Raw genomic sequence first — 72,089 nt, 5'->3', positions numbered from 1 at the left:
TAGAAAGAGTCAGTAGAAAAAAATCAATCATACTAATAAGATATAAATAGGAAGCTGAGCCAGTCGGTGGTGGCCCATGCCTTTAATCCCAGCATGTGGGAGGTAGAGGCAGGCAGATCTCTCAATTTGAGGCCAGCCTGGTCTACAGAGTGAGTTCCAGGACAGCCAGGGCTACACAGAGAAACCTTGGCTTGAGAAACAAAACAAAAATAATAATATGAATAAATAAAAAATAGGAAGCTGGGCATGGTAGTACACACCATCAGTCTCAGCACTTGGGAGGCGGAGGTAGACAGATCTAGGAGTTGGAAACCACCCTGGTCTACAAACTGAGTTCCAGGGCTACAGAGAAAAAAAAAAAAAAAAAAAAAAAAAAAAAAACCCTGTCTGAAACAAAACAAAGCAAACAACAACAAAGGGCAAATATCTAAATAATATAAACGACCAGGAAAAGTCACATGAGAATATAACTACATTCACTAATTCAGGGCTAATCAAACATGTTCAATAAAGTGGCTGCTTTGTGCCTGGCCCACCCTTGTGGATTCTACTCCACTCTCCTTCCCTTAATGGTGCTTGTGACCACAGTGGAGATTTCCGGGGTTGGACACGACTCAACCCTGCTCCTGTTCTGAACTGGCTCATCCCCGGTTCCACAGTTCCCCGGCCCCACACCCCAAGTCCCATAAGTCATTGTGTCCTCGTGTTGGTTGGAATAGGAAGGGCCACAACTTGGCCCATGGGAAACTGCACTATTAGGAGGCGTGGCCTTGCTGGAGTAGGCGTGGCCTTGCTGGAGGAAGTGTGTCACTGTGGGGGCGGGCTTTGAAGTCTCTTATGCTCCAGCTCCACCAAGTGTGGAATCCAGTCTCCTTATGCTGCCTTGGGATTAAGTTGTAGAACTCTCAGCAACTCTTCCAGCACCATGTCTGTCTGCACACTGGCATGTTTGTCGCCATGATGGGACTGGGCTAAATCTCTGAAACTGTAAGCCAGCCCCATGGTGTCTCTTCACAGCAGGAAAACCCAAACTGAGACCAGGAGATCCAGAGATTTAGGCTCTGCGCCCAGTGCTGCAGAATTCCTGTACTCCTTTTTTGGGGCCAAGAAGCTGAGATAACTGGGAAAAATGAGGCTTCGGGTTAATGCCTGCCCCCGTGGGACTGTTACAAACAGTAAATATTTGGGGAACCATGCTGGCTCGTCTGAAAGACTGTGCAGTACGCTGCAGAGCTCAGATGCTGAGAGTGGAGATGGTCACCCACCTGAACCAACCCCTCTCTGCTCAAGTTCAGGGGGAGCCCAAGTGTACCAGGCGTTTGCGCTCAGCAGCAAGACAGGGAGCGGAAGTTGCAGGAGGTGTGGAACAGGAGGAGGGACTGAGGGTGGGAATCACTGGGGGCCCCAGCCTGGGTGCCAGGTGTCTCAATTGCCAGCAGGGGAGGAGTCCCCACAGCCTTCTAAGCTGCCCAGCCACCTGTGAGCATCTCCAGCAAACCTTCAGGCAGGCCAGTGAGAGACTGAGAGGAGTCAGAAGGATCTCAGCCTGCCAAGCTCCTCAGAGGGTAACCCTGTGGTGAAGGGAGTGGGCTGGGACCCAGCCATGCACTGGCATCTTGACTAGACTGTGGGGGGGGGGGGGAAGGTGGAGGGGCAGGGAGAGGGAGGGAGAGGGAGGGAGAGAGAGAGAGAGACAGAGACAGACATGGAGAATGAGACAGGGATACCTGGAGTCTTGCTCAGTCCCATTTCAGAGTACTCACCTGAACAGCTGGGATACAGACAGACACTTGAAGGTTCCGTTTGCTGCAGAAATACCCACAGCAGCTGAACTAGAGAACTAGCTGAAGAGTCCAACAACACAGGGATGCAGGTATAAGGGGAGTCGGGAGTGTGTACACAATGGGATTCCTTTCCAACCCAAAAAGCTATGTCATTTGCAGAACAATGGACTCGATAGACAGAACCGTGCTAACTGAATTAAGCTAACCGCAGACAGACAAAGATCATGTTTTCTCTCACCTATGGCCCCTGCATTTTAATCGTATTTAATTTGGTTGCTTACCCGCTACATAGATAGACAGGTGCAAAAGTGAGCAAAGGTATCTGGGGGACCAAAGAGGACAATGACAAGAACAGGGAGCAGAGAGTTATGAGGTGGGCCATGCTCGATATATATAAGGCAAGCATGCTGTCTCAGTTAGGGTTTCACTGCTGTAAACTCTTATAAGGGCAGCATTTCACTGGGGCTGGCTTACAGGTTCAGAGGTTCAGTCCATTATCATCATGGTGGGAGCATGGCAGCATCCAGGCAGGCATGGTGCAGGAAGAGCTGAGAGTTCTACATCTTCATCTGAAGGCTGCTAGGAGAAGACTGACTTTCATGAAGCTAACACAAGGGTATTAAAGCCCACGCCCACAGTGACACACCTACTCCAACAGGGCCACACCTTCTAATAGTGCCACTCCCTGGGACAAGCATATACAAACCATCACACATGTACAAAAGCTCAAAAAGTCAACAAAACAGAGGCTGGAGAGACAGCCCCAAAGTTAAGAGTACTGGCTGCTCTTCCAGAGGACCCAGATCCAGTTCCCAGCACCCACATGGTGGCTCACAACCATCTATAACTGCAGTTCCAGGGGGATCTGACAACCTCTTCTGGTCTCCATGAGCAACTGGCACACACGTGGTGCACACTCACACGTATAGGCAAAACATCTAACTACATAAAAGAAAATGAATCAAATTTTTTTGTAGTTTATTAAACTTTTTTTTATTAGATATTTTATTTACACTTCAGATGGCATCCCCTTTCCCCATTTCCCCCCACCCCCACCCTCCTTAGGAAACCCCTATCCCATGCCCCCTTTTCCTTTTTGCATTTATACATTTTTTAAAAATAATGTTAATCATAGGCTTTATAAGTTTGGAATTGTTCAATCAGAGGTGTAACCCACTGACCAACCTAGATATAACAACTATCTTTGACTGGTGGAGATACTTGAACATCTGGCTCCCTGTCTCCCCCCTCTTTCTCTCTTTCATCACCTAGCTTCTCCTCTCTTTCTTCTTCTCCTCTTCTTACTCCTTTTCTTCCTCTCAGTACTCCTCCTACCTTAGCTCCTCCTACAAATGAATCCATTTTTAAAAAGCAACAAAACAAACAAAGGCACCAGCTGACAGGCTGACTGAGGTCAGGCGGCTTCCAGGATCTGCAACAGTCTCTGGGACAGTGAGAAACCCCACAGCCAGGCTCAGGATCCAGGCTTGCCCTCTGAGTGGGATCTTGAGTTAGTCACATGATTGCCTCTAGAGACCACTGCCTCTGAGTTAACCATTCAGCAGCACCTGGAGCTGACTTTCTGGAATGTTCTTAGGATGGTTCTAATGTTAAGCTGCTCTCTCTCTCTCTCTCTCTCTCTCTCTCTCTCTCTCTCTCTCTCTCTCTCTCCCCCTCTCTCTCTCTCTGCTGGAGTTTCTCTGTCTAACCCTGACTTTCCTGTGATTCACTATGTAATCCAGGTTGGCCTTGAATTTAGAGATCCACCTGCTTCTACCTCCCAAGTTCTGGGATTAAAGCTGTGAGTCACTACCATCTGGCAATGTTGAGCTTGAAGCCTCAGTATGCACACTCCAAGACAAGCACGTGCTTCTTTATCCATGCCCTGGTATCAGAAGACGCTGGCAGAGCCTCTGCCTACTGCCCTCTACCTATGGGCGCAGGGCCTGGCAGTGTCCTCGCTTCTGACAACCAGAGGCTCAACCAGAGGCCTGTGGAATGCTGTGTGTGGTCCCTAATGCTTCTGGCCCGGGAAAGGCTCTTTCAAAAAGCCTTGTACAGGAAAACAATATCCTACCTTTGGAGAACGCACGTCTGTCCAATGGTGACACCCTACCCACCAGGTATCACAGGCTAAAGTCACATTTCTGGTGCCAGTTTGATCCAGAAGCCACCTGTAAATATCTCCTGGTGAGCCAATGACAGGTACTCAAACATGGAGTCAAAACTCTAGCTTTCTGGGTTCTCTTAGAAGGGGGGACCATCTGATCACACTGCACCTGTACCTGACACACAACTGGAGGGAACGCAGTCATGTATGCTTCTTCAGGTGGCCGCCCAACCTCTGCTTCCTGTTGGTTACCATCTGCGCTGCTCTACTGTGGGTGCCCGAAAGCTGGGAGGCCAGAACATCACTATTTGAACTTCAGACTTGCAGCCATCTCCTGCGGCAGCTTCCTCGGTGCTGGGGTTACAGCCACACACCACCTTGCCTTGCTTGCCATTACATTACAACCTTGCCGACTCCAGAGGGTCTCTCAGTTTCTAACCCACAACCAAATGTGTTTTCACGTGCGTGTCTTTGCACACATGTACAAGCATATACATGTACAAACTTTTAAGTGAACAAATAAACTTACAAACATAGGCATATATGTACAGGCACGCACATACATATAAGCTCACACACAAAGCACACATGCATACTTCTGCATGCATGCACACTGATACAGCTCAAACACCTGCTACACAGACTCACACACACACACACACACACACACACACACACACACACAGGGGTCCCACATCTCCCCTCCACCTCATTCTCACACACCTGACCTTGAGGCTCTGTCTCTTGAAGCACCCCGTCCCACCCCCTTGCAGGGGCTCCGTGGGTGTCATGGTGGACTGATGGATGGGATAGCTCAGCTTTCCCAAACTACCGCATGTGTTTATTATGGCGACGAGTGTGGGCCTGGCTGCTTCTGGCTTGTGTAAGTGTCAACTGGCAACAACATGTGCTCTACAGAAGGCAGATGTCAAGGGGGCAGCGGGATGGCCGCCCGCACCGTGAGGACCACCCAGGGGTACTGTTCATGTCGGCTTGGGCCTCCCTGGTCTTTGATGAGAGAAAGCCTGGGGTAGGCCTGTGAGAAGGTCGTGAGTGGTGGGATGGAGCCTCAGATCTGTTTCACCCTAGAGAGCCAGTGCCACGCAATCCACCCACTACGTTTGCTCTGAAGACCCCAGGCCCCTTCTCTAGTGTCCCTGAAGGTCTCATGGTCACCTACAAGTCCCGAGAGGCTTCTCCCTTTGTCTGCAACAGTATCTGACACCTGACAGGTACCGGGCGCTTTCTACCTTGTTCACAATTCCCCTCAGCCCCCTGTCCTTGGTGCTAATAGAATTATGACATCCTTAGGATGTTAGACCATGCACTGGGCTGGGCATGAGCTCTTAAGGGAGACCACTGTCAGCGGGGGTGGGGGGTGGGGGGTGGGGGGTAGGGATGGGGGCTTTCTCTGCTTTGTGAGTGGTGTGTTGCCACGCCCACTTTGCAGGGAGGGAAGCCAAGTTGCACACTGGTTCTCCCCTCTCCTGTCCCTCCTCTTCCTCCTGCTTCTCCATCCTAAAGCTGAGATCACACAGCCCCTCCAACACCCTTCTATAGTAGCCTCTCTCTGTCCACCTGTCCTTCTGTCCACCTGTCCTGGTAAAGCCACCCCAGCCAAGTGCCCTGGAACACTGATGGCACTCCAGGTCTGGGTGTGTCCCACTCCCCACATCCTCGCTTCCTCTCAGCCTAGCTGGCTAGCGATCGCACCATCTCTCTACCTCACCGTCTTACTGAAGATGGCAAACCTGAGCTTTACAACCTAAAGAACCCAGACAGCTGAGCGGATTTAAGCTGAGGAGGCCACTGGCCCCACAGAGCAGAGGAGACTTGCTGGAGGCAGGGTTCCCTTCGCCCGCCCACAGCACCCCATGCTGAGCTCAGTACTGGAGAGAAGAGTGTTTCTGTTTCTTTGAGACAGGGTCTCACTGCGTAGGCCAGACTGGTCTGGGACTCACCATCTCTGCCTACCTCTGCCTCCAGAGTGTGTCACCGCGGCCAGCTTGTTTCGTTTCTGAGGAAATGTTTCACTATGTAGCCCAGGCTGTCCCTAAACTGTCCTGAATGCTGGGATAACAGACACAGTCCGCCAGACCCAGCTGAAATGAAGATGGTGGTGGTGGTGATGATGATGATGGTGGTGGTGGTGATGATGATGAAGGTGATGGTGGTGATGATGATGGTGATGATAATTATGATGATGGTAGGATATATATATATATATATATATTCCCTATGAAGCTGAGTCTGGCCCTTGGGGTTTGATCTTCCTGCAGGCTGCACCTCCACACCAAGGAAGTGCACCTCTAGCACTTGCTAGAGGAAGCCAGGACCTTGAATGTGCAGGGTAAGTACTACCTACTGAGCCACATTTTCAGACTGGACTCATTTGAAGTTCAGAGCTGGCTTTGATGTCAAGGTGTTGTGTGTGACCTTTCCTGGGAAGGTGAGAATAGGTCTACTCTCTCCAGAGAATGTGCTGAGGACAGACCAAAGAAACAGTTCCACCCTGGTCCAGCATGAAGAGCTAATGAGTTTATATTACAGGAGCTAGGGGTGGGTGGGTCACTTGGGAGCATGGGGGAGGAGCCAGCTGGGGGAGGGGTCACTCTGGAGCATAGGTGAAGGGTCACTTACAGGAGTTTGGGTGACTCAAAGGCAGCTGTGTCAGCAAGGACAGCTTCAGTCAGCCTTCTACCCCCTAGACAAAGGTATACCCCAGGATATCTGTGAATGCATTCTAACAGCAATGTAAACTATTTAAGGACATAGGCATGAGTGCATGCATGTATACATACATACATACATACATACATGCATACATACATGAATTCCACCCTTCCTCCCCACCCAAGAAAGATGCCAGAAGCTTCCTTATCTTGCTGCCGTCTAAACTGAGCTGTCAATCATTCTCTTTCTATTCTGTTGCCATGAATACAAGCCAAGAGGCCGTAACCCAGGAAATTAAAGGAAGAGAGCTGAGGAGGCTCTGTGGGAAACGCAGCAGGGGACTTCCTGTACAGGAAGCAAGTGGGCAAGGATGGAGGGACCCCGGACAGGACAGGGGATCCAGAGGCCCGAGGGCTGCAAGGGGCTTCTGAAGCTGGGGCTGGCGGGAGCTGAAGGTCAGGCTCTGAGTTCGGATCCAGCCATTCCTGTAACTGGGAGTTTGCTAACCACTCTGAAGCCAGCATTCTTGTTGATGAAGTGAGATAGATATTCAAGGGTGGTTTTCAGGGGAAGAATAAAAATTAGGACCAAGAGATAGAAAAAAATGATAGTCGTCATTGTGTCTACTGTAGAAGGGGATTTTCCCCCATACATCTCCTTCCTTCCTTCCTATTGCATTGCTTGCTTGCTTGTGTATTGTGTGTGCACACGAGTGCATGCCATGATGTGTGTACAGAGGTCAGAGGACAACTTGTAAGAGCTTGGTCTTTCCTTCCACTGTGTGGATCCTGGGAATCGAACTCAGGCTGTGGGCTTGTCTGCAAGCACCTTTACCTGCTGAGCCATTAGCGTTATGACCTTGAAACTCTTCTTCCAGCCTGGGACCAGCTGTCCCGCCTGTCGTGCATTTCCAGAAGCAGCATCTGACCAAGTACCTACGGTTGTGGTCGCAGAGACTAACCCTCCCTCGTTCCTGATCTCTAGAACAGTCTCCACCTCAGACCATTAACATGCCTGGCAGCAAGTCAAAGGCACACAGGCCAGGCGGGGAGAGCCAAGATGTGCTTTGTTGGCTCCCCAGAACAGGCATGAGCAAAGGACTCGGGGTCAAATGAGCTTTTCGAGACATGTCTTCAGGGAACCCACTGGGAGTGGGGACAGATGACCAGGGATGACGAGGCCAAGCAGGTTCATGCTGAAGGTAAGTGACATCTGAGGCTTTCAGTCCTAGGTCTGGGAGCAAAGCCTTGCCAGATCTCTGGGCAGTGACATGTCAGGGCCAGCCCAGCTGCTCCCTTAGGGCCTGCTGCCTCCGATGGATCAAGAGGTTCCAGAACCCGAGGGGAGATGTTCAGGGCAGTCAGATATCAGTTTGGCCTGGAAGCAGAGGGTGGCAGGGTCTGCAGGAGAATCAGACTTTCCCTTCTTGTGGGCATCTCATGAATACTTCTAGGTTCCACCTCTTGGTCACTGGCCACACTCATCCTCATAGCCTCGGGCACCTGACGCCAGTCTGTAATCCATCCCTACCTCTCACCATTCAATTGCTTTATAGCTGAGCCAGTGGCCTAAGAGTAAACTGATGTCACACTGTCCTAGCATTGTCTGCTCAGCCTGGGAGGGATCGGGATTCAGTGTGGGTAGGCCCAGAGCCCAGGCTTCGGTCAGTTCCAAACAAGGATCATCCCCGGAGGTATCTGGGCTTGAGATACCACCCAACCATAACTCACTCACCGCTCCATCTACCTAGTCATCCATCCACCCTTCTATCCACACGCCTACAGACCTGCTCTTCCACGCACTCCTCCACTTACCCTCCTACCTCCCCTAAGCCTAACCCATCACCAACCCACCCATTCATAACCCATCAGCCCACCCATCCATCCTCCCATCCATCCATGGGCCCACCACTCACCTACCCTCTTACAAGAGGGTACCATGGGCTTTGGTACCAGGTTCTGCCGGAACAGGGCTTGGAGGAGGAGCTCAGACAAGCTCAGGTCCCAGTGGAGATTGCTGAACAGTGCTCAGGATACTCCCACTCCAGGAGTGAACTTCTGGGCCTGCACTGGGTTCCTTGTAAGTGGCCTTCATCACCTAGGTCTCCTCCTCACTGCCCTTGTCTCTGCCACCTGCTCTGTTGTTTCCCAGGCCACCCTCCTCCTCTGCTGCAGTCTGGGTCCCAGCCTGGCAGGAGCCCACCTTGCAGACCAGGGTCCAGGACTTGAGTTTGGAATATGAGGGCCATGACTGAGGCTCCACAGTGGCTGTTTCTGGCTGAGGTCCCAGATACCCACACCATCCAGTCAGTACCTCTGACCGAGACCTTCGGGCTCAGAGTCCCTGACCTAAAGCAGGGAGCAATGCTATAGCTCAAGGTGAGAGAGGCTTGAGCGGCTGTCCCTAGGCAGGGCTGGAGGAGAAGCTGACGGATGACATCTTCTGGCCTCTCTCCTCTGCCTCAGGGTCTCTGGCTCAGGCTTAGCCTGGGCATTCTTACCCTTGGCCATAAATGGACATTTTAATCCTGTGTAAGCATGCCCAGAGGATGGGAAAGGACCTAGTTCTGGGTGTCTCCTTAGGGAGCAACTTTCCCAAGAGCCTATAGCTTCACCCTCAGCTCACAGGTGGAAAAAGCACAGGCCCACTCCTCCACTACACCTAAGAGAGGACAGTGGGATTGTGGGAACCAGGCACCGCCTGTCTCTGCCAGCGTGTCCCAAAGCCCACACTGTTCCCTGTTCTGTCCCCTTCTCTTCAAGGATTCCCTCCAAGTATCTCTTCCTGCCTCCACCTCACATGCTACAGAGGCAGACCAGTCCATTGTTAAGACTTGAGTCTAAAACATATACATCAGGCTAACGCCTTGGACGCTTCATTCGAAGGTAGTGGTAAGACTTGGGGGAAGGCTGTGGGACCTTTAAGAGATAGGGTCTGGCTGGAGAGACCTGGAGAAAGTAGGCTGCTGGGAGCAGATTCTTGAAGGTGACAGTTGAGCCTGGCTCCACGGCACTCTCCTGCCACTGTGAGCCCCTCTGCCATGCCTTCCTGATATGGTGGACGAAGGAAACCCTCTACACAGATAATTGGTTCTGGGAAGTGCTGAGAGAAACCTGACCCTGTGGGCTGTAAGCTTTGAGGCTAGCTGTCAGGAGGAATTTAAGCTACAGAAGTCTAGACTGCCCAGAGCAGAGCTTAAAGGCCGGTTCTGGTGGGAGCCCAGCAAACCTGAGTACCAGTATGGTGGCCTGGAGGGCCCAGGCAAGAACAGGAGCTCTGCTGGGAGCTGGAAAGAGGCCATTTCTATTAGGCCATTCTACCTCATTCTTGCAAAGCGCTTGTCTTTTGCACTTCTGCCAAAGTCCTGAACACTTCCGTGAGGCTTAGTTAACCCTAATGGACACCCTGGCATGGTGGTGGCTTACACCTTTAATCCCAGCACTCAGGAGCGAGAGATAGGTGGATCTTTGTAAATTCAAGGGCCCCTTGTTCTACATGGCTCATTCCAGACCAGCCAGAGGCACAAAGTGAGATCCTGTCTCAAAATTAAAATAAAATGAAAAAAATTAGTTTGCATGTAGGTAAGACAATTCAGTGTCCTTTCTTAGAGCTACCCACCTGGATTTTTTGCAAGGTGTTGGGGCGGGGGAATATGGTATTTTACCTTATTTTTGAGATGAGATCCTTCATTGGGCTGATAAAAGTCACAGAGTAAACTCTCCTACTTGCTAATAAAAGGGAACCGTCTCGGCCCTGGGATCAGAAGCAGAACCCACACACCCTGTTCTCTCTTTATTATCGTTTGTTTTTAATGTAGGTTCTGGGAATCGAACTCACATCCTCATGCTTGGTACACAAGCACTTTCCTGGCAGACCCATTTATCTGCCCAGCTCCCCCTGCTCCAGCCCCCACCGAATCTGTTTTAACAGACACTCAATCTGAAACTGAAAAACAAAACAAAACAAAAAGCAAAACAAACAACAACAACACAAAAAACCAACCTGCCAGTCGGTGGCAGATTATGCAATGAAGGCAAAGTTCCCATGCAGAGGGCTGCTGGAAACAGGTCAACAGATCTTACCTGCAGGTGAAGGAAGTGACCCACACACAGCTCTGGGGCCAGCCTGTCCTGTGTCACCCCCCACCCCCACCCCAGCACAATTCCTCAATAATTCCAGGTTCCATCCCTCCCTGTACCATTTCCCAACTGTCAACCACACTGTGCTAGGGAATCTCTGTTTATTTGGGCTGTAAATGTGCTCGGTTGTCATGTGGCCTCATTCTATCACTAAGACTCAAGGGCTACAAAGTGGGGATGCTACAAGGTAGAGACACAGAAAAACCACCTCCTCCCCTGCCCAGACTAAAAGAGCCTTAGCAGGTGATCCCAGCAACTGGGCTAGGGAGGTGGGTCTTAAATCAAGGCTAGCCTGGACTACAGAGTGGGAAACTCTCATCTCAAAAAGCAAAAGGAGTGGGGAGAACTGAATAGCTGTCTCTCCCCCTTGTTCTTTCCATGCTGTGGCAGTGTGGCATCCACAGTATAACCAAGAGGAAAAGGGCCACCTGTTACAGATAGAGATGCTGCGGCATAGGAGAGCTGGTGTAGGAAGACATTCTCTTCAGCTTCTTTCACCAGCCTAGAGGTCCAGCCTCCCTCAAGGAGTAAGAAAACACGAGCCCTGTCTATCTAAAATCCACTGTGGTGAAGTTTCTGCACATACAGCTAACACTGACTAGAGATCATCCATCTCCTTCCCTGCAGCGCCACCACAGCCCCCAGAACTGTCTTTCACAGTAGCTGTCTCTACTTTATTCCTCTCAAATCCTGTCCATCCTTAAAGCAGCACTGGAAAGCACTCTGCCGACTCACTGTGCCTGACACAACACAGTTGGCCCAATCCGCGCACCCCTTGAGAGATGCTATCCAGCATAGGATGAGGGATGAACTCAGCCGAGGAAGTGGGACTGAGTAGAGCAGGGTACCACTGTTACCACACAGAGACACCACCACATCCTCGGGAGTCCCCAGCACACAGCCACAGGAGTCCCCAGCACACAGCCACAGGAGTCTCCCTGGTTCTTCTCAGATCCGTACACTTGGCTGTGATACCCCGCTGTCTCCTTTTAGAGGACTCCCCTCTTTATTTCTGCTGCAGCCCCTACCCCCCCCCAATCTCTTTCTTTATTAAGTCATCTGCTTTAGACTGGTGGCTGATGGCGACCCAATCCATGTGATGCTCTGTAACCAGCAGAGAAAAACACCCTGACCAGTGGTGATGGCCAAACTGAACTGTCACATTCCCCAAGAGACAAAGCCGGACAAGAGGCCTGGACGATAAACCATTGTCTCCCTGATGCCCTTCCATGGCCATTGAGGTCAACAGCAGCACTTCGTTTGGGTCTTTTGTTTTTGTTTTTCATGACAGGGTTTCTCTAAGTAGTCCTGGCTGTCCTGAACTCTGATCCACCTGCCTCTGCCTCCCTAGTGCTGGGATTACAGGGCAGCACCACCAGGCCCATATGTCCTCTTTCTCCCAGCTTGTCTGTGCCACCCCACCTCACTGTGTGGCCTCCTACTGGGTGGTACCCTCTAGGTTTCAACACTAATAACAGAGAGCAATGATCCAACAACATAGCAACAAATAACAACAACAACATGCAGTGTGACTTTGGCTATGTTACTTAACCTCTCTGTGCTTCACTGTCTTCTAGAGAAACGGGAGAATTAGAGTGTCCACACGGTGGGTTGTTGGGAGGTTTCAGTATAACTCAGCTATGGGTGACACCACAGGGCTGTCTCCATGAGTAGAGTGGAGTTTGAAGAACTGCCCTTTGCATCTTCTTGTTCTCTCAGAACTGCACCTGACTCCTCTGGGATGGGCAGACAACCCCTGCCTCATCCACTCAGGCTGTGGACCGAGAGCACGTTCAAAGCTGTCTTCCCTCGACACCTTCTGTAGATGCTTTGAGTTCACAGACATGCTCCCAAACCTAATTCCCTAACAACTAATACTCCCTGACTAACCATGTGTGTGTGTGCCTGTGTATAGGTGCACGTGTGTGTCTGTGTGTGTATATCTGTGTGTCTATGTGTGTGTGTCTATGTGTGTCTGCATGTGTGTCTATGTGTATATATCTGTGTGTATATGTCTGTGGGTCTATGTGTGTGTATATCTGTGTGTATATGTCTGTGTGTGTCTGCATGTGTGTCTATGTGTGTCTATCTGTGTGTGTCTATCTGTGTGTACATGTGTGTGCATATGTGTCTATGTATGTATCTGTGTGTGTATATCTGTGCGTACATGTCTCTGTGTGTCTGCATGTGTGTCTGTGTGTATCTATGTGTGTATATCTGTGTATATGCTGTGTGTCTGCATGTGTGTCTATGTGTGTGTATATGTCTGTGTGTGTCTGTGTGTGTATCTGTGTGTATATCTGTGTGTATATGCTCTGTGTGCATATGTGTCTATGTGTGTATCTGTGTGTGTATATCTGTGCGTACATGTCTCTGTGTGTCTGCATGTGTGTCTATCTGTGTGTCTATCTGTGTGTATATGCTCTGTGTGTCTGAGTGTATGTGTCTGTGTGTGTATATCTGTGTGTATTTGTCTGTGTGTGTCTGCATGTGTGTCTATGTATGTGTATATGTGTATGTATATCTGTGTGTATGTGTCTCTGTGTGTGTCTGTGTGTCTATGTGGGAGGGCAAGTGCATGCATGTGTGTATGTGTGTGTGTGTGTGTGTGTGTGTGCATGTGGGGGTGCCTATGTGTCTGTGTGTCTGTGTGTATATATCTGTGTGTACAAGTCTGAGTGAGTGGTGTCTCTGTGTGTGTCTGTGTGTACATGTCTCTGTGTGTCTGTGTATATGTGTATCTGTCTGTGTATATGTGTGTGTCTACGTGTGTTGTCTGTGTGTGGGGGCACGTGCATGTGTATGTGCCTGTGTGTGTCTCTGTGTGTATGTGTGGGGGGGTGCCCATGTATGTGCATGTCTGTGTGTGTTTCTGTATCTGTCTGTCTGTGTGTGCACATGCACATGTGGAGGTCAGAAGTGTTCACTAGGTATCTTCCTCAATCACTCTCCATCTGTGTGTGTGTGTGTCTGTCTGTTTGTCTGTCTGTGTCTGTGTGTGCCTGTGTGTGCCTGTGTGTGTCTGTGTGTGTCTGTGTGTGTACACATGTGGAGGTCAGAAGTGTTCATTAGGTATCTTCCTCAACCTCTCTCCATCTCTCTCTTTCTGTGTGTGTGTGTGTGTGTGTGTGTGTGTGTGTGTGTGTTGGGGGCTGTGCACTTGCATGTCAGCAGTGGTACAGTCTTTTTCAGTCCCTGTCAGCTTTATACTTTCTAGTCATGGTCTCACACTGAACCTCAGGGATTCAAGTTTGGGCTACACTGGCCTCCCAGCTTGAATACACAGACACAGACACAGACAGACACACACACACACACACCAGTACACCATGCTAGGACAACAGGAGCACACGCAGCAGCCACACCCAGCTTTTATGTGGGGGATGGGACTGAGCTCAGGGCCTCAAGCTGTGTGGCAAGCATTTCCCTGACTGAGCTATCACCCGAGCCCAGCTAACCAGGAAATCTAAATTATTTACGCATAAAAACCAACCATTTTGCCTAAGATGCCCTCCAGGCCCTGGGATGCAAGGTGCTCTCTCTCCTTCTGCTGGCAACAATCCCCAGTGCCACCTTCTCATTAGCACCGAATAACAAAAGTCTAACAGCAGTGCCCCTCCCCAGCTCTCTCACAGCCTGCCACCAACGAACGGTGTGAAAACAGCTCCGCTCCTGGGACAAGCAACTTCGTCTCTTTTTTTTTTCTTTCTATTTCAAATAAAACTTGCCCACCCAAGCATATAGGCCAGAGGGAAGTGGGGTGGGGGTGGTTTGAGAGGCAGGTCCCACCTAGGACTTGGTGGAAGAAAACCTAGAGGACTGGATATCTTGATTGTCCCTCCTTCTGCTTTCCCTCCCCTCCCCCTCCTTTCCCTTCCTCCTTTTCTTCCCACCCCTCTTCTCTGGGGAAAAGGCTGCAGACTACACAGCAAGAGTGTCTCAGCACAGCTGTTCGGCCAGTGCGGCTGGAGAGGTCTGAGAAGGTGCCATCGGTCATTTCATCCATGCTTGCATCAGCCGCCTACCAGGAAGGTCCTGGGGTGCTCCCTCCCCATACAGAAGCCCAAGCTCAAACATCACCCCTGCCTCCACGACTTTGGATCTGCTGCTGTCCAAGGAATGCCCTGCCAAGCCAGTAACTGAAGTTGTGTCAGGTGTACTGGCTGCACTAGGATCCCCAGGGACCCTGTGTGGTTTGAAACCCATGCATTTGGGGGCTGGGGAATTGTTTCAGAGGTCAAGAACAAGGACCGCTCTTGCAGAGGACCTGAGTTTGACTCCCAGCACCCACACATTGGTTGGCAACAGCCCCAGGGGACCTAACACCCTCTTCTGATCGCCCTAGACACCAGCTCTCGTCTGCACACATCCACACTGAAATACAAATTTGTATTACACTCACATACACAATATTAGAAATTCCAGCACTCAGAAGGCAGGGGCAGGTGGATCTCTGAGTTTGAGGCTAGCCTGGTCTATATAGTGAGCTCCAGGTCAGCCAGGGCTACATAATGAGACCCTATCTCAAAATACCAAGCAAGAACAACAACAACATTTTTTTTAAAAGCCATCCATTCAGCCCTCTCAAACACTAATCTCTTTTAGTATCTCGCTAAGAATTCACAACAGGTCCTTTCCTGAATAGGCCGGTCCTGGGCAGAGGAGGGCTCACGTTAACAATCCACCAAGGACCCACTCTAAGTATGGACTGTGCAGGGAGAGCTCCCGGAAGGCTGGGCATCCTCTGGATAGGGTTGAGTCCTGTCTTTACTTCCTGAGCGGGCAGGGACGGTTAGGTGGTGACCTAAAGCAGTGGACAGCTCTTTTGTGCAGCCCGGAGAAACCCCACCTGTAATCAAGCGAGGCAGAGGGAACAGAAGGTGTGAAGGCGGAGAGACTCTGGGTACCACTCTCTCTTCATCCCCTCCCCTCTTTGGGTGTGGCCCAAGGCCTTAGCCTTCATTTTTCTGCCGCTCAACGAACTCCACAAGGCTTTCCATTGGCTTTGCTTCAGTAACATGGCCCGAGCCTGAAGAATATCACGCTCTAACTGGTTAAGCTCTCAAGAGCACTCAAAAGCGGATTCTGAGTGGTTAGTAGGCAAGGCCTAGGAGGCAGGACTCAGGCATCAGCCCTGCCGCAAAAGCGTTCTGTTCTCTTGTGGAGGCGGAGGAGGATCAGGCCTGGGAGAAAGGAAAGCTAAAGTTTAAGTGGCTTTTAAGGGGATATGGGCAATGACGGGGCACGAAAGGTGCCGGGCACACTCTTCCCTCAAATCAGCCATTCCCGAGGGGATGTTGCCTCCCTCACAAATTACCCTAACATCCAGCCCCGTTGCGTCTGAGCTTTGTCCTATTCGAAATGTATTCCAAGCAGTGAAAAGGGTAACAGTAGAAAAAGACGGTTCTGGCCTGAGGGAGATGGTTCTGTGGCAGAAGCACTTGCTGCTCTTCCAGAGGACCGGAGGTTAGTTCCCAGCTCCCACAAGGGACGCTCCTAACACCTGTAATTCCTTCTCCAGAACATGCGCCCTCTTCTGTCCTGCTCCAGCTCTCTCTCTCTCTCTCTCTCTCTCTCTCTCTCTCTCTCTCTCTCTCTCTCTCTCTCTCTGATTATTCTTTATCAGACATCCACATTTACATTCTGTGTTCTTTGAATAGCTATCCTTCCAGGGGAGGGAGCTTCCGGAAACAAATTCTGTTACAGTAACCTGGGGAGAGGAAAGATGGGATGGCGTCTATTGGGTGGAGACCAAGGCTGGGGCTGAATATCGACACCCCAGCAAAGCTGTCTCCTGCTGGCTTGTCTCCAGTGCTTAAGTGATTCATCAGCCGTTCTGTACTGGAAGAGCAATGATCAAGGAGATGACCCCTGGTCTACCTATCTTGACCTACCTTGGTGTTTGCCGCGAACTCTCGACCCTACACTGCCATTAATGAGACTTAGAGTAAAGGGGAAGTCAGGGGCCACAGCCCTTACCCTCCTCGGGAGTGGGACCTTCAGTTTAATTACGTGGATTCTAAGAGCTCAGGGGAAGTTAATGAACATCTTTGAACCAATCCTTCATCTCCACCCCCAGCCCCTAGGGGAGAAACGGGCTTATCCTCCGTAGAGACAGGAGCTACTGCAGCCCAGAACATTTTCAAAAGTCCCGTTTCTCTATTTGTTTTCCGTATCTCCGAGAGACGGTTGGGGAAATGAGTCACGTTTCGCCCAGGAACGTGCCCCGGCGAGACTCCCTCCTGCACTCAAAGCAAGTCGCTGTCCCCTGGGCTGAGATGGAGTGGGGAAGTGGTAGGTCCTTTTTACCCACCTGGCAGACATTGCTCGGGAATGAACAAGGAAGCCGCCCCTTCCTGTGAGGTTCTTACTGCTCTCCAGGTTGTCCCCGCCACCGAGCCTCTCCTCGGACCTGAGACATATTTCCTGCGCTCACGTGCATACAAAGCCCGTGTTGGAACTGTGACATGGTGTTTCAGACCCACAGAGCCATCCCTGCCTTACTAGAGAAACATTTTATGAGTTTGGAGGGTTTTTTGTTTTGTTTTGTTTTGTTTTGGGTCGGGCCCTGTTTGAGGAGGTGAGGGACGGAGGGACATATTGGTTTAGCGTGTGTTCTTTGGAGATGAAACTCTCTTCTTTGAAGTTTAAGACCAGTTGTAAATCCTTGAAGTTCATCCTTTTATATTAGCATGTTAACAAGCTTTGGAGGCCTGACAGGCTGACAGGAAAGCCCAGCTGGGTTGCTCCTGAGCGCCCCCCTCCCCCTTAATTCAAAGCAGAAGCAGCCGGGCTGTTTACGAATGCGGCAGGAAGGCGCTGCTCGGTGATGAAGCCATCGGGCCTGGTGCTTTCTCCAGACAGAGGCCCAGTTGGAATCAATTAAGAAAGGAAGTCACCATCCTCTCATCACGCTCTGGAAGAAACCTTTGCCCCAGATGAAGTTCAACAATGAACATGGAAGAAGAGAAAGAGAAGGCAGCCCCATCCCAAAATGTGTTCAACATGAATTTAGGTCTTTGGTGGTTAGGATGACCAAAGAAATCAGGCTCTGATTCCCATGCACGGGAGTCAGATGTGATGTGTTCTCTCTGCTCGGGGCGGGAAGAGGACACAGGATGCAGGCCAAAGCTCTCCCCGGGAAATTGAGGTGAGCGCACTGTGCAGGAATCCATCCCGCGTGTGAGCATGCGCGGCCTCTGTGCCTGCACTGCACTGCACCCGGGGTTTTGAAGGAGAGGCATGGATCCAAACAGGTTCTCGTGGGCATATGACAGGCCTGGTGGCATCTGTGAGGGACGGAGATGAGTCCAAGTGCAGCCCTGTGTGCAGCTCTTTCCCCAAAGCGTCCATCCAACCCTGCTTGATCAGCAGTGCTCAAAGTCGCAATCTTTGGGACCACATGCCGTCCCCTCGTGGGGTACCTGGCTTAGGGAAGGTCCCCAGAGCTCCCAGCAAGGCCTGTCAGCTTTACCTCATCTTCCCATTTGCAAGATTCACTTTGCAGCTCCTCTTTTCCCCCTTACAGCGAGACAGACTCCCGTTATGTCACAGGGTTTTCAGGCAGCCTGGTTGCCTTTTCAATTTGAAAAGGTTTCAAGAAACTAAGGCACCTCCCTGTGAAGCAGCCTCTTCCAGACATGGGGCTGAGTCTCCTGAAGCCTCAAACTTATGGTTGTTGCCAAAATCCCACGTGTACCTGGTTAGGGGACCAAAACATCCTACCAGAAATGTAAACAGTCACAGTGGAGAGTCCTGCTCATTAGAACCATCTTGTGGAGCCAGAAAACATTTCTCAGAATCTGTGTCACAGTCTGAGTGGGACCCATTGCCAGGCAAGTGCTTCCCTTTACGGTGATCTCTGGTCTGGACTGGACTCCAGGACCTTCCTTATAGCCTGGCAGCAACCCTTCCACTCTGGTTCCCGGGTAAAAACACGATGTCTTGAGGGTGAATCTGAGGACTAAATGAGAACAGGCAACCAAGTAGGTGGCCAGTAAGTGACAGCCACCAAGGCAAGCCACTGTGGCCTGTGGACATGGCAGAGTCCCCTGAGCTAGTCTAAAACAGACTTCCTAGAAAGAATGCCACCTCAGTGTACCCTGGCAAGGATTCTTTTTTCATTTGCCACTGATGGTAATCCTTGAACCAAGAAAGGCTCATGCAGGAGAGATGTCAGCAAATGGATGGTGAAGAAGGTTTGACGCTTCTGAGCGCCAGAACTAATTACAGAGTGTGCAGGTGTGTGCATAGGTGCCTTACTAAAAAATTGTATCGCAAGACTCTCCTCTTCCTCCTCCTCTTCCTTCTCCTCTTCCCCCTTTTCTTCCTCTTCCTCTTCCTCCTCCTCCTCCTCCTCCTCCTCCTCCTCCTCCTCCTCCTCCTCCTCCTCCTCCTCCTCCTCCTCCTTCTTCTTCTTCTCAGCAAGTAGCTCTGACTGACCTGGAACTCACTGTGTACATCAGGCTGGCCTCAGACTCACAGAGATCCACCTACCTCTGCCTCCTGAGTGCTGGGATTAAAGGTGTGCACCACTATGCCCGGCCCAAACTCTACCCTTTGCACAGTAGATCAGCTGCTTCTCTTTACTGCTGTAACAAAACACCTGAGGGAAGTAACTGAAAGGAGAAAGGTTCATCTGGACTCACAGTACCAGAGCACTCAGTCCATCTATCACAGCAAGAAAGACACAGCACCTGAGAAGATTCATAGTGGCAGGAGCTGGTGGTAAAGGGATTTTTTTTCCCCCTGTGATTGATTGATTGATTTTTGGTTTCTCTGTGTAGTCCTGGCTGTCCTGGAACTCACTCTGTAGACCAGGCTGGCCTCGAACTCAGAAATCTGCCTGCCTCTGCCTCCCAAGTGCTGGGATTAAAGGCATGCACCACCACCGCCCAGCTCCCTGTGATTTATTTATGTCTTGCAGATTAGGAAGTAGAGATTGGATACAGCCTTTAAGGCTCACTCCCAAGTGACCCACTTCCTTCAGGGAGATCACTCCCCCAACCCCCCCCCCCCCCCCCCACACACACACCAGAGTTTACCAACCTCCAGAAACAGCTGGAAGCCAAGTGTTCTAACATGTGAGCACACGGGGGGGGGGGGGGGGGCAGATTCTCAAAAACCGTAACACATGTCTTTGTTTTTTGTTTTTTTTAAAGTTAACACTTCCATAGGAGTGTGCAAACTTCCCTCCTACTAGTTGTTTTGACACGATTTTAAAGGTTTGTTTTTATTTTTGTGTGTGAGCCTTGCCCACATGTATGTCTAGTGTCTGTGCTGGTCAGAATAGGGTGTCAGATCCCCCTGGAACTAGGGTTGAGGTGTTTGTAGGCAGCCAGGTAGGTGCTAGGAATCCAACCCAGGTCCTCTACAAGAACAGCCCTCCCTCCAGCTTCCCCATCGTTCTGAGTGCCAAGCATGCCACCATGAGTGTGGACTCAGGGACTGTCCCACTTAAATAAACACTTTAAAAAAAAATGGGGTCAGTGTTCTCACTCAAATCCACTCTATGTGCTGCACAGGCATCAGGACTTAAGCAATTCTGTCTCAGCCTTCAAGGGAAGAGACAGCAGGTACGGGCCACCCTGCTGACTACATCTTGAACAGCCTTCCTGTTTATCCATAAATTTCTACCTCATTTTAATAGAATTTTTGGATGTTTTGATTAACAGAAAAAACTACAAGGAAAATTCCAAGAGCCCCTATGGACTGAACACTTCCTGAGACCCCTGTACCCCACTCTCTTGAGATGCCTGTTCCCCACACTCCTGAGATCCCTGAACCCCACTCTCCTGAGATCCCTGTATCCCACACTCATGAGATCCTGAGTGTTCCATACTCCTGAGACCCCAAGGAATGTCCCACACACCTGTGACCCCTGTACCCTATTCTGAGCCCCTATGACCATACTCCTGAGTCCCTATGACCACACTCCAAGGACCCTGAGTGTCCCACACTCCTAAGACTCTATGACCATACTCCTCCTGGGACCTCACACCCAGTTTCTCTTACTACCACCCATTCACTCCAGCATGGCGAACTTGCCCTCCTGGGAAGCCGTGATGTACTGTGACTGAGGCCAGACCTTCTGATCTGCGACAAAAGTGGCTTCCACTGGCCTGTGGGTTTGGAACCTGGGCTCCCAGATGGTGGCACTATCTGGGAAAGTCATGGATCCTTTAGAAGGTAGAGACTCACTGTAGGAAATGGGTCATTGGGCCTGAGAGTTACATAGCTCTACCCCACCTCCCAACCACACACTCCAGATACAATGTAATCAACTGCTCAGGGTTCCTGCTGCCAAGCCTTCTCTGCCATGAGAAACTTTCTCAGACTGTGAGCAAAAATAGAACCTCCCCCATTTAAGTTGCCGTTGTCAGGTAGTCACAGCAGTGAGACAGTTAATGGCTACACTCCTGGAAGGACAGAGTGAGGTGGAGCATGCACAGGCACAGGCTGGGTGTCAAACCTGTGTTCTTACCACTTCTTCCTGAGGCCGATGCGCAGTGCCTTCAAGGCACACAGCCCTCTTTCCCTACCCTCAATGACCTTGTGTCACTGCTGTGTGTGGAACCTGGCTCTCATTGGACAGGTTTGTCTCTGAAGTCTCAGCCTGTTCCCCAGAGTAGCAGGACCTGGCTGTCTGCATGTGCAGCCGTGGTTCCATTTCAAAATTTATACAAACCACGCTGTCCTTTCAAAAGTGAAGATTTGACAATCATTTGTGTGCTGAACGAGAGCCGAGCTGTGTCTACCGCCCACTGTTTATGTTGGCTTTACACTCTGCCACCCCCACGGCAGCCCTCAGGAGACCCCAACTGAAGACCACCAACCCTGCATATCCTCTTAGCACCAATTAACTCACCCTGGGGGTGGGACACAGTGAGTCTGCTCCCACCTACTATCTCTGAGGTCAGGATTGCAGAATCCCAGACCCCCATGGCCCAGCATCATGACTCTTCTTAAACCCTTTGCTGGACAAAGCTGACATTATGTTGTTTGATGTCTAGGTCCTTGGTAGAAAGTGAGCTCCCAGGGACAGCGTCCTGTGCACGCTGTGTCCTCAGGACCTGGAATGATGCCTGGTCACAAGAGTATGCTCAGCAGGAAGCCTTTCCCACAATGCAGCCAAAGGCATCTTCTCCCCAGGCTCGACTTACTAGCAAGCTCACTGGACTCTCTCCATCAGCATCTTCATGCTTGTTCCCGGCATGTGCTTCAGCCATGAGGACGGGCTTGGCTCCTGGAAATCTTGGCCGTATCACTTCTAGACTGTGTCACTGAGCCCTGTGCTTGGACCCATATTCCACACAGAAGGTAACTAACTAGCAAGGTGGCACCATGACATCAGGGAAGCCTTCACTGTTCCCTTGACTACCCACTCTGTTCATCTTCCCAGCACATCTTCAGCCTTCCAAGTATTACCATCACCAAGGGACCTTGGGTGAGTATGTATGTGACCTCCCCGCTCAGTTGCCAAGACAACAAGAGATACATACCAGGTGTTAAAAGGAGTATTAGGAACACAGCTCCTGGGGCTTCTCATAAGGCAGGTCAGAGGGGTTTACTTTTGTTGTTTGTTTGTTTGTTTGTTTGTTTTTGAGACAGGATTTTTCTGGGTAGCTCTGGCTGTCCTGGAACTTACTGTGTAGACCAAGCTGGCCTCAAACTCAGAGATCTGCCTGCCTCTGCCTCCGGAGTGCTAGAATTAAAGGGGTTCACCACCTCCAGGCTACTGCTTTTTGTTGTTTTAATTTGGTAATTGTTTTCTTTTAGACAAAGTCTTACAATGTAGCCCAGGCTGGCCTTGAACTAGAGGCAATCCTCCCGCTTCAGCTTCCTAAACGTGAAGATTTCAAGCATAAGCCACAAGCAGGCTGTCCTCAAGGCAGGTTTTTTGGTTCCTGAACCTCAGTTTCTTCATGAGTTAAATGGGATAACAATAAATATTCAGATGGGCTCCCTGATCTTTTGAGTTGAAGCTCGGACTGAGATGTCTGAAGATGTGTGTACCTCTGTCCTTTGCCATCATCCCAAAGGCAACTGTTGGCTAGATTCTAGTTTAGTGTTACAGTCCTGATCATGGCACTGAGACAACAAAAGCTGTGCTTTTCTTTGGATATTTACTTTGAAGCAGACATCCCATATGGCAACAAAGGGAGGTTCCAGAATGCCTCAGCAAGTCTGGAGCCCGCTCTTGTCTCTGAGCTAAAGGCTTCCACTTTGTTTTGTTTTCTTTTGTTTGTTGTCATCGTTGCTCTTATTGTTTGTTTGCTTGTTTTGGGTGTGTGTGTGTATGTGTGTGTGTGTGAATGTGTGTATGTGTGTGTGTGAGTGTATGTATGTGTGTATGTATATGTATGTGTGTCTGTATGTGTGTATATGTGAGTATGTGTGTATGTATGTGTGTATGTATATGTATGTGTGTATGTATATGTGAGTATATGTATGTGTGTGTAAGAGTGTGTGTGTATGTATGTGTGTATGTATATGTATGTGTGTATGTATATGTATGTGTGTATGTATATGTGAGTATATGTATGTGTGTGTAAGAGTGTGTGTGTATGTATATGTGTACGTATATGTATGTGTGTATGTATATGTGAGTATATGTATGTGTGTGTAAGAGTGTGTGTATATATATGTGTATGTATGTATATGTATGTGTGTGTATGTGTGTGAGTGTATGTTTATGTGTATGTATATGTATGTGTGTGTGTGAGTGTGTCTATGTGTGTGTGAGTGTATGTATGTGTATGTATGTATATGTATATGTGTGAGTGTGTGTGTGTGCGTGTGTCACATGTTTGCCACCAATGCCTAATCTGCCAACTCTATGTTCATTCCTGTTTGGTTTTGTTGTGTTTTCTGGGACAGCCTCCTGCAGCCACACTCTTTGGACTCCTGATTCTCCTGCCTCCTCTTCTTCTTACTCCTCCTCCTCCTTCTTCCTAGGATGACGCACATGTGCCCCACCCCTGCCCCTGCCCCCATCCTCCACACAGCACATTAGACTAGCCTCTCCACCATAGTTGTTAATTTCCATCACTGTGACAAATACCTGAGGACATCGGCTTACAAGGAAGAAAGGTTGGTTTAGCTCAGGGTTCCAGGGGTGTTTGATGCTTTCACTTGAAGTCTGTCTTTCCCCAAGCAGGCCCACCTCCTAAAAATTCATTCCATAGGCGTTTCTAAGCATGTGTGCAAGTGTGCATGTGTGCAAGTATGTATGCGCACACATACTAGAAAATCTCAAGAGAGTCAGGGGGAGCTTGGTAGCCACCATGTTGAAGCAAACAGTTTGCAGGCTGGCTACCTGCAAAGAGAGAAAGGAGAGCATGCGTGCATAGCATGCGTGCGTAGCATGATGGAGGTCTGGTTTTCTGGCAGTGGGCAGCAATGGATCGCTGGAGTGGTGGGAGAGCGTGGGAGAGATGAGGCCCAAGCAAGTGTCCACAGAGTCATTCCTGTGGCACTGAATGGAGAAATTAGATGGGCAACTATCTCAAGGGTCATCGAAGTTCTGAAACAACAGAGTGATGGGACCCAAATGACCTAAACCAAGCATGCAATTATGGACAGTAAGGTCACAGCTCTGCAGCCTCTGACCTGGCTCTGTTGGTCCTGCCACAGCTGCTGTTTGGGGTCTAGTATAGTGTTTTTAAAAAGCATGTCAGTTTGATGCATCTGACAAGGCCAGAGGCAGCTTTTACATCTCAGTGCTGGGGTCCTACAGTGCTGTGTGTCCCCACTGCAGCTGGCTGGGCTTGTTGCTACACTGCCCCTCTTCGGGCCCCAACCAAAACCCCAGCCATTTCCAGTAACATAATTTCATGCTCTGAGGTCTGTCCCACCCTCTTTGGCCTCTGGTTTCAGAAAGAGTGCGTTCTGGGAAAGACAAAACACAGGCCCAAGTTCTGTGTAGTTCCAGCCAGCACTAGGAAAGCTCTCCATCCTGCTCCTGATGAGGGCCATTCCTCCGTGGGCTGCAGCATCTACCAGACCTGAATGGAGCTTCTCTCTTCAAAATAAGCCACCTTTGCAGGAAAGAAAGATTCTTTAAAAGTGTTTATTTTATTTCATTTGCATTGGTGTTTGTCCTGCATGTATGTCTGTGTGAGGGCTTCAGAGATTCGGGAACTGGAGTTACAGACAGGTGTGAGCTGTCGTGGGGATGCTGGGAATCGAACCCAGATCCTCTGTAAGAGCAGCTGGTGCTTTTAACCAATGAGCCATCTCTCCACATCCCCATTTTTTAAAAATTACCTAATTTCCATCATGTTCTTCTTCCTCATCCTCTCTGTTCCAAGATGGCTGCTTTCTGCCTCCTGAGAGATATTACAGGGTTGGGAGGGACAGACAGGAACAGGAAAGAGGCCAGGTCACACTGCCTTATGGAGGCAGTGTAGAGACACATGCTCAGAGGGATTGCTCTGCAAACAGCCCAAATGACCCTCAATGCGGAAGCAGATAAACAGGGGCAAAATACTTGCCAAGCATCAGGACCTGAATTAGGATCCTCAGGACCTAGCATGGTAGTGTACTGGAGGGTAGAGACAGGAGGATTCCCGGGAGCTGCTGGCTGGACAGCGTACCTAGCCCAAGCAGTGAGCTCCAAGTTTAGTGACAGGCCAAGTTTCAAAATATACAGGGGGCGGGGCAGGGGCAGGGCTGTGTGGGGCGGGGATGGAGGCGTGGCAGGGCGATGTGGGGGCGGGGATGGGGGCGGGGCGGGAGGTGGCTTAGCAGTTAGGAGTGCTTACTGCTTGTGCAGAGGACCTGGGGTTCAGTTCCCAGCACTCATTTCCAGTGCTTCACAACCATCTTCAACTTTAGCTCCAGGGGATCTGATATTTCTATGTCCTCAGCTGATACATACACAAATAGAATACACAGAAGTGCACACGGGCAAACATACATACATGCAAATATTTTTATAAAAAAATTTAATAAAGTGGTGTTTGGGGCAGGGGAAGGTGGGAAGTGAAGGCAAGAAATCACATTACTCCCCACAGTAACCAAAAGTCAGTGTTTAAGTGATCAGAAGGTCGAGTGACCACTAGAAGTAGGGTTTAAGGCTGGACCATCAATGGTTCGTTAATATAAAGACCAAAGTATGGTCTTGGTGAGGCAGGAGAGTAGGCCAGAGTGGGGCCTGGGAGAAACTTGGCAGAGGCCAATTAGAATATAAAAGAAACCAGCTGACAAAGAAGAGAGCTGGAGCTCACTAATCCACCCACCCCCTCACCCTCTCAGTCTCCTACCAATCCCAGGTCAAGTATGGAGTCTTGAGCACATGACAGAGACACTCCAGAGTGGCTGCGGTGACCTGTGGCTCATTTCAGATTTATTACGTTTTATTTTATGTGTTGTTGTATTTGTTTGTGGGCTTTTGTTTGTTTGTTTGACTTGCTTTTTGTTTTTTTGAGACAGGGTTTATCCATGTAGCCCAGGCTGTTCTGGAACTCATTATGTAGACAAGGCTGGCCTTGAATGCAGAAACCTGTCTGTCTCTGCCTCCCAAATGCCAGGATTCAAACTGTATGCCACCAAATCCTGCTTATATGGATATTTTTGCCTGTATGTATGAATGTGCATCACATCTGTGCCTGGTGTCACTGGAAGCCAGAAGGTGTTGGGTCCCCTTGAACTGGAGTTATGGGTGGCTGCGAATCACTGTGTGGGTGAGAGCCAAACTGAGTGCTTGAAGTGGGAATTTTTGGTTTCTTTGGAGACTCGGTTGTGTCATGTGGCTTTTTGTTTTTAGGATTTTTTTTTTTTTTTTTTAAAGAGCTGTCATAAGAGAGGGGGATGTTTTGCTGAGGCAGACACTTGACAGAATGCATGGAGAACCCAACAGACTGAGCAACACTCTTGCACTGGTTCGCCTTGCAATGCTTTGCTGGTCTTTGCAACTTTGTAGAGAGAAAAGCACCAAAGAACTTTTCGTGGTATTCCCGCTGCTTCTTGCCATTTCCGGAGACCCACGCGGATTCAGCAGGGCCTCTCCGTTTCTTCTGGATTGAACTGCCTGCTACTGATTCGTGTTTGATGGTTTGGATTGGACTGCTGATATCCTGACAATAAAGATTGAGACTGCCCCCAAAGAACTGCTTCTAGACAGTCCACATCCTCCTTGTCCCATGAACCATCTTCTGCTACCTTTGTCTGGTAGGCTAGAAGGGAGCTTGAAGCATTTAAGAACCTAGTTAACGTGGGTTGTGAAAAATCTAAGTCTACAGGTGCTCTAAGAGAGCAATAGGTGTCCTTAACCACCGAGCCATGTCCCTAGCCCCTGTGACTCATTTCAATACTAGTACCCACCCCTCGGTGGAGGCTTCATGTGGAACTGTGTGTGAGGACTACACGTGAAGACAGGGCATCCTTGAAAGAGTCCATGACATGTAAACAACCTCCAAAGCCCAGGCTATGTGACACGAGCCCTCACCCTCTATGTGACATCTGCTGTTTGAGCCCCTGAGTTTTTCCTCCGTCTCAGCCTGCTCCCTGTTCTTAAGCGTATACAGTCCCTTATTGACTTTTCTATTCCTGTCGCTATCCAAGTGCGTACCCTGACTTTGGCTACTTTATGGGCACCCTTTTCTACCTCCCTTCTCCACCCCGTCCACCCTTCCAACCCCCAACACTAGGAGGAGAGAAAGAAGGCTAGAGGGGAAAGGGGATATCGATACCATTAGACTTCTTCCTGCCATGAAGTGTCGTCCTCTGGACTAGACACAGTCATTGCGCTTGTGAGCACACAGCAGCTGCGGCTGCCTGCACAGGATCAAACCTCAAACCAGTGTGGGTGGGGGATGGGCTTGTGAGGCTCAACCCTTCCCTGAAGAGCTGCTGACAGTTGATGGCTATGGAGGGGCAGTCAGTTTGGAGGGGGGTAGATGCTATCACTAGCCGATTGTCCATACTCCAGCAGGTAATTCTAGACCCACTGATATCTGGGCAGCACTAACTGGACTTGGTGGGTTATAAAAAAGAATACAAGAAAAAGAGAAATATTAGGGAGTCTGGGGGAGTGGGGGACTCGGAATGATCAAGACTTATTGCATATATATACATAGACACACACATACACACACACACGTACACACTCACATACACACAAGTACACATACATACAGACTCACACACACATGTACACACATAGACATATACACACACATACACACAGGCACACACATACACACACATGCACACACACACACACACACACACATAGTCAGGGTCTGCCAAGATGCTTCAATAATAGCTAAGAGCACTTGTTGCTCTCACAAAGAACCCAGGTTCAGTTCCCAGCACCCACATAGCAGCTTCCAAGCAACTGTAACTCCAATTCTAGAGGAACCAAAGTCCTCCCGGCCTCAGAGGGCACCAGGCACACATATGGTGCACAGACATACAGGTGGTCAGAAACACTCATACACATAAAATAATAAAAACTTTTTAAAAAATACAGACAGGTGTGCATGTATGTGCACAAGCGTACATCATGCACAAACATTGGTGTGTACATGCTACCTAGGAACAGATAAAAGCCCCACCAGCATGACAGACATCCCTGTGAGAAAAATGTAATGAAAATACGGTTTTGATACCCTAGGCATGTTTTCACTAATAAATGATTCTTAATTAGAAAAAAGTCTATCCTGGAGGTTAGTGTAAGAACAGTACCAGGCTAAGGCCTCTCAGAGCCCTCTTCAGGTTGGGGAACCCTGGGAGGCAAGCTCCTTTTCCTCAGAGTGTGCTCTGAGAGTCCCCAGGAGGAAGCCACTTGACATTTCCTTCTGGGATCTCTGGATCCCTGTTCCCTCCTTAGTCAGCTGGAGCCAGGGACTGAGCAGCTGTTTCATTCTGTTGTCCTCTCAGGGCTCCAGCTCAGTGCAGGCTGAACAGGAGGATGGCTTCTGATGTCCCCTCCCCTGCTAACTAACGCTGTTAGCTCTCCACTCACAACTCCAACCCCAGGAAGGTCCTCCACTGGAGGAGAGAATTACTAGGGCAAATGGTTGGTTGCCAAGAACACAACAACCCCTACTCAAGTTGACAGAGCCCAGCCCCAGCCCCCCGCCCCATCTATGCCTCCCTGCCCCAGCCCCAGTCCCACAAAGAGGCACGGGGACATGGGATCCTTCCTCCGTGATGGAGACATTGCTGAGGGTGAAGTCTTGCATCCCTGTCCATGAAGCAGCTCCCTAGCCCCCTCCTCCTTCCCTAAACAAACCTCTCCTCCCTCCTGTTGGTCACAGCATGGTCAGACAATTCCCTCCCAACTCCTCTCTCACAAGAGAATGAGGCAAATGTAAAGCAGAGGGCTCAGGCCGAAGGGTTAAGGCACAGAGCGAGCCATTGCACCCAATGCCCAGCTGTTGACTTTACTCAGAGATGTTTTTCTTTCCCAGTAAATATCATTAGCAACAAATGTTTTCTTTTCTTTCTGGAAAAATTAAAAACACAGATAAACTGGGCCCATCTTTTCAAATGTTTTTTTTTTTTTTTTCCTGAGTTCGGCTGACTGAGACCCACAACCCCTTCGCCTATAAGATGGGGTTGTAGGTGGCAGAAATCCCTAAGACCTGGTCTTCAGGTCAGGCCTGCCATCCCAGTTACATAAAAGGCTGAGGCAGAAGGATCCTAAGTCCAAAGGCTGCCTGGGCTACAGAGTAAGTTCAAGGCCAGCCTGGACAACTTAGTGAAGCTGTCTCTAAAAGTAAGCTGGGCCTTTGATCCCAGAACTCGGGAGGCAGAGGCAGGAGGATCTCTGTGAGTTTAAGGCCAGCCTGAGGGCATAGTCAGTCCTAGGACAGCCAGGGCTACATAGTGAAACTTTGTCTCAGAGAAGAAAACATAACAAAACCAAAAAGTTAAAAGAGCTTTGGATTGATCTGCAGGACAATGGGGAGGGCACTCCTGTTCCACACAGAGATGGGGCACCTGCCTAGTACCCACAAAGTCCTGGGAGGAAAGAAAGGAAGGAAGGAAGGGAGGGAGGGAGGGAGGGAGGGAGGGAGGGAGGGAGGGAGGAAAGAAGGAAGGAAGGAAGGAAGGAAGGAAGGGAGGGAGAGAAAAGGGAGGAAGGAAGAGAGAGAGATTATAGGGGACAGAGGGAGGAAATGACACATGAGACATCCATATCAGAGCTGTCTGGGATGAGCAGGACCTCCAGGTGTGTCCCGGGGGGTAAGTGACAAATCAAACCCACCGCAGGCAACAGGCCAGAACATCAGCAGAGACGCATACTTCCTCCCTCTCCACAGAATGCGGCAGAAGAATGTATTCCTGTTTTCTGGATTATTCTTTACTGTTGAACAGATTCTGAACTTGTTCCCACCAGGTAAAGGAGCTCCCCCCATGCACGGACTGTCTTACCCACAGCTGGAACCGAAATGGCTTTGAAATATGAAAGTCATCATCAGTTAGGTGCAAGGACAGCAAGCACAGAGGATGTCGGCTCCTCTGTGCCTAGCACCGGGCTTGGGGACGCTTTTGACCCGCCATACACATGGGTCAAACTCACCAAGAGTGATCATGCATCTCTGTTCCCAATAGCAGGCATTTATGGAGAAGGGAATTTGATTTGTTATGTGGCCTTGGGTGTGTCCTTTGAGTGCTTCAGGGGCCAGGAAAGAAGGTAACCCACAGCCCCAGAGGCCACCCCTTATGAGCTGCAGCAGCAGAGTTGACACAGGAGCCTGTGCTGTGCCCAGATAGTCCTGACCCGTGAGGACAGCAGGGCAAGTTTTGGAACCGGTCTGTTTCTGTCCCCCATGGGGCTCTGATGAAGCTCCTCTACCCTGGGGCCCTGCATCTGCAGCCTGGGACTTCCTCTATGCTGCCTGTGGTCACACGCTGTGTGTTTCCACTCTCTCCTCCTGCCATCCCTTTCCCTCCTCTTCCTTTTCTGTAGTTCCAGTATCAGCCCAACCCCTTCTGCTGCTCACTATCCCTGCCCTGCGTGCTTCCAGTCTCTCCCTAGGACTCTGCATGACATTCCGTTTAGGCATCTACTTCCCAGCACAGCTGAGCCGTATAGATGCCTATGCATCAGGTGCCAGGGACACCTCCCCGAGGTGCCTGACTAAACCAGCAGGCTTCCACCTTTCTCTGTCTCATGACAGATCCAAGCCTCTGTGTGCTCCTACTGGGCTCTGGGGTGTAATTACTGTGGGCATGGTACCTTGATCACCTCCACAGCCACCCCAGGTGGAGGTACAGATGAAGATTGTAGATATAGGGTCATAAGGAAGATGCAGGTGAGGGGGTACTTGGGACACTGTAGCCAAGGAGTCGTATGCTGAAGTCTGAAGTCTCATCTCTGTCCTGTCTTTTGGATCTCACCAAGCACTGTGTTCACTAGTCGTCTTTAGTTGGCTAAAGCACGAGGCTTTTTGGAAGGATAGAAGTTGGCCATAGGTGGGACCCACTGCCCCCACACAGATGCATGGCTCCACAGAAAGGGCAGAGACAGCTGTGGGTTAGAAAGTCCTCGTGTTGTGGTGGGAGGTGGTCCCTGGACATGCTTTTGCTTGCTGCTGCTGCAAGCGAAGAGAAATAGAGGCTGCGCTTCCCAAACAATCAACACCCATCCCAAGTACCAGGAACTGAGCTCACTAGGTATCCACAGCAGCCCTCAATGTGGGATGTTGTACTCCAACGTGCAATGGAGTACCTCATACTTAGTAAGTGCTCAGTAAGTGCTAGACAGACAGGTGATAACAGGTAGACGGATGAATGGATGGATGATGGATGGATGATGGATGGGTGGGTGATGGATGGGTGGGTTAGTGGAAAGAAAGGTGAATAGATAGAAAAAAGAGTATCATATATGTACACACATGTAAAGATGAGAGAATGCATTAGTGGATGGAAGGATGGGTGATGGGTTGTCAGGAAGGAAGAAGATGGATGGATGGATGGATGGATGGATGGATGGATGGATGGAAAGAAGTGTGGGTAGATAGAAGGAAGGAAAAATGGATGGGCAGACAAATAAAAGGCTATTGAAGATTGAGCAGGGTGAGTCCTGAGTAGTAGTAAAGTCACTGAAGAACACGTGGTGTGTGTTTATGATCTGCCGAGGGGGAAGGGTACCAACTGTGTTAGACACAGGAACTGTTGGTTTTGTTTCTTCTCTGCAAGCCAGCTGCTCTCCCTACTCACAGCCTGGTTCCTGAGACTGCCTCAAGCCCACCCTGGGTCTTCCTGGTACACAGGAGGATGCAGGCCTGCGAGCCAGAAATCCAGCAAGGAGGGTCGGGTGAGAAGCTGACAGCATCAGTCATAAAAAGCTCGAGGCTTGGGCAGAAAAGTAATCATCTTGTAATTGACTGTTTACTAATGGAATCTATTAATTTATTGCCATGAAAGAATCAGCTAATTTGTGGTTAATGGTGTTTAAAAGATAAACAGCATAGATTAACTCTCCGGAGCACAGCCCCGTTCTCAGGAGCTGTGCACACAGCGAGCTCGGAACGTGGGAGGGAGCCCAGGCTTGGGCTGGATGGACATCGGGGTCAACGATCAGCTCAGCAGAAGAAAGTGGGGCAGCAGCTTCACCTCCACCCCCCATCATCCCCAGAGGAGCTGAGCTCTCTGTGTGTCTGTCCCCTTCAGAACAACACATCCTTGCTCTGAGATCTAGGGGACCAAGCCCCACAGCAGTCCCCACAGAATGCATCTGTCCCACTTCTGGGGGTTCAATCTCACCCCATGGAAACAACAATACAGGCTGTTCTCAGTCCAGCACCACACAATAGGTCCCTTCACAAGTCAGTCTTCTTCTCAGCCACCCCACTCTGCAGGAAAGAAAACTGGGAGGCCAGAGAGGTAACACAAGTACCCAGGGTCTCACTGCATTAGAGGCTGGGTAGAAAGAAGGAATGCAAAATAGCCCTGTCTGGTCTAGAACCACTGTGTGTATCAGGCTGACCTTGAACTCACATAGATTTACTGGCCTCTGCCTCCACAGTGTTGAGATGAAAGGTGATTAAAGTCATCTCGCTAAGCCTACTCTCCCTTTTCTTCCGACTTGTCTCCTTCCTCCCCTCCTGTTGTGTGCTGTTGATTTTCGTGTCATTCTAGATAATGCTAGACTCCGAGAAGTAAGTAACACATTTATTGTGAGCATGGAATAACTTCCTGCCCTGTGCCAGGATAGACACAAGTGTCACAGATTCTAGCCATGTCCCCCAAACACAGGAAGCACCTAGTGTTGCTGGGTAACACAAGCGTTCACACAGTGCCCGGGAGCTTCCTCTCCCCAGAGATCCTCCAGCCTCCCTCCCTGCTGCAGGACACCTGGAACACTTGGTAAGGCTCAGAGGTATGGAAAATGGGACCTGAAGCCTGAGAGACTTGGGAGCGGTGGTTGCTGACATCTCAAAGGCTAGGGACTGGCGGCTAGGGCAGAGCCCCCACAAGAGCTTTGTCCCCAGTGAGGACACTGTGTCCAGCCGGTGTCTTCATATCTGGACTGGCCAGCCTGGGGCTTCCTTCACTAATATGTTACCTGGAGCCATCTCTTCCCCTCCCTGTGCCTAGGGCTTCCTGACTAAACATTCTACTCAGTTCTGTAATAAAGTAATGAAGAAGTAGGTGTCTGATCCTGAAGTGAGACCCAGGATTCGTGTTGGAATAGTTTTACTTCCCCACAAAGACTGGGCCTCCAACCTGGGTGTGAAAGTGACCATCTGGCAAGACCCACATCTGATCATCCAGCTCAGGGAAGTGCAGAGACTCACAGACCAGGCCTGAGGACAGGGCCTGAGAATCTGGATCAAGATAATCCTGTCACCTTTGGATGCTTCAGCCCGTGACTCTTTACCCCAGAAGCCACAGTGACTGGTCTGCTCTGGGAGCCAGGGAGGCAGACGCGGGTTGCATCTGGGTTTGTGTGAGCCAGAATGAATCACTGGGTCTCACATGATGCTCTGTCAGAGCCTCCTCTGGCCACCAGAGACCAGTTCCACAACTCTACTTCCTGTCTTCACCCCTGGCTTGGTGGTCATCTGTCTGTTCTCTCCTCTGTTCTTTCAAGCACAGAACAGAATGGTTCATAGATACCCTGGTAAATGTGTCCCATTCTCCTGCCTCAGTTTCCCTACTTCTTAGCTATGCTTTGCCTTCATTGCTGCTACCCAGACCACAAGGTAAAAGGTCTCACCACATGCCTGGAGACTGCCTCACAACCAATTGCCTCCTACTCAAAGAAAGAAGAAAGCTCTCTGAGCAGGAAGTCCCACTTGGTGCCTAACCCAATCTTTCATGCTGCTACTCAAGTCAGCTTCTCTGAATTGCTCTTCAAGACCTAGATTTCAGGGACTGCAGACAGCAAAGCCAAGGGTACTCTCATTTGCTTGCTGTGATCACCTTTCTGCCTTTGAGTCTCTTTTCTTGTCAAGATCCAGAACAAAGCTCTTCTGGAAGTGCAGGGAGGGGGGTAGGTGGGAGGGTAGGAGGGGGAATTAAAAAAATAAACGGTATGTTTAATCACCCTTATTGTCAAAACAGCGGCTGGGCCAAAATACCTGGGCTCTGACTCACTGCCTGACATCCTTGATGCAAGGCAGCAGGAAGTCACTGCAGGCGCATCCTGGGCCAACTTTGGAGGCTCTGGTCCACATCCTGACTCCTCCTCACTTGAGCAGAGCTGAGATCCAAAGGAAGACGCACACAGGCACCCTGGATGTGGCTTTCTCATGTTCACTCCTCGGTCATCCGCTCACTCTCCCACGCAGTCACAGAGAGATGCCGGGCCTCCTCTGCGTGCCGAGGCACACCTCGCCCTGGCTGGAATCCTCCCTGCTGCCCAGTGCATGGGAGCCTCTGTGAATGATTGACACTTGTAAACACTTCTTGCTGCTTCTTTGGTTTTCCTTTGTCCTGACTCTTGTTCTTCAGAAACGTTTGTTCCTGTGGTCAAATCCTACTCTTTCCTGGCCCCGCCTAGTCTTTCTAGAGAGTTCCATTGGGCGTGACCATAGCTAAGGTCAAAGGTTGGGGGGGGCGGGGGGATAAAGGGGTCTGCGTCATGCCTCCATGCAAAGGGGGAGAAATGCTGAAGGAGGGAATAAGCTCCTGAACCGGAGATGAATTCATGACTCAGACTTCCAGATACTCGGGCTATTGGTGCTGAATAACTGCTCACAGATTTGAATAAAAATTAAAAACAGCCGGCAGGCAGGCGCTTGCTTGCACTCCCAAGCCAGGTTTATAACCGCAGGGCCATTTGTTCACCCTGTAAATAGGTTTCCTATCAGGTGGCTCTGTGATTCGATAGATAACTAATGAATTAGACTTCTCTCCCCCCAACCCCCAAGACAGGGTTTCTCTGTGTAGCCCTGGTTGTCCTGGAACTAGCTTTGTAGTCCAGGCTGGCCTCAAACTCACAGAGATCTGCCTGCCTCTGCATCCAGATCGGCGGGATTGAAGGCATGCCCTGCCATGCTCAGCTAATTAAGAAAAATATTTCTCAGTGATATAGTACTTGCCTGGATTCCACAGGCCTTCTACACCCCTCCCCTGAGAAAGAGGAATCCAAGGTGCTCAACAGATTACCACTCTTCAGATAGCAGGCAGGCAGGCAGGCAGGCAGGCAGGCCTCTGAGTTTAAGGCCAGTGTGGTCTACAGTGTGGTCTACAGAGTGAATTCTAGGGCAGCTAGGACTACACAGAGAAAGCTTGTCTTGCAAAACTTAAAAGAAACAAAACAAAACACTTTTCAAATAGACAAGAGTCCTACAGAACAATAAAAACATGGCCAAAGACAAACAGCAGCCAAGCAGCAAGGCTAAACCGCGGATGGAGTTTCAGGACGTGAGCCTGGGCCGTGCATGAAAACACTCGCCAATTCATTAGTAATCAGACAACTGAAGCACGGACTGCAATGACATCTCTCTTCACGCCTTTTGGAGTTGTGATATTGAAAAGGAGCAGTAGCTCACAGCGTTGGCACCGTGGGGACACCATTCCTTGATGGCAAGTGCACGTGGCAATGAGTTCTGGAACATTCGCTGAAATCCTTTAAGATGTAAACTTTTTATCTCAGTGTTTTTATTTCTGAGGAATTACTTAAAGTCTGTGTCCAAGGCAGGAAATTAGTGCCTGCAGTTTACATGGGAGAACTCGAGACGGAGTACGAGTTTGCTATAAGCAATGAGTGAGAAACACTACAGCGTACATTGATGATGCAACCTCAGGGCACCAAAGAAATGAGCATTATACAAGATAGTAGCATCTGGGGATGATACTGTACACATGTGATCTGCATACATGATGGCATGGTACACACTCAATCTGTACACATGACAATACTGTACACACGTGATCTGCATACATGATGGTGCTGTACACACTCGATCTGCACACATGACAATACTGTACACACGTGATCTGAATACATGATGATACTGTACACACTCAATCTGCACACATAATGATACTGTACTAACGTGATCTACACACATGATACTGTACACATGTGATCTGTACACATGATACTGTACACATGTGATCTGTACACATACTGGTACTATACACAAACAATCTGCACACATGATGGTACTCTACTCATGTGATCTGTACACATGATGGTACTATACACATGTAATCTGCATGCATGATGATACTGTATACTTAGGCAGCTGAGGCGGAAGGATTACCAAGAGTTCAAGGCTGGCCTTGACTACAGAGTGAAACCCTGTCTCAAAGTGGGGGAAGGGCACTGGAGAGAGCCGGTTCTATGGTTAAGAGCGCTTGTTCTTGCAGAAGACCTGGGTTCCATTCCCAGCACTCACATGTCAGCTTACAACCATTCATAATTACAGAAGATCCAAGGCCCTCTTCTGACCTCTAAGGACACCAGGTACACAGACTTACATGCTGGCTGACCACTCATACATTAAAAAAAAAAAAAATCCAAATAAAACTTAAAAGGACAATATTCCGGTCAAATAAAGAATCAGAAAGCCAAGCATGGTAGTGTATGTCTGTATTCACAGCTCTCAAGATACAGAGGCAGGAGGATCAGAAATTCAAGATCAGCCTCAACTATATAGCAAGTCTGAGGCTAGCCTGGGCTACATGAGACCTGCCATTTTTAAAAAAACTGAGGTTACAGAATTTCATGTACTGCAGAAAAGAGCTCAACAGATTGCTCATCATGTTTATCATACTAAAATTGCAAAGCATAAGAAAGCGGAAAAGGAAAATAAAAATTACCCAGAACCCGCTGTCGTTGGAGACATGCACCCATCCACAGACTCCTAAGTCTACACTGTCTTACAGTGTGTGTTTCATTGAGTTATTTTTGATGTGCTGAGGGGAACTGAGGCCTCCCACATGCTTGGGGGATCCTTACACTGCCAAGCTCCAGTCTCTGTCCCTGGACTTCTTGGTCTTGAGGTGCATCATTTTTTATCATATTTTGTTTTCATTTGTTTTGTTTGTTTCACTTGTTTTGTTTTGAAGATTGATTGATTGATTGATTGAGTTCCATTGCCAGCAGCCCCATCAGTAGCTCACAACTGACTGTAATTCTATCTCCAGGGAATCTGACGCCCTCTTCTGGTGTCCTAGTATACCTGCACCCATATGCACACACACAAACTCAAATGAAAATAAAGAAGAAACCTCATGTCCTCATCATTGAATATCTACAAAGTACACACGTGTGTGCACGCACACACACATACACACATACACACACACACACACACACACACACACACACACACACACACACACATGAGCCCATGTGCTCAGAGGACAATCTGGAAGAAATTTTCACCAAATTGCTAGCAGCAGTTTTCTTCTGCAGATAGAATTACGTCTACGTGTGTTGTGTTGTCTGTTTCCAGTGATAGGGACCAGGATGCAGGCAGGGACTGGTGAAAGCACAGGTCGATGTTGCACATGGCTCTTGTTGCAAACTTTGGAAACAAACACAGCGGTGCTTATCAAAAGTCTGACTCTTCTCACCAGCGATTTTGCTTCTAGGAATTTACCCTAAGGAACCGGGCCGAGATGGACGCCGAGATTGGTGTACAAGGCTGCCCATTGAGGAGGCATTTACAACGCTGGGGACTTGGAGTGCGTGTAAAGAGCCAACAGTAAGGGATTGTTCCGAGACTGGCTGGCTTTATGCTGAGCAGCCACTGACAGTGCTGTTGGATAGAGCGGCAAAATGCTCACCATTCCAAGGAAGAAATCAGAGGCTGGAGGCTGGAGGCTGGAGGCTGGAGGCTGGAGGCTGGAGGCTGGAACAATCGCCCAAGCATGTGCGAGCATTTGCCCCAGCACCTCAATAAAATAAATGCTGTAAAACACTGTATGCTGTAAGGCTGAAGATGGACAGGTGTCTGTGGAGGTGGAGGGGTGAGCAGACTCTGAGTCATTTTTATTTCCCATTTCTGTTATCTTATACTTTACAATTCCATTGTGATAAATACGACATCCTAATAAGGCTTTTTCTTCTTAAATGCCTTTTTTTTCCAATATTTAACTTGTGATTGCATTTGCGATACGTGTGTGTATGTGTGTGAGTGTGTGTGAAAGCATGTGTGTGGAAGTGTGTGTGTGAGTGTGTATGTATGTATATGTGAGCGTGTGTGTGAGTGTTTGTAAAAATATGTGTGGAAGTATGTGTGTGAAACTGAGTGTGTATGTGAGTGTGTACACATGTATGCGAGTGTGTGAGTATTTGTGAAAGTATGTGTGTGGAAGTATGCATGTGGAAGTATGTGTGCGAACATCTGTGAGTGTGTATGTGAATGTGTGAGTGTGCATCTGTGTATAAGTGTGTGAATGTGTGTGAGTATGTGCATGAGTATGGGTAAGTGTGAGTGTGTGAATGTGTGTGTATGCACGCGCGTGGACTCGTGTATGAGTTGTGGTGCATGTCTAGAGCACAGAGGACAACTTTCAGGAGTCAGTTCTCTCTCTCCTGGGGATCGAGCTGAGGTCATTAGCCTGAGTGGTGAGAACCCTGCCTGCTGAGCCTATCACAGCTTTTTTTTTAAAGCATCCCAGACAGGCTTGGTGGCTCATACCTTTAATCCCAGTACTCAGGAGGGGGAGAGGCAGGTGGATCTCGGTGAGCTTGAGGCCAGCCTGGTCTATAAATCAAGTTCCAGGACAGCCAGGGCTACCCAGAAAAAGACCTGTCTCAACAAACAAACAAACAAACAAACGTACTCTCGTTTATTTACCTAAGGAAGAGTTATTCCTGCTGGCTAGCCTGTAGCCAGGCTGTTGGGGACCCTGCAGGATCACAGATTTGCCTGAAGACTGAAGAGCCTGGTTAAATCTGTGCCCCAGTCACCCTTTCTGGTGCCACTTGCCTGGGCAGGACTAGAAGCTCACAGCCCACCTTCTCCACCCTTATCCTCAGTGAGCTGAGAAAAAAAGAGCCGACCTGTTTTCTGTCCTGGGAGGGGGATGCAGAGGCCCATGGTCCAACTGGCCTTCGTAGCAGCTGAATTTGCCTGCCTGGCTTGGTGCTGAGATGGAAATGTGTGGAAATCCCAGTCAGGGTGGGAAACAGTCAACTTGAGTAGCTAGAGTCACCAGAGGCTCCAGCTGCTCTGCACCGCAGCCCCTGGCTGGATCACCATTTAAAACCCCAAAGGCTGAGTGCTGGTGACAAGTGTGGGCCCCTGGACAGAGATTCAGAAAGTCGCTCACCCAGGTTGCTGTCAGCCAAGATGCAAGCAGAGAGCACACAGCAAGAAAACCTGAAGGGGAGGATCTGGTCAGGGAACGGGACAAAGGGAGCTGGGAACTTTCCAGAAGTGATTCTTTTTGGCAGTTTCCGTAAATATTGGACGTGGGGGGAGGGAGAGTTCTGGGCCCAGCAGTGGGTTCTTAGAGCCTTTTCAGGACAGGTTGGGCTTTTTGTCTCTTCCCTCTCCCCCCCCCCCCCCCAACTCCCCCACTCCCCTTCCACTACCATTCACCGAGCTCCTGCTCCCGAGCCTAGGGTCTGTTTAGAGCTGAGTGACTCTGACTAAGCAAACAAAGCAGGTGCCTGTCCACAGGACACAGACAGCACAATACAGCACCAGGTAACAAAAGTTACAGGTGTTCCTATGGCCGACAGTCCTGGGCAGGAAGGCCCATCCCATCCTGGATACTCCTGGGTGTGAGGCGCTTTTCTCTCCCCTACATTGTAAGACACTGAGAGCAATCTGTCCCATACTGCAGGGGACCTAGCACCTCCTGTCAAAAACACAGAAAAGAGGCTACACTGGACTACTGAGGGGCCATGGCCCAGCTGTGTCAGAGGGATGCCAAGCTCCCAGTGGCACAGGGTTTAAGCACAGTTACAAAAATGAACAGATTCGCCGGGCGGTGGTGGCGCATGCCTTTAATCCCAGCACTTGGGAAGCAGAGGCAGGTGGATTTATGAGTTCGAGGCCACCCTGGTCTACAGAGTGAGTTCCAGGACAGCCAGGGCTACACAGAGAAACCCTGTCTCGAAAAACCAGAAAAAAAAAAAAAAAAAAAAAAAAAAAAAAAAAAAAAAAAAAAAAAGAAAAGAAAATGAACAGATTCTTAGCTAGGATTTGCTATAATAAAGGACATAACCAAATGCAACTTAGGGAGGAAGGGGTTTATTTCAGCTCACAACTCTCAGGTCAGACTCGATGGTCAATGGCTGAGGTATGTGCCAGGACAGAAACTCAAGGCGGGAACCTGGAACAGAGGCCACAGAGAGGACTGCTTACTGGCTTGCTTCCCACAGCTTGCTCAGCCTGCTTTCTTATAGAACCCAGGACCACCTGACCAGAGTGGCACCAGCCATAGAGAGGTGGACTCTCATACCAATCATTAATCAAGAAAACACCAGACAGGCTAATCCGATGGAGGCATTTTCTCTACCCAGATAACTCTAGTTTATGTTAAGTTGACAAAATAAATAAATAAATAAATAAATAGCCAACCAGGTCTGCGGAGGGACCACTGTCTAGGAATAAACTTGTAAAACTTACAAAACATGCATCTGATAGAGGGGCGTGCAGGACATAAATAATCCCCCAACATCCAAAGAAGGAAACAGAGCCAACTAAAAATGGGCAGACCAGGAGAACTGCCACTGTGCCTGAGAGTACAGAGGATGCAGGCAGATGGATGATGAGACACCATCACGGAACTGCACAGTCAGACTCCACGACTCTCAGTCGCTCTCTCAGTCGGCTCCTGCCTAACAGCACAAAGCCCAGGCTCCATCCCTATCCCTGGGTAAACCAGGCAAGGTGGTGCATGCTATCATCTCAAACTCAAACCCAGAGACAGGAGCGTCAGGAGATCCTTCTTCAACCACAGAGAGTGGGGCAACCTGGACTACACAAGAACAAGGAAGAAATTTCAGATCTAGAACTTGTCTAGCTTCTGCAAGGCTCGGGTTCAATTCCCAACATCACAAAGAAGTAAAAGGAAATAAAATAAATTTTAAAGATTAGAAGAAAGACTGAGCCCTATGTGTGTATTGTATCGCAAGCATTTGTTTGGTGGAGGAGGCGCCTCACGCTATAGCTCAGACTGACCCCAAACTTACTATGTAGCCCAGGTTAGCTTCACACTCATGGTAATCTTGCCTCAGCCTCTCATCCAGCAAGTGTTCTGGTAGACTGAATTCATGAGGTTGGCGAGATGGATCAGCACACAAAGATGCTTGCTGCCAAGCCTGACTACCTGGACTTACTCCCCAGGACCCAGACTCCCACACACACCATTGCATGCGTGTGTTCACATGCACGTGTGCACATCACCCACTAAACAGATAAGTGAATGCAAAATAAAATTTAAAAATGCTTTTGAATTCGTCGTTATTCAGAGGGCAGGACATGTCAGAAAAGCTCTGGCTGTCTGGGCTTCCTGTCTCCTACAGAACTGCAAGGATGTTTTTCTGTAGCCTTACTGCTTCCTATTGTCTCTCTCTTGGAAACCTGTCTCCTCTATAGAGAGGGGAGGGGAGGGGAGGAAAGGGAGGGGAGGGGACAGAGGAGGGGATAGGATGAGGGTAGGGAAAGGGAGGGGAGGAGGGGGGAAAGGGGAGGGAAGACAGGTAGAAGGGGAAAGGAAGAAATTTACCAAGATGGCCTTCCCACAGCCCCCCAGACAAGATCCTGAACCAAGGTCAGAAATGGAAGCAACAATGTCCGACTCTGGCTCAACTCTGCTGGGGGGGCAGGGGGGGGGGCTCCTTCTTCGCTGTCTCAGTGTGTGTGGACCTGCTAACACTGGCTCAGACAGCAGCCTTTCAGGTCCTGAATAGGACTCCTTTTTGGAGGCTTTTGAAGAAGACACACCCTTTTCTTCCTGGGATGGGCCCTCCTAAGAGGAAGGCTCTTCACACCAGAAGAAGCCGGTGACTGTTCCCGGGACTTGGCCAGCTCTGCCAGGATGAACTGGAAAGGGACAGCCAGCAAGTTCTAGAACTACCCCGGAGTGAGCCAGCCCTTGCCCTGAGGTCAGTGGACAGAGTACTGTGCTCTGTCAGTCCCGGGAGGAATCAAGGCTGTGGGCCCAACTCTGCAACAGACAGCAGGAAATGCTACCTGATGTCCTTCCAAGTAGACCATGATCAAGGCCTACTTGGAGCATGCAAGCTGAGGGGCTGCCAGTCTCTGTAGGGGACAGGCTCTGGCTTGCTCCTCCTGCTCAGCCTCTGGCCTCTCTCATCTTGCCTGTCTCCATGGAGCTTTAGATCCATGGTCATGGCTCCAGCAAATTCTGATAAACCTACCGGATCCCCCACAACTCCCTGGCCCGGTTCAGCCCGCATGCTAGCCTTCTTTAAACGACGTGCAAAGTCTTCTGCAGTCTCCAGCCCACGGACCCCTCCAAACCACCGGGTCCGACACCTCCTTGAGCCAAGTACCTTCAGTGGCAAGGTGGCTCACCTTAGAGTCATTCTCCTGAGTCTTCTTTGTTATTTGATCCACTCCCCCTGCCCTTTTCTCTCTCCTTTAAACTCTTCTTTCTCTCCTTTTTTTGTAATTCTGTGTATACATCGGGACAAGGGTCGTGCATGTGTGAATCTCAGCAGAGGCCAGGAGAAGGTGTCAGGACCTCTGGAACTGCAGGGACTTTTGAGCCAGATGTGGATGCTGGGAGCTGAACTACTTGGGTCTTGTTTTTTTTTTTTTTTTTTTTTTTTTTTTTTTTTTTTTGGGGGGGGGTGTTTTTTATTTTTTGTTTTTTATTTTTTATTTATTTTTTATTTTTTGGTTTTTCAAGACAGGGTTTCTCTGTGTAGCCCTGACTGTCCTGGAACTCACTCTGTAGACCAGGCTGACCTCGACTCATAAATCCGCTTGCCTCTGCCAAGTGCTGCGCCACCACTGCCCAGCCAAACTTGGGTCTTCTTAACTGCTAAGCCCTCTCTCCAGCTCTCTGTTTCCATCGTACCCCTCAGCACCACTGTCAGGCATAGCCATGGTCACTCTAAGTACCAACCAGCAACCTTTATACAAGAGCCAGCGTCTTCATGCACCTGGATCATGGAGTCAGGCTGTAAAACCAGTGTGTGCCCCCAGTGGCTCTCTCAGAAACACCTCAGGAGAAAAAGAAGGCTGTGGTGTTTGTGTAGGTGGTTACCTCAAGACTCATAGCAGAGAGAAATAACGTTTTCCTGGCCTTCTAACATCAAACATTCTCCTGTGGCAGAGGCAGAAGAAACTCAAGATGCTTGTCCACATGAAGTTGGCTTCCTGTGGTGATGGAAATTCATCACGTAGGTCTGTGCTCTCTGCTCTGCCATGCAGCAGGCACTGAGGGATTGGCCCTGGGCACAGGCCTGTGCTTGCCTTCGATGGACAAACTCCTCTTCCTTCTCTTTTTTTTTTCCTTCTCCAGCTTTTAAAGGCACAAAGGGGAAACACTCACGCAGTTTCCCACTGAATGCTGTGTGCTCAGCCACAAACTCTGAGCCTCCCGGTCCCTGAGAAAGGGACCTGGGTGCTGGCCTGGGAACCTGTCTCTCAGACCCCCAGCGGTCACCTGGCTTCTGAGAGCTCTGGGCCAGGCATGCCACTGGCACCCTGACCTGGCACGTGCCGGCTCTGCTCAGGCATGAGTCACTGCTCTTAGGAGTTGAAAGGAAGCTGCTGGTGGGACACTCAAAAGTTCCTGACACCGAGGAGTGATTGTGAAGGAAGCAGGGAGAGGGCTGGTGGGGGTGGGGGTGAATGGATATGGGTGGGATTGGGGGGGATTGGAGGGGTGGGAGTGGGTGGAGGATGGGAGCGAGGGGGAGGGTGTGGGGGATGGAGTGGGGGATGGGAGAGTGGGGGGAAGTAGAGGGTGGGGGAGGGGGTGGAAGATGAGAGGTGGAAGGGATGGGGATGGGGTGAGGCTAGGAGGATGGGATGAGGTGGGGGATGGGAGGAGTTAGGGATGGGTGGAGGATGGGAGGGTGAGAGTGGGGATGGGGTGGGGGATGGGGTTGCAAAGAGGTGGGGACTGGGAAGGTCATAGCTCTTTCCTAGGACTCTAACTGACCCACATTCATGCCCATCAAGACCACCACAGCAAGGCCTTATTTGGAAATACAGCAGCGCACAACTAAGGTAAAGATATACTGGGATATTCTGGAGGTGTCAGGGCCTGCGGTCCCTAGGGCATGCTCATGAGGAACAAGGTGACAGACACACAGAGAAAGCCAAGCAAAGGTGCCCCTGAGATGGGAGCAGCATGCCTACTGGCCAACGATCACCATGGCCACCACATCCAGGTGAGGGTCTGCGGGGACTCTAATCAGTCTCCTGAAGGAACCAACCGGCCAGTGCCAGGGCTTTGTCCTCCCACCCTCTGAGAGAGTCAGTGTGGTTTGTGTGAATCCACCCAGTGTGTGGTGATTTACTAACAGAGCCATGGAAGCTGGTACGCTATACACAGAATGGTCTGTATGCCACTGTTGGGCAAAATGGCCTACGAGAAGTAGTGGTCAGTAAACTTTAAGCTAAAAACAGTCCAACAGTTTGATAATCTTACCACCATCATCACCATCACCATCATCATCTTTATCACCACAGGTGTCGGTGTGGATGAGTATTGGATGTTAAACTCCATGCACAACTTATCTTTTTTGAGGCACTTAGGATCAAGCATGCAGGTGAGTGCTGGTCAGTGAGAATAAAACTCAGGGTGATACAACAGAACCCTAGGGTCCTTGTCTGTGCTCTACAGTCCAGTGCATGGCTACAGGCACCTACACACACACACACACACACACACACACCAAAGAGGAAAGTAAATCAGGTCAAGCCCTGGTAGCACACACTTTTATTACCAGCACTTGGTGGTCTACAGAGTGAGTTTCAGGACAGTCAAGGCTACATAGAAAAAAAACCCTAAGCAAACAGACAAACAAACAAAACAAATAAGCCGGGTGGTGGTGGCGCACGCCTTTAGTCCCAGCACTTGGGAGGCAGAGGCAGGTGGATTTTTAAGTTCGAGGCCAGCCTGGTCTACAGAGTGAGTTCCAGGACAGCCAGAGATACACAGAGAAACCCTGTCTCAAAAAACAAACAAACAAACAAAACAAAAAAAACAAAAAAAACAAATAAGAAAGCAAATCAGATGTTCAATTGTCCTCTGACCTCATCACTCACAGTGTGGTACATAAATCACACACACACACAATGTGAGACACACACACACTCACACACACACACACACATACATACACACACACATACATACACACACACATACATACATACATACACACACACATACATACATACATACACACACATACATACATACATACACACACACATACATACATACATACACACACACACATACATACACACATACATACATGTAAAAGCAAGAGGAAAAAACCACAAGGTTTGCGGAGATGCATGTGGTTGAAACGAAGGCTCATCGCGCCAACCAGGGAGGAGTCATAGGGAGTGGTGGAGACTGTGGCAAATGGCAGTGAGTACCCAGCCCACTGTAGCCATGTGTGACTGCGGTGCCAGCGTGGCCAGATATTCTGGTTTTCTTAGAGAAGCCGGGCTTTCATGTGAAATATCCAATATTCCTAAGTGTTGGCAAGCGTTTGGTTTGGCTACAGCAAGCACACCTTCACTTTATGGCCTCAGACTCCAAACTATCAGGAACTTGGGAAGTTTGCCCACTAACCGTTCTGTTTTTTACTTAGGCTGACCTGGAACTCACCACAATTTTTCTGTCTCACTGTCTAAATGTTGAGATTTTTGAGTGAAGCACCACAGCCTGCTATACTTAGCACCTATCTACCTCCTTTTGTTGAGACAAAGTCTCACCATGTAACTCTGGCAGGACCCACTAGCCTTGAACTCACAGAGATAGATGCCTCTGCCTCTGCCTCCCAGTGCCAGGATTGAAGTCATGTGTCACCATGCCTGGCTGACTAGCCCTTCTTCCTCAAGCCTCCAGCTGGCTCAGCTACACTGCAGCTCAGAACCCACTGGGACAGTGACAGTGACTCAAGCCAGGGTCAAGCCAGGGTTCCCACAGGGCTCCCGATCTTCCAATCCTGAGATACAACGCTGCCATTAGTGGGCTGAACCACCTCGTGGCTATCCTGGGATGCATGAGGCCCACAGACCACTGGTTGAACATACCTGAAAATCTAGAATGTTCTTCTACTCCAATCTCTTAACAGAAGAAATCAGAACCAGTCGTGCTTTGGTTGCAGAAAATGTGTTTCCTGATAATGGAGTTTAGTCTCCAGACCCCAGGTAAAGGTAGAAGGAGAGAACCGATCTCATGAAGTTGCCTTCTGACCTCCACGTATGCTGTGGCGCTGCCCCCTCCTCATAATGTGTGAGCACACACATCATCATCCATCATTGTCATCATCATCGTAATAGTAAGAAAAAATTTAAAACACAAGGTGAGTGACACATCAACTTTCTGCCACAATATTCCTAGTTAAAAGAAACATTTTATCTCAGCAGGTAAAAGCTCGAGCCAAGCTAGCTGCCTACCTTGACTGGAGCAGGGCTAAAATGTATTTGAAGTCCTATTTTATTTGAAGAATCAATAAAGCAGTTTGACCCTGCTCTGGATACAAACATGTGTCTTGACTTGTCCGTGAAACACTGACAGCAGCTTTGAACGGCGTGGAGTTGAAGCTGGGACTTCATACCCCCTGGCAAGTTGCTACCTGTCCCAGCTATGAAGTAGGCTAGTGACCCACTGACCTGCCAGGAGAGAAGCCTTGGAGGTCTCCAGTCTTCCCAGCCACAGCAGTTCCACCCAGCCCTGCACCTGCACGCCCCTCAACCCTGGCACATCCTCCTGCTGAAGCGGCTTGAGTGTAGACGAGGGAAGGATCTGTCCTCTCTCCTCAGCGCTGGCATGACGTCAAGACACTGTGAGAATGTTTTAGCTCAGAGCTAAACATTGCTGTGTTCATGCTGAGCCCTGGGTTCTAGGTGTAGAAAAGAGGAAAGGAAGGAGGGAGGGAGGGAGGGAGAGAGGGAGGGAGGGAGGGAGGGAGGGAGGGAGGGAGGGAGGGATAAAAAGAGGGAAAGGGAAGAAAGGAGGGAGAAAGGGAAGAAGGAAAGGAGGGAGAGATGGAAGAAGGAAGGGAGGGAGGGATAAAGAGAGGAGACAGAAAGGGAAGGGAAGCAGGGAAGGACGGAGGGAGGGAAACAGAGAGAGGGGAAGAGAGGGGAAAGGAAGAAGGGTGGAAGAAACAAATAGAGGGAGGGAGAGAGGGATAGACAGATGGAGGAACAGAGGGAGGAACAGAGAGAGGGGAAGGGAAAGGGAGGAGAGGGGAGGGGAAGGGGAAGGGGAAGGGGAAGGGGAAGGGGAAGGGGAAGGGGAAGGGGAAGGGGAAGAAGGGGAAGGGGAAGGGGAAGGGGAAGGGGAAGAAGGGGAAGGGGAAGGGGAAGGGGAAGGGGAAGAAGGGGAAGGGGAAGGGGAAGGGGAAGGGGAAGGGGAAGGGGAAGGGGAAGGGGAAGGTTGGATAACAAGGCAGAAGCCTGAGAGGAGGGTAGTGGCCAGATGTCATTTTCTCCACTCATCTTGCTTCTGGACAATGAGTGTCCCCAAGACGGTAGCAGCTCAGGGTGCCTACCTGGCCTAGCCACAGACCAAGCTTTGCATATCAACAGCCCATGGAAAAGGTCCACACTGCAGTCTCCCCTCCCAATGACCAGGAGTCCCCCATGAACACGAAGCTACACCCAGAGACCAGGAGCCTTCTAGAAACCATCTGTTAACTTGCTCATCGCTGTGTTGTGTTCACACAGGCCGGTGCAGTGCTGAGGGCTGTGTTCACTGGGGGCACAAGATCTGGGCCTCAGAGGTGCCTGCTTAGATGGGGGAGGGGCTTCTTGTCTAAATCTCCCAGAATGCTTGGTGCCTACAGGACATAGGATTCACTGTCAGCAAAGAAATTGGTGTGAGCCCGGCTTCCCGTCTCACTTTCAAAGCACAGCTGGTAAAATGTTACTATGCCCCTACTGTGTGCTCTGTTACTGTGCCCCTACTGTGTGCTCAGCAGCTCTGGAGACACAAGTCATACCCGAGACAACAGTGCCAAGTCTGTGTGCTCTGAGAAGGACTTTCCCTGCCACCAGAATGGCAGTAAGTTACAGACTGGAGAGGTGGCTCAGTGGTTAAGAGCACTTGCTGCTCTTCCAGAGGACCCAAGTTCGATTCCCAGCTCCTGTATCAGGTAGCTCACAACTGCCTATAACGCCAGCTCAGGAGATCTGATGCTCCCTTTTGGATTGTGAGGGCACAGCACACAAGTGGCATCTATAAACATATAGTAGCTGGCAGTGGTGGCACACACCTTTAATCCCAGCACTTTGGAGGCAGAAGTGGATCTCTCTGTATCTGAGGCTAGCCTGGGCTACATAGTGAGATGGTCTCAAAAAATAAAAGTTACCATGAATGCTCTCAAAATGGGAGTTCTGTAAGACAACCTGTGGTGGTTTGAATAGAAATGGACCCCATAGAGTCATATGTTTGAAAGCTTGGTTCATAGGGAATGGCACTATTGAGAGGTGTGGCCTTGTTGGAGGAAGTGTGTCACTGTTGGGGTGGGCTTTGAGGTCTCCTATGCTCAAGGTAGGCCCAGTGTGGCACACAGTCTCTTTCTGCTGCCTGCAGATCAATGTAGAACTCTCAGCTCCTCCTGCACCATGCCTGCCTGGACGCTGCCATGCTCCTGCCTTGATGATAATGGACTGAACCTCTGAAACTGTGAGCCAGCCCCAATTAAATGTTGTCCTTTATAAGAGTTTCATGGTCTTGGTGTCTCTTCTCAGCAATAAAACCCCAACTAAGGCACGGCCCTGACACTCGGAGAACATTGCGGAAGGGTTCGTGGAAAGACTGTATAACAAGACAACCAGCGTGTGGTGTGATGGTGTCTTCTGGGCAGGACAGGGAAGTTGGTCCTATGAGCTCTCAGGGCGACCTGCACAAGACCTGCAGAGCCACAGCAGTCGGCACGCCAACATGGATGGAGGGAAATCTCACCAGGCCTAACCCGAGACGAAGAGCTGCTCTTCAGGGTCAGAGCCATGCAATAGGACAGTAGTAATTCAACAAGTGCAAGAAGAGACGACGTCATGAATTCCAGAAGGGGCACGCGGGTAGGGGGAACATGGGAGGAGTGGAGAGATGGGGGGTAGAAATAATTCATTGTTCAAAACTTTAAAGCATTAAAAATAATAATTTACTACCAATATACTAATGTACTAACATACTATATACTAATATACCAATATAATAATGTACTAATATACCAATATAATAATGTACTAATATGCTATATACTAATATACTAATATACTAATGTACTAATATGCTATATACTAATATACTAATATACCAATATATGTTGGGGGCCGACTTTTAGCAGAAAGCGGCTATCAGCTTTGCAGCCATCTTGAGCCATATACCCTGACATGAGACTTGGATTACAATAGCCCACAACAGCTGAGCACACTCCGATAATCTTGGTTTAGATACCTTGAGATTAAAGGTGTGTGAGATTAAAGGTGTGTGAGATTAAAGGTGTGTGACTTAAGAGTATGACTTAGAAGTATAGAGATCAGAGTTAGAGACAAGACCTAAGGGCGTGATTAAAGGTGTAACTTAGAGGCGTGGCTTAGAAGTGAGACATATAAAAGGCAGAGACAGAACAGATCAGGAATCAGACTATAGAGGGAGAATCAGGCAGGAGACACTTAGAGGAAGAGAGACTGAAGAATAAACGGGATTGAATCACACCCTGTCTGGTCTTCATTATTTGAGTCTGCCCTCACCCTCGCTCTTGCTGAACCCCGACCCGCAGACCGGAGCAGCAGCTTGGGCCAGGATACAGTGGCCACCCAAACGTGGGTCGGCCCGGGCCTCAACATTTTGCCTGGGCTGCAACATTTATTTTGGCCGCCCCAACGTGGGGCTAGTGTGGACCCCAACAAATATACTAATATACTAATGTACTAACATACTATATACCAATATACTAATATTACAATATACTAATACACTAATGTACTAACAAACTATATACTAATATATTAATATACCAATATACTAATACACCAGTATACTGATATACTAATATATGAGTATACTAATGTACTAATATACCAATATGCTAATGTACTAATGTACTATATATTAATATACTAATATACCAATATACTAATGTACTAATATGCCATATACTGATATACTAATGTACTAACATACTATATACTAATATACTAATATACCAATACACTAATATACTACTATACTGATATACTAATACACCAATATACTAATATGCTAATATACCAATATACTAATATACTAATATATCAATATACTAATGTACTAATATATCAATATACTAAGGTACTAATTAATATACCAATATACTAGTGTGCTAATATATGCATGTACCAATATACTAATATACTAATTACTAATATACCAATATATTAATATACCTATATACCAATGTACTAATATACTAATATGAAGGGAGGTTGTTCTAGGTTCTTGTTTGCTTGTTTCTATTTGTTTTGTTTTTCCTCTTTTTCCTCTTCTTTATATTTTTTTAACATCCCTCAGCTCCTCCCAGCCACTCCCCCCATCTCTCCTCTTCCCACCCAGCCCACATCCACTCCTCTTTCATTTCTCTTTAGAAAAGGACAGGCCTCCCATGGGTGTCTACCAGCCCAGGCATATCAGACTGCAGTAAGACTAGGCACCTCCTCCCCTAGTAAGGCTGGATGAGGCAGCCCAATAGAAGGGAAGGGTCCCAAAAGCAGCGGGAGCAGAGGCTGTCCCTGACTCTGTTGTCTGCATTTGTTTGGGGGGATTTTTGCTTTTGAGACAGGCTCTAGCCTCAAACTGACTCTGTAGACAATGACAGCCTCTGACTTCTGGTCCTCCTACTCCATCTCCTTCCTGGATGCTGAAACTATAGGCCTGTGGCTCCATAGCTGGCTTACAGAGTACTGGGGATGGAACACGGGGTTTCATGCATGCCAAGCAAGCATGCAACCAACCGTGCCACAGCCTTTAGTTTCAATTTCTAAGTAAACTGAGGCCCATGGACAGTAAGAAAACCGTTCAAATCCCCACAGCAGGAAAGAAAGCTAGGACAGGATGAGCCCCAAGTCCTCGCCCCGCGGCCCCGTGCGTGTGCCTGGCTGCCTAAGCACTTCCTTACTGGCTCCCCAGGATATAATTTTGGTTATCTGGAATGTTTAAACAGACCCCATGAATATTTCAACAAACCGTCCACATCAAATCTTGGGCAGCTGCGCCCTCGGTTATAGCATCTGGTCCCGGAAACTCATATTTTCTTATTTACTTGCTCGGAGGGCCAGGAAGGAGAGGATGCACTCAGCTCTGAGAGAGCAAATATCAGTTTTCACTTTTGCAAAACAACCTGACTGATGCCTCCAGGGGAAGGAGGTGCCTTCTGCTAGGAAGAGAAAGAGGAAGAGAAAGAGAAAAAGAAAATCCTTTGCAAATGACTAAGGTGCCAACAGACACTCTTCCTCCAGCCTGGAGGGAGTCCCCACAGGGCGGGGACACAGTCCTCACCTGCTATCTCCACTTCCCTCCCCTAGCAGGACTATATCTCTGGGGCACAAAACATTCATCACCAGGCTGGGAACACCCCTGGGGTGTAGACTGTTGAGCTCAGGCTGCATTTTGCCCAACTGTAGCTCTGTAGTGTATTTAACTAACGGTGGTTTGCAGGCTGTGACTTGCTCTGCGTTTTACAGGCAACTTTTGACTTCGTTACTTAAAGTGTATTTTTGTGTGTGCATACATGTCTTTCTGTGGGTGATCGTGGGTGCTTGTCTGTGTGCATGGAGGCCAGAACCATCCTCCTCTGTCACTCTCTGCTTGTTCCTTTGAGGCAGGGTCTCTCTGTGAACCCGGGAATTGCATCAGCTCAGCTAGGCTGGAAGACCCAGAACTCCTCCTGTCTTAACTGAGGTTATAGGCTATGTGTGAGTTTCCTGGCTTAATATGCGGGTGCTGGGATGTGAACTCTGGCTGTTGGAATTGAGCAGCAAATGCTCACAAATACCCACAGTGTCGTCTCTGGTCCCTTGAGTCTCTTTTGAGCACAAACAGAAGTTGGATGGCCCTGCCTGCCCACTGGTGGACATGTGTCCACCACCAAGGCACAGACTGCTAGTAGCCTGTTCCTAAAAAGGCTGCCACCCTATAAACTTATCATAGTAAAGATGGGACCATATAAGCACATGGGCAGATCTAAATCATATCAGGAAAACCAGACATAAAAATTTACTGGACACCAGACAAACCTTCACATGGATCCTGTAAAGTCTCCTAACATAGAGATGGTGATGACCCTAACAACCTGTCACCTAACTACACTGTGTGAGTCAGGGGACCAACAGGCAGTGCGCTGCCTGTACCTAGAGGCTCACCCCAGCAGCCTGTACCCGGCTCTGCCCTTCACACCTGAGCGCCTCCACAGCCCACACCTCTTGCTTCTGCCCTTTGACACCATTCTGAGACTCAGCTCAAAGGTGTGAGCCTGAGGCCTAACTCTTCAGAGACGCCTGCAGAAGACCTCCATCAGGGTTCATCTAGCTTACTTGCTGGCAGAGCCTCTCCATCTGTCAGCTCTCTGCTTCTGCCTTCTTTGGGACTTCTTGAATACTCTTCTTTTTTCCATAACCTAGACACACATACACACACACACACACACACAGAGAGAGGGGGGGGGGATTTACTGTGTGATATGTTGAGCTGAGGGTTCATATTAATAATTAAAATTTGAATGAAAGACTCTTTGCCTCAGCCAGTGACCAAGGGAAACCAGGATAAGTTGCAAGCCACAGCCTATGAAATCCTCCTAGCTTGTGAACTCACTGTTAGTGGATGCATTGTGACATTGTGGAAAGACAACTGTGTGTGTCTATGCTTCTGACAGACTGAAATCCTCGATGTCAAGACTAACTGTGCTGGAACGTCCTGCTTGCTTGGTGACACTGTAGACGTGACTGTGAGCACCTTCCCAAGTCCTGTCCCTGTCCTGGGCCCCCTCCCCCCTGCACCTGTTGTCTGCAGCTTCCCTTCCCAGCTGTGCTCTTTCTTCTGATTCTCCCATGTGATTCATTGCAGACACTCAGGGCTCAGCATAAATGTCACCTCTTGGACAGGCACTCTCTGATGGCCACCCGAAGCAGCTCTCCTCCATGCCCTGCCATCATGCTTGTCAGAACGCTCCTCTGGGTGCAATGGCCTTAGTCTTTCCCGCTCTTACTCTCTCAACAGCATGAGGAAGAGATGGAGTCTCTCGCCTCTCTTCAATCCTGGAATGCTGCTCTAGGTAATGGGTCCCTCTGTTCTCGGCTAGAAAACAGAGAAGACAGGAGACCGAAGCTGCCTGGAATCACAGGGCTCTCTGGGAGAATCTGGGCAGCAAGAATTCAAAGATTTGGGTCAGTGAGATGGCTCCGTAGATAAAGGTGTTTGCTGCTAACCCTGGTGACAAGTGTTCATACCCTGGGACTCACATGACAGAAGGAGAACTGACTCCTGGAAGCTATCTTATGTCCACATGTGTGCATGCATGTGCAAACCGAGAGACAGACAGACAGACAGACAGACAGACACACACACACACACACACACACACACACACTTCCTTATCGAGGTTGAAAAGGTCCTGAAATTCAACCCAAAACCTAGGACAATTCAAGATTTCCTCGTGGCCACTCTGTGAAGCCACCTCCTTGCTCACTACCCTCCCCACCACCACTGTTCTTAAGTCCTGGAAGTAAAGTGGTGACAAAGGGCTCTGCCGTCCCAGCTCTGGGAGAAGGTGGCACAGTGTGGGCTAGCCATGCTATTGCAAGAGCAGAATCTAGGAAAACCACCTGCTTTTCAGGCCTCTGCTTCCTTCTCTGAAAACAGGAGCCCGGGGGGGGGGGGGGGGGGGAAAGGTAAGGTAGGGCAGGGCAGACTATGCACAGCGCTCAGCTCCCTAGGTCTGTCGATGTATACTGGGTCTGCCTCAGAAGCCTGGGGGTCTCTTACTGGAGAACCCCTAGTTCTTTCTCCTTTGGCTCTGTTTGCATGGGAAATAAGCCTGCCACGCTGGTGGCCTTCCAGCCGAGGAGTTCGTTAAAAACTATTTGAAGTACAGTTTGCTGCTAAAGCTGAGATCCGGGCTTTTATTTTTTATGAGATTTTACCCTCCTCCTCCTCCTTCTCCACCTCTTCTTCCTCCTCCTCCATCCCTTTATTTTATCAGAAAAGAGAATTCATCTTTTGCCAAAGAGAAAACAAAAAACCGTCTGTCCTCCCGAAGAGCAGTTGGGGCTCGCTGAGCCCAGGAGGCGGGTGTGGGCCGGGATGGTGGCAGAAACCTGGCTCAGAGGAGAGCTGGGTGGGCCGAGGGACGCAGGTGGAAAGCAAAGTCCTAGGACCGTGCCTAGAGACGAAGCCAAGCCTGAGCTGCCAGGCCGGCTCCACCTCTGAGGACCCTCTGTCCAGGTTGTCTGCTCACCTTCGCATTAGCTCAACCCCATCCTCCTCATCTTACCCAACGCCCTCTCTGCCTGCCATGGTGATTGGCTGATGTAATTCAGCGCTAAGCCAATCATCACGTTGGGTGCTGTGTGAGTTCAGACATTGGTCAGGAGGTAGTCCAGTCAACATTGCTTTTGTTCCAGACCTGGAGACCGTCCTCTTCCTTCATTATCCAATACCTTGTATATTCAGTAGGCGTTGCAGGGTAAGGACCGGAAAAAGAGCTCAGAGGTTAAGAGCACGCCCTGCTCTTGCAGAGGACCAGTTCCCAGCACCCACATCAAGTGGCTCACAACAGCCTGTAACTCCAGTTTCAAGGGATCCAGCGCCTTCTTCTGGTCTCTGCAGGTACTGCACACACACACACACACACACACACACACACACACACACTTAGCCCATACACACACACACTTAGCCCATACACACACGACTGACACATATAATTAAAAATAAATCAGATGGTCATGACCACATGCCTTTAATCCCAATAAAATAATGGGTTGTGGTGGCTGCACCAGAGGGAGGTAGAGGCAGGTGGACCATCTGTGAGTTCGAGGCCAACCTACTCTACGGAGCGAGTTCCGATAGCCAAAGCTACACAGAGAAACCTTATTTCACAAAACCACAAAGAAAGAAAGAAAGAAAGAAAGAAAGAAAGAAAGAAAGAAAGAAAGAAAGAAAGAAAGAAAGAAAGAAAAGAAAAGAAAGAAAAGAAAGAGAGACATTTAGATAAATAAATTAGCTGGGTGAACATACGCCTTGAGAGGCAGAGGCACACAGAGAAACTATGTCTCAGAAAACCAATAATAATAACAATAATAATCTTTACAAGAATAAAAGGGTCATCAGTTAAGACCACTGGCTGCTCTTTCAAAGGACCTGGGTTCAATTCCCAGCACCCACATGACAGTTCTGTCTGTAACCCCAGTTCCAGCCAGGATCCGACACCCTCGCACAGACATACATGCAGGCAAAAACACCAATGCACATAAAAGAATAAAGTGGAAAAATTAAATGAAAAAATTTTTTAAAAAAAGAATAAAAGGCCAGAATTCAGAACTAAGTCCACCTGACTCCAAAGTAACATCTAACCTGTAGCCCACGGCCCAACACGAGGTCCTAACTTACTGAAAATGTGAGCCTCTTCTCTTGTTTGTGTTCGATTCTTTTGTAGCTCGAGTGTATTATAAACATCTTTAAACTGTGCTCATTTTGTGTGTGTGTGTGTGTGCGTGTGTGTGTGTGTGCGCACACACACGTGGATCAGAAGAAGGTGACAGATCTCTTGGAATTCTTAACTACTAAGCCACCCTCCAGCTACAGTGGCATGATTCTTGAGCATCATTGCAGATGACAACTCATGTTTCTATGTCAACAAGTTGGATACAGTTGCCAGTCTTGTTACTGCCACAGCTAAGCTTGGCATTAGTAGAAGCCCAGGCAGGAAGACAGGTCTCCCAAGTGGGAGCCGTGCTGGTGTTAACTTAGGAGGTGATGAGAAAGGTCTGGCTTTCTACTTGTCTATGGATTTTGTTTGTTTTGTTTGATCGACTTTGGTTTTAGGAGTTGCTGCTGCTGGTGATGATGATGATGGTGATGATGATGATGGTGGTAGTGGTGATGGTGTTGGTGATGATGATCTGAGGTAGCATCACTCTGTACAGCTATCCTCGAACCTACTCTATGGTCCAGGCTAGCTTCAAACTTACAGAAATCCTTCTTAGTCAAATTCTCAAGTGCTGAGATGACAGCTGTGAGTCACCGTATGCCAGACTTACAGTTCTGCAGTTTCAAAGACACACTTCAGTCACACACACACACACACACACACAATTGAAAACGATTACATTTACAAATGTACTTAACCTCCCCCCTCCCCACCCCACCCACTCCACTCCCACACCTGCAGAAAAAAGGGTGCTGTCAGAGCCCTGAAGGAGCATGCCTGCATTCTCTTTGCCCTGTTGCATTCTGGGTGCTGTCCCCCTTGGGGTTTTCTCAGGAACCTAGAAGCAGTGACCTCCAGAAGCCAAAAACTTGATAAAGCAGAGCTGCTAAAGCCACGTGGTAGAGAGTCTAAATAGCAGAGAGGAGAGGGAGAGGGAGGAGGAGGGGGAGGAGGAGGGGGAGGGGGAGGGGGAGGGGAGGGGGAGGGGGAGAGAGAGCAGAGAAAAGACATGCAAGTCAGGGAGTGTGAGGGAGAGGAAAGAGCTCAGAGCTTAGATGCTAGATGCCAGAGAGAGTAAGAGGGAACTCAGGATGGGGGAGGGGGAGAGAGAGAGAGAGAGAGAGAGAGAGAGAGAGAGAGAGAGAGAGAGAGAGAGAGAGAGAGAGTGTTAAGCTCCTGGGTCTTAAAGTGAATCTACTTCCTGGACTTGTCAGAATGGGGGCCAGAGACATACCATTTTATTTAAATCAGTTTGAGTTGAATTTCGGTAAAATTTAAGGAAAAAAAAAGAACAGCCCAATTACAATATGAAATAGGTCATGTTCTCAACACATAGAAACAATAAATATTTGTGAGGTTGGAAATGTAACTGGCCAAATCTCACCCTTATGAGTATCAAATTATACTGCGCCTCATAAATATGCATAAATATTATATGTCTATTAAAAGAATTTTTAAAGGTCATGAATTTTCATGTGCTTGTCTGTTGTTTTTTTTCCAATTACTTAGAAAATGAGATTTAACCAGTTTTATAACAAAAACACATTTCTAGAGATAGCCGGGCTTCCTTGCCTTTGAAGCAGCTGGCTCTGGGCTCCTTCCCCAAAGCCCAAGGCTGGAAGCCTTCAGAAACCAGCCCCGTGATGCCGGACTATTCCCTGACCCCCATGCCCCCGGGGCCTCTCGGGCCTCAGTTTCTCTTTCCGCAGCAGGAAAGCGTGATTCCCCAGAAGAGATGGGTAGCACCCGAGGCTTAGGAAAGCTCCTGGGTCAGGGTTAATTAAAGTGTAGAGCAAGCCCCAGATGAAAGCGGCTCGCAGGAGGCTTTAACAGCCCTCATAAAGAATTTCCCTTCAATTACAGGATGATTTTCTTCTCACGGCATTTCCAACCATCACCAAGCTGTTTCCTGGGCCGCTTTCCATGCGGCTGGACCTGTCTTTCTGGAATTGCTGCATTTCCCCCTCTCAGACACTTAGAGGGAAGGCGGTAGGGAAGAAAGGAGGGAACGGTGGAGACGCCGGGAGTAATGGCAGCGAAGTATGGGAGATGCTGCTGGAAACAGGGGGTCGGCAAGTAAGTGCCAGCCACAACCCTGCGCGGGCATACTGAGGTCTCGTGTGAAAGGGAGGACCCCCTTGCTTCTACCTCTGTTGCTCCTCCTCCTCCAGAACACACACACACACACACACACACACACACCTGATTAACCAAGCTAGCAAACACCTCCTGCCTCAACCTCAACTAGCCTGTCATGCTTGCCCCATATCAGTTGGCCCGCCCCAATCCTCTACATTCCCAGCATCCCTTGTTCTCAGAGCAGGAGGCTCAGCGCTGGCTGGGAACCCCCAACATTTCATTCCTCTGGACTTTCTTCCCTGCTGGCCCTGAGCCCTGGGAGGGTGAGGGCAGCCTGCTGCTGTGGAGCTGCAGGGCGCACTGAATAGTGAGTGAGTAGCTAATACTCAGAGAGACAAATCTTGACAAGTTCACGGAGTGTTTGAGACACCCCCATGGTCTCCATGCTTCAGACTTCACTGGGTATGGGACAACACCCAGGATGTGAAAGAACGCTCTTCCGTTCTTAGGTCCTTTCTTTCACAAGACATGGTCCTCCTGCTGGATAGCCCAGGCTGGCCTCAGATTCATCAGCCTCCTGCCTCAGCCTCCTGAGTGTTGCATTTCCAGAGATAGACCACACCCAGTTATTAGCTATGCTCTTACTGTTGACACAAATAGATGACCAAGTGAATTACTGAAAGGAAGGGTTTAATCTAGTTCATGGTTCCTGGGTACAGTCCATCACGGAAAGGAAGGCAGGGCAAAGCAGGAGGCAGCTGGTCACATTGTGTGACCCTAGGGTCAGGAAGCAAAGGGCGTCAGTGCTGACACTCAGCCGACTTTGCTTTCTCCTCTCTATGTGACCTGGGACCTGGGGTCTCAGCCGGCCACATGATGCTGCCCACACTAAGGCTGGTTCTTCTCATTCTAAACGAATCTAACCTAGAAAACCCCACACAGACACAGACTTGTCTTCAAAGCCAGTCACAATCCTGTCATGTCAGTCAACATTTGCACGCCCATTTTAAATGTGATCCTGTTCTGAGACACAAAGCTGTTCTGAGCATATGGGCTGTAAATAGAAGGCAAGTGGCTAGCTGTGACCCAGGAGATACTGTCTGCTGACCCATCAGGATGTGCTGGGTCTCTTGTGGGCTTAGAGGTGTGGTAGACACTCCTTCATCAACTCTGTTTTTACTTCTGCAGGGATTGAACCCTTGAATTGAAGGTAAGCACAAGGTCTCCTTATAGAAAACATAGCTCAGTTGGTAGAATGACTGCCTAGCCTGCAGAGGGCCTTGGATTCAATCTTAAACTTCATATAAATTGGATGTAGGAACACATGCTTGTAATCCCAGCACTCAGACAGTAGCTACAGGAGGATGGGAGTTCAAGCCCTCCCTAAACTACATGAGTCCTTACCTAAAACAAACAAAAAAATTAGGATTTATTTTTATTTTATGTGTACATGTTCTGCCTGCATATATGTGCACCACATGTATGCTGTGCCCCCAGGGGCCAGAAGGGGGCGTTGTATCCCCTGTAACTAAAGTTACAGTCGTTGTGAGCCACCATGTGGGTGCTGGGAACTGAGCCTGGACCTCTGGAAGGGCTCTAGCACTCTTGACTGCTGAGCCATCTCTCCAGCTCCCCTGTCTAAGAATTTTAAAAGACTGCATTCCCAGACGCCCTTGAAGCAAGAGATATCCTTGGAAACTCGAATCTGTGCAGCAGAGTAATGGTGACTGCAGCTCTGGACCCTTCTCTTCCAGCCCTTAGGGCATGTGAGAGAAATAAAGGCTGGTCTGGTGGGGGCCTGTGTGATCCCGAGCTTCACACTTCCATGTAATGCAAGTGGGGGTGGGGGTGGGATGGGACCGCCACGGCAGCTCTGATGTGGTCACTACTTTGTTGGTCATAGACCCCTGAAAAGAAGACCAGCCAGCTCTAAATGGGTCCTCAACTGCTCCACAGAGGTGGCCTATGTGGGGCCTGGAGGTCAGGCGGATTCTTACCTTCCTACCTGAGATTTATCCATGCACCAGGGGCTGACGGGACCACACCTGCTAGAGATATATATGCTTAGGAAGGAGCCAGATTCTCCAGATGCGATTTAAAAAAAAACAGAAGGATGTTCCATGAGACCTCGGCTGCTTTCTCACAGTATTGCTGAGGGATGTGCATGTGTATGTGTGCACACATATGTTTGTGCAAGGGCATAGATGTGGGCGTGCATGTGCGTGCATGTATGTGTTGCTTGAATACATGTGTGCTGCATGGCTATGCATGTATGAATTGCATGTACGTGTGCACATGTGTACAAGCATGCAAGTGGTGTGTGCTTGTGCAAAGGTGTGTATATGTATGTATGTATAAATGTGTACATACATGTATGGGCATGGTTGTGTGGGCACGCATATGTGTGCACATGTGTGCATCTGTCTATCTATGTGCATGCATAGGCACTCTGATGTCACTACACTTCATACCCTCGTTGTTCACTGTGCGTCTCCTAAGGACATGCTGACACATAATGACAACTTTTCTCATTGTTTAATGTAAAACATGCCATCTACATAACACAACAACATCACATTGTTGTCTTAATTCCAGTGTAATAATTCCCATGCTATGCTATCTGCTGCAACCAGGCACATCCCCGTGTCCCCAGCTGTCCCCAGCATCATCCTTGGCACTCACTTAGCTGTCACATCGCCTCAGTCCTTCTGTATCTGGTCCTCCCTGCTGTCATTTCTCATCTCATCTTGTGTGATGTGAGCATTTTCCAGCAGTCTAGGCTTTTGTAGGACATCTCTGCCTCCTCAACCCCCACATAGTGTTGGTGACTGAATCCAGGGCCTTGACCACGCTATGCAAGTGCCCTGCCACCGAGCTCTGCCCTAGCCCTGTGGACCACGTGATTTTTAGCAGCATGAACACGTGCAACCTTTGGGAAGCTGGCTCTTCATCAGCTCTGGCTGTTGATTAGGGACAGAATCAAATCCAGCTAGCAGCAGGGCCCGAGAAGACCTATGATCAGTGCCATCAAAGACCCTTCCAGAAGCCTGGCTTTCTTCCGTTGCCACTTTAGATGCAGGGGTGTCTGTAGAGGGCCCCACAGTAGGAAGATCCAAAGGTTGTGAGGAGGCTGCTCCATTTGGGACCTCAAGAACAGGGACAGGTGGCCCAGCTGCCAACAACCTGAAATCCAGTGCCCAGGAGAGTCTAGCAGCCCTCAGAGAGGCCTGGAAGTGAAGAGACTAGGACCTGGGGAAGGAATGGCATCTGGGGTCACACTGCTACCAGCTGCCATGAGAACGTCCAGCATCCTGTCCTAGGCTTGCAGATGTGGCTGACAGTGGACTTTCTGGTCCCTTTGTGAGACTTCCTATACCTTGCTACCTGCACTTTATCGGCTTTGTGGCTTCAGGTTTGAATGACGTAAGAGGCCTGAGAGGAGCTGCCCAGCATGTGGAAGGCCTGCTGTCTGTCACTGCCCTGCATACTCAAGTATGGGGGAGTCCCTATGGTTCTAGCATCATGGCGATGGAGACATCAGCTTTATGGAGCTGTCCTCAGCCACACAGAGATTTCAAGACCAGCCTAAGAGGTAGATATGTAAATATCCGTGACTCTCAAAGTGTGGTCCCCAGACTGACTGAGAATTATCCAGAAACGAACATTGACAGGCTCTTCCCCAAACCAGTGAACCCACCCAATGACCTGTGCCTCTCCAGGTCTCCAGGTGATTCTGACGAAGGCTGCACCCGGGAATCCTAAGGAGGAGCCAGCAACCTAAGGAACACCAGACAGGTCTTGGAGCCAGCCTTCCCTGAGCAGAGGGAGGACTGGCCTGTGCCTGGGTCTCTCTGTCTTTCAACTAGACAGACATGAGCACAGAGCACGTGCACACAGAGAACTGAACTGCTCGGTGAGCCCTGAGTGAGATGAGCATGCCAAGAGAGTCGACACTGCCCAGAGGCACCCAGAATGCTTTGCAAAATTAACTCGTTACTCTCATTGGTGAAAAGAAGGAAAAGAATGGCAGGTCAGGGTTCTGAGCAGAGCAGTCAGTCCTTCACCCTATGGCCTCCTGTGCTGTCCCTGTTCACACTGGGAGCCTACCACACTTTGGGGGGGGGGGGCAGGGATGGTTTTGTGCACTGTGTATTCAGATGCTGATTACTGCTCCCAGAGATCTGGGTGCAGTCTGATTTTGTTATTGTCATTATTGTGAAGCAATCTTCAGATTGGTCAATAAGAACTGGTCAGCCTATTAGCTGGGCAACAGAGGGGAAGAGGGGAAAGCAGGACATCTCTCTCTCTCTCTCTCTCTCTCTCTCTCTCTCTCTCTCTGTGTGTGTGTGTGTGTGTGTGTGTGTGTGTCAGAGAGAGAGAGAGAGAGAGAGACAGAGAGAGACAGAGAGAGACAGAGAGATTTGCCAGGTGGGGTTGGTCTCTGTAAGAGAGAGAGAGGGAGGGAGAGGGGAATAGAAGGGGAGAGGGAGAGGAAATGGGAAGGGGAAGGGGAAGGGGAAAGACATGAGAGATTTACCACAAGCCATTCTCCATGAGCAGGTGGCCAGGAGAGTCACCACGAAGACACTGACCAAGCAGGAGCAGCCAGGACAAGAGTAAGAAGACATGTAGTGGGCACATGGCTGGGAAGCAGGCCCGGTCAGAATAGTCTTCTTAGAGAACAGCTCAGAGCTTTCCCAGTCTAGAGCCTGCAGCTTTTAGTAAAACCACCAGGTCTCTGTGTTATTTACTGGGGAGATAAAAGAGGCGGTAGAACTGCCCTCCAAATTTACCTTATAACACTTCTTTTGAAATTGTCAGAAAATTCTAGTAAAACCAAACTATCGTGGGGGTGGGGGTAGAGCACACTGCCTTCCTAGCCAGAGGGTAGGCGGTATACATCTTCAATCCCAGAGGCAGAGGCAGGTGGGACTCTGAGTTTGAGGTAGGTCAGCTCGTTTTACAGAGTTGCAGAACCACCAGGGCTACACAGAGAAATCTGTCTCAAAATCATACAAAAAAAAGCATCACACTATAGTCCTTTTGCACAGGACTGCATATCAAAAGTTCTATTTGTCTAAGCCTGTGAGATGGTAAGGGTTCTTTGCTGCCTAAGCTACCTTACCCAAGTTTGATCCCCGGGACCCGATGGTTGAAGGAGAGAGCTGACTCCAGCAAGTTGTTCTGACCTCCACACACGTGTGCCATGGATGTGCTTATACACTGTCTGTCTGTTTGGAGACAAGGTTTATTTGTGTAGTCCTGGCTATCCAGGAACTAGCTTTGGAGACCAGGCTGGCCTCAAACTCAAAGATCTGCCTGCCTCCCTAGTGCTGGGATTAAGGGTATACACCACTATTGCCCATCTGTGATTGATTTTGTTTGTTTCTGAAGACAGGGTTTCTCTGTATAGCCTTGGCTGTTCTGGAACTCACTCTGTAGAGCAGGCTGGCTTCAAACTCAAAAATCCACCTGCCTCTGCCTATTGAGTGCTGGGATTAAAGGTGTGCACCACCACTGCCCAGCTTCTGTGATTGATTTTTAAAGTCAATTTATTATTCTCTCTCTCTCTCTCTCTCTCTCTCTCTCTCTCTCTCTCTCTCTCTCTCTGTGTGTGTGTGTGTGTAGAAAAATCTCTGCACCAGGCATGGTGGCAACTCCTTTAATCCCAGGTCTCAGGAGGCAGAGGTAAGCTGATCTCTGGGTTCCAGGACTGCCAGGGCTACCTGGTGAGACCCTGTCTCTAAAACAAACAAACAAAAATGCCCATGGAGGGGAAACATTTCTTCCCACCACGCCCATCTGAGCAAAGCAGTGGCATTCTTGCAGACTCTACACGGTTCTCTCTCCCTCTTACAGCTCTGTGCTGTCTGACACTTGCTGTCTTTGCTGTTTTGGTGTTGTTTATGATAGTCACGGGTGTCAAGTTATACCTCAGCCCTTGTCATTTGGAGGGGGTTTTTCATCCCCAGGGGACTCCTGATGATTCCTGGGATATTTTTCTCAACCTCACCAGGTGGTATAACTAGTGAGACCGGGGATACAATTTAACATCCATAGCACCCAGGACCTCGTCCCCACAGCCTGACTGTGCACAGGTATAGGTAAGGACAGATGCCCAACCCCCTTACAGAAAAAACAAACCACAGGACACCATTCCTGCAGTGTGGTCCCCTGCTGTTCTCTGTCCCATCAAGCACATTTCCCTTCCACAGCGTCATAAGCTGAGGCTCTCAGGCTAGAGAGATAGGTCAGGAATTAGGAGCACTTGTTGCTTCTGCAGAGGACCTGGGTTCAATTCTCACCCGCAACTGTCTGTATTTCCAGTTCCAGTGAATCCAACAAGTGTACACATGGTACGTATATATGCATGAATGGAAAACATTCATACACATTAAAATAAAAGTAATAAATAGATAGCCGGGCGGTAGTGGCACACGCCTTTAATCCCAGCACTTGGGAGGCAGAGGCAGGCGGATTTCTGAGTTCAAGACCAGCCTGGTCTACAGAGTGAGTTCCAGGACAGCCAGACTTACAGAGAAACCCTGTCTGGAAAAACAAAAAGCAAACAAACAAACAAAAAAGTAATAAATAGATAAAAGTACTTAAGTCTAACCACTGGGGATGGATATATATATATATATACACATATATGTGTGTGTATGTATATATATCCGTTGGTAGATATACATACACACACACATACACACAAACACACACATATATATGTATGTATATATATATGTATATATACATATATATATATATATATATATATATATATATATCTCCGTTGGTAGAGCATTTGGCTCACATACATGAGGCCCTTGGCTTGATCCTCAGCGAAGCATACCCTAGACATGGCAGTACGCACCTGTGATCCCAGCATGCTTGCAAAGGAGGCTGGAGAATCAAAGTCTGAAGTCCCTCTCAGGTACACAGTGAGTTTGAAGCCAGCCTGGGCTTCATGAGACCTTGTCTCCAATAAATAACAAAATTAAGCTCAGCAATATCTCGAGAAATATATTCCCCGGCACTCAGTCCGTGCTACATGGCTTCCAACGCCAGCACCCCCCCCCCGCCCCAGTCCCCTCATAGACCCATTCACAAAACACAGTGTGATTTTAGCTAGGAATCCCCCACGTGGGGTTTCCTCTCAGAGAGCCCCTGCCAGCCACCCCTGCCTGGGTAGACCACAGGGCCTTGCACAAGCCCACCTGATTGGCAGGCATGAACAACCTCGCCTGGGGAGTTTTCGGGGATAATAAAAGGAGGGGAAACAGGATGCGACTCCAGTGTCTCTGGCTCAATGTGGAAACAATCATTTCTAAGAAAAACAACAAATTAAAAAAAATTAAGGAGCTTCCTGCTGCATGATTTAAGATCTGGTTTGGCTGGAATTACATCAAAAGGCATAAAATACAAACATTTCACAGTGTCTCTCCCATCTCTGTCTCTCTCTCTCTCTCTCTCTCACACACACACACACACACACACACACACAATTGGGGGAGGGGGAGGAGTCATAGCAAAACTGAAAAAGAATTTCAAACTCCTGGTTCTGGATGGGACACTGCAGGTGGGTAGGGACTCCCCTGTCAAGGTATGAATATGAATAGGTTGCTACCTTGAAGGCCAGGCTGGGACACATGCAGGGTGGCCCCTCACAGCAGAGTCCCTGAAGCAATGAGCTGCGCTTGGAAGTGACCCCTCCCCCCTTCTGCACCACAGACAGATGTGCATCCCATCCAAGCCCATCCTGGAATCCAAATGGGGAAACTGAGGCACAGACAGGCCAAGTAGCCCGGCTAAGCCATTCACCAGACTAGAGCAAGGACCCCTGCTCTCATTGCCTGGTCACACAGAGGAAGACAGAAATGTGACCCCCAAAGATCCTTTCTTTTAATTCCTAAAACTTGAGATTGTGTGCTTTCCTGGGCCAAAGGGATTTTTGCAAGGGTCTTTAAGTGGGAGATGACCCTGGGGACCCCAGGAACTCTAATGTCATCATAAAGAAGCGAGCTGGGATGTGGCTCAGTGGTAAAGCACTTGCCTAGCATAAGCAAAATCCTGGGTATGATCCACTCGTCCCCCTCCTCCCTGGGGAGGGGCGGTAAGAGGAGAAGTTCTAATACTGCTGAACTTTGAAGGTGGGGGATGGGGCCATAAGCCCAGAGGTCCGGCAGCATCTAGAAACTAGAAAGACAGAAGTAATATAGTCGTGAAAGGAAAGTTACATCTCAGCGTCCTGACCTCCAGAACTGAAAGATACTGTACTTGTATTGTGCGGTGACTTTTATGGCAAGCAAAGGATCCTGGTACACACAACCCAAGGCCCCACCCCAGAGCAGCCTCTAGGCTTCGGGGATGAGGGCTCTAGGTTGACGCATGCGCTCAATCTCCTCTCCCTGAAGAAAGCCCTATGGTGGTGATTGTAGAGCTGCTGACCTGATCCTACAACAAAATTTTAGTTCTTTAAGCAAACTGGCCTGAGCCAGAAAAATCCCAAACTGGGTCAACTGGGAAGAGCATAAAACCTGGAGCACGGATGTCCAGCTGGGTCCATTTGTCTCTCTAGCAAGGTAAGAGGTAAGTCTTCTCAAGCATCTCAACTCATGTTGAAAACAAGGGGTACAGTCACTTGGAGCCACTGCTCAGTCACTCTGTAGCAATCTGAGGTGCTTTACTGTTTCCAAGGCAAAGAGAAAGCAAAGGCACCACACAGAAATAAAAAGAACGGACCCAGTAGGGGAGCTGACCCCCCTCCCCGTCCCTGTGCTTTTGGGATTGGCTCTGAAGCAGGTACCGGGGGTTTCCCAAGGTCTGGGGACCATCTACAGGCGGTTTTAAGCTCAGTTTACTAGTGAGATAAAGAGAGGAACTAAACCTTTCCCCCCAGCCCAATCGGGAGCTCACATGCAGATGAGAGGCGGAGCCGAAGGGATAATAGAACCCCGGGAGGTGATTGTGGCCCTGGACATCAAGCTGACCTTCTTTCAGAGAATGGTTTAGGGGCCCCCTCCCTGGTGCCAGGCTAAATAGGAGGGGCAGACAGCGGTTTGAGCTTCCAAAGGCTGTGATGAGAACTTCCGAGCTATCCTGCTTAGGGCAGAGTGAGAGAAGGTTGGGGGCCAGCGAGGCACACGAGTCAATTAGGTGGCAGAGGAAATGGTGCTAAGAGAACCTGAAATGTCTGGCCTAAGTGTTTAAGGGCATTACCCCCGCCCCCATCAGCCCCTTGTGCATCATTTACACCAACAAAAAAAAAATATACCCTTGAACCTGACAGCACCAAGTCAGTACAGTGACAAGTAGCACACCGCAGGGGGAAACTCATCAAAAGTGCTTGATCCTCGGGCTACGCCCCTGACCTGATTCCTCCCAGTGACTTATGGGTCATCAAGCCTTGAGAAGATCATCGGTAAGACACCACATGACTGGCTGAGACTAGATTTACAAAGCAGTGGCTTGTACCAAACGAGGGGACATGGGGGTGGCACAGGGAAGAAAGACAGACGAAAGCATAGAGAGAAAGCAAAGAGACCCAGGGTGGCTGGAGAAGAAGGAGTTGATGAACCTTAGAATTGAAAAACAACCCAGGGGGCTGGAGAGATGGCTCAGTGGTTAAGAGCACTGACTGCCCTTCCAGAGGTCCTGGGTTCAATTCCCAGCAACCACATGGCCACAACCATCTGTAATGGGATCTGATGCCTCTTCTGGTGTCACTGTGACAGTGACAGTGACAGTGTACTCATATACATGGTGGGCTTCATAAACTCAAGTTACCAGAGCTCCCAGCCACTGCTTTATATGGATTCTCCTTGCAACAAGACTCTTGCTCTGCCTATCCACATTCTCTCCTAGGTCTACCCAGGTCTACCCCACAGCATAGCAGCACATTATAGCCTTTCTATAAGGAGAATGGGAGGGGGAGAAAGAGAGAGGGGGAGAGAGGAGGAAAGAAGGGGAGAGAGGGGAGAAGGAGGGAGGGGAGAAGGAGGGAGGGGGAGAGAACAGAAGAGCCCAAGTGATGAATCTGGGAAGATGGCTCAGCAGCTCTTGCAGGGGACCTGGGTTCAGTTCAAATCACCCACATGGTGACTCACAGCCATCCACAACTCTAGTTTCAGGATGCAGCTGTGCCTCCTTCTGGCACACATGTGATATACATACATACATGCAGGCAAAATACTCATGCATAAAGTAAAACAAATATGCTGAAAATCATTTAAAAAGAGCCAGGCAGTGGTGGCACACGCCTTTAATCCCAGCACTGGGGAGGCAGAGGCAGGCAGATTTCTGAGTTTAAGGCCAGCCTGGCCTACAGAGTGAGTATCAGGACAGCCAGGAGACTACACAGAGAAACCCTGTCTGGAAAACCAAAAAAAAAAAATTGTACACAGTGTACAATTTCAGTCTGTACACATGGCCCCCAGAGTTATGTATTATTGGTCCTATTTAAGAAGACAAGTTACCCAACAGCATTGCAGGCATGGCTCAGTTTGGCGGAGCAAGCAGACAAACAAAATGTAATACAGCCCAGGTAAGAGGCTGGAGAGGTGGCTCAGAGGTTAAGAGCGTTCACTGCTCTTCTGGAGGATTGAAGTTTGGATTTCAGCACCTCTATCAGGAGACTCACAACCCCTGAAAGCTCAGCTCCAGAGAATCTGGCCGCTCTAGCCTTCAAGGGCACCTGAACTCATGCGCCCACACAGAGACACACACACACACACATAAACATGAAACAAATCTTTAAATAAACCTTTAAAAGCCAGGCGCAGTGGCACGGGCCTTTAATTTCAGAACCCAGAGTTCGAACCCAGCCTGGTCTACAGAGAGAGTTCTGGGACATCCAGGACTATGTAGAAAAACCCTTTCTATAAACAAACAAGCAAACAGGATTGAGCATGAATTAACTTGATTCTACATTTATAATAACAAATAGTTCCATTTTTAAGTTCTTATGACAAAGTTTATGGACTATTTTGCCCATACAGAAAGCTGACTTCAGGGTGGCGGATACCTTACCTGTAATCACCAAAAAGCAATTAAGTCTTCTATCTGTGCTGTCTGAAGGGTGGAGAATAAGACTGAACATTTTTTTCTAATGTGGTTTGTGTGTAAGAGTTTGGCATGCGTGTGGAGGTCAGAAGGCAACTTTTCAGAAGTCAGTTCTTGCCTCCACCTTGTCTGAAGCTGGATCTCTGGTCTCTGTGGTTACACCATAGTCCAGACTAGCTGGCTGGCTGCTTTGGGCCAGTTTCCTGTCTCTGCCTCCCATGGCCCTGTAGGAGTGCGGGGATTACAGATACATAACCCACATCCTGCTTTTAATGTGGGCGTGGGGATCCAGTTCAGGTTACCATGAGGCTTGTGTGGCAAGTGCTCTTACCAGTGAGCTGCCCCAACGCACACACACCTTGTGTTTTGAAACAATCTTACAATATGGCTCTGAGTGGTCTCAGACCAGCCATCTTCCTGCCTGTACTTGTGAGAGCTGGGGTTATGAGCCTGCATGGCCATGCCAAAATAACCACCCCTAGGGTTTTAATACTTATGTCCTTTTGATTTTATTTCTTTTTGTGTTTTGAGACAGGGTCTGTGTAATCCTGGCTGTCCCGATCTCACTAATTAGACCAGGCTGACTCCTAACTCACAGAGATCCACCTGCCTCTGCCTCCTGAGTGCTGGGATTATCAGCAATACTTATTTGTTTATATATAATGTATTTTTTATTTTACGTGCGTTGATGCTTTGCCTACATGTATGTCTGTATGAGGGTGTTAGATCCAGTTACTGACAGGTATGCGTGTGGGAGCTAAACCCAGGGCCTCTTGGAAGAGCCGTCAGGGCTCCTAACCACTGAGCTTCTCTCCAGCCCCAATACTTAAATTTTTAAAAACTTACTAAGGGCTGGGGTATAGTGGCCATACCTTCAATCCCAGTACTAGGAAGACAGAGGCAGGCAGATCTCTGTGAGTTCCAGCCCAGCCTAGTCTACATGGAGAGTTCAAGGACTCTCAGAGCTACATGGAGAGGCCCTGCATCAAAGCAAACCAGCAAAGGCTTGCCAAGGGTTAGCTGTGGTGGTTGATAACTGCAGTCTCAGCACTTGAGAACCAGAAGCAGGAGAACTGCTGTAAGTTCAAAGTCAGCCTGTCTCAAAACAATCAAAACAAAATATTGAACAGTCAAAATATTAAGCCATATGAAATTGCAAACATTGGTCTTTCTTTCTTTTTTCTTTCTTTTGGTTTTTTTTTTTTTTTTTTTTGGTTTTTTGAGACAGGGTTTCTCTGTGTAGCCCTGGCTGTCCTGGAACTCACTCTATAGACCAGGCTGTCCTGGAACTCAAATCCACCTGCCTCTGCCTCCCAAGTGCTGGGATTAAAGGCGTGCACCACCACTGCCCGGCCATGTTGGTCTTTCTTGATGGTTCCATATGATTCAATGTAACACATGTCTAGGGTTTATGGATTATTCATTACTCACAAATAAATACTTTAATTATAAACGAAAATATGCATTGTTAAGTTATGCCTTCATGCCGGTGAGATTGGTGAGACGTGACTGCAAGTCGGAGGGTAGTGAGCTCACACCTGTCACACTGAATGCAGGGAGACCTGAGTTCGGTTCCCAGCACCCACGTCAGGGAGCTCACACCACGGTAAGTCCAGCCCAGGAGATCTCACACCTTCTGGCCTCCACACTGTATAGCTCACACTCAGACACACCACACTTAAATATAATAATAATAATAATTCAGAGGATCTCTGAGTTCAAATGCAGCCTGGTCTACAAAGTGAGTTCCAGGACAGCCAGGACTATACAGGAAAATCCTGTCTTAAGAAAACAAAACTACCGGGCTGGAGAGATGGCTCAGCTGTTAAAGGTTAGGCTCACAACCAAAAATATAAGAAAACAAAACTATCCAGCACTTGGAAGGCAGAGGCAGGTGGATTTCTGAGTTCGAGGCCAGCCTGGTCTACAGAGTTAGTTCCAGGACAGCCAGGGCTACACAGAGAAACCCTGTCTCGAAAAACCAAAAACCAAAAAAAAAAAAAAAAAACCCAAAAAACAAAAAAACAAAAAACTAAACCAAATAACCCAAATAACAACAAAACAACAATAAAGAAGGAAGGAAGAGAGGGAGGGAGGGAAGAAGGGAAGAAAGGAAGGAGAGAAAGGGGTGGAGTTGGGGTGGGGGAGAATATAATGAAAATTGCAACATACTAACATTAGTGACTGGTAGGGTAGCAAGCAGGAAAAGACGGTTGGTAACCTGTTCAGAGAAATGTGTTCCATTTTCCTGTTTAGAAAACAAACCAAGAAGAGACAGAACACATCGCGTCTGGGACCTTCTAATCATGTGCTCACAGTACATTAGTAAGCGGACCTCTACTGTTTTATGTCACAGGATCATGTCCTCGCCTAAAGAATGGAGCCTCCCTGCTCCTTCGTGCCTCACCCCCTCTGCACCATGTGGCTCCTGCGGGGGCGGGACTCTTGGTTTCCAGATGGCCCAATCTTTTAGGCCAGAAGTGGTCACCTGAGCTGAGCTGAGCCAATGGGAGCCTTTCTCAGCTCCAGTCCTCCTTGAGCCGGAGCTTGGGGCTGTTCTAGCTCCAGTGCAGAAAGGTCAGCCTTCTGCGAGCTGTCACTACTGTTCCTGGCCGGAGAACATCACTGGCCAACCTCTGTTCCCAGACCATTCCAGATGCCCACAGCACTTACTGCTTGTGGCTTGGTTGTCTGGCCCCGGTTGGTTTGGGAAGCAGGATCACGTTTGCTGAGTCGCAGTCACCCGGTCTTCTATAAGAACACCACTAAGTAGACGAAGCAGTAGATAGTGTTGTGCAAGGACAAGACTTGGTCCCCAGATCTTACATGAGAGCTTCATGGTGCCCAGGGAGAAGTGGGTGGTCCACAGGGCTCTGGAACCCCTGACAAGCTGCAAGGGAGATTTCTGTTTACAAACCCATCCTTTAAATGGTGTTAGCCTGCCCCTGGCCCTTTGAAGGCCTGTGATTCAGTGTGTGGTTTTTTTTTTTTTTTTTTTTTTGGGT

Source organism: Arvicanthis niloticus, chromosome 2 (genome assembly GCF_011762505.2).
Source record: "Arvicanthis niloticus isolate mArvNil1 chromosome 2, mArvNil1.pat.X, whole genome shotgun sequence".
Classification (NCBI taxonomy): domain Eukaryota; kingdom Metazoa; phylum Chordata; class Mammalia; order Rodentia; family Muridae; genus Arvicanthis; species Arvicanthis niloticus.
Note: the sequence above shows the minus strand (reverse complement) of the source record.